Here is a 72089-nt window from a genome sequence, read left to right as displayed (position 1 = left end):
ATACTACAAAATCCTCAACTCCCTCCTGGAGAGTCAAAACTGGAGCCTCGCACAACCGTTGACGAAGGGTCTCCAATGCCTTCTCCTGCTCAGGGCCCCACCGGAAATCCACCCGCTTCCTTGTCAGACGAGTGAAGGGTACTGCAATCTTGGGGAAATCCTGAATAAATCTCTGGTACTACCTTGCTAATCCCAGAAAACTCAAGATATCCGAGGGAGATCTCAACACCTCCCACTGCATGATTGTCTCGATTTTGGCCGGATCGACCATAATCCCCTCCTGGTTAAAGATATGTCCGAGTAATTGGACCTCTCGTAACCCAAACTCATATTTTGAGAACTTATCATACAACTGTTCTCGTCTCAAAACTCTCAATAACTCCCTAACGTGATCCTCGTGCTGCTCTCCGGTCTTGGAATATACCAAGATATCATCAATAAATACTATGGACGAGTGATCAAGGATCGGTCTGCAGACCCGATTCATTAGGTCCATAAATATTGCTGGCGCATTGGCGAGACCAAATGGCATCACAACAAACTCGTAATAACCATAACGAGTCCGAAATGCGGTCTTCTCCATGTCCTCCTCTCTGACCCGGACTTGATGATACCCCGACCTCAAATCTATCTTGGAGAACCAAGATACACGTACCTATAACTGATCCAAGAGGTCATCTATCCTCGGGTGTGGATAATGGTTCTTCACTGTCAACTTGTTCAACTCCCTATAATCAATGCACATCCGGTGCAAATCGTCCTTCTTCCCGACGAAGAGGATCGGCGCTCCCCATGGAGAACTGCTAGGTTGAATGAATTTCTTGCCCAACAGTTCCTGCAACTGTAATGACAGCTCATGCATCTCGGGTGATGCCAACTGGTACGGTGCCTTAGCGATAGGGGCCGCACCCGGTACCAGGTCGATTTGGAACTCGACCTGCCTCTCCGGAGGTATCCCTGGCAACTGCTCCGGAAACACATCTGCAAACTCCCTGACTGCTGGAACCTCTAAAACTGAAATCTGATCCCTGGCTCGCGTATCTACCACATATGCCAGGAAACCCGCACACTCATGTTGAATATACTGCCGAGCCCTGGCGGCTGAATAGAATCCTGATCCCACTCTGGTGCCCTCGCCGTATACCATTAGTTCTCCCCCACTTCGGCTAAGCCAATCCATCCCCACAATCACACATACTTCCCCCATGGGAATAGAAATCAAACCTATCAGAAAGAATACTCCGAAGATCTCCAATTCACATCCTCGGTAGACCGAAGAAGCCGAAACTCCGTGTTTGTTGGCGATGGAGACTCGCAACGGACACTCAAGCTCACACACTGGCACTGGCACACTAAATTCCCTACTAAAAACCTAAGATACGAAGGACCGACTCGCGCCCGAGTCAAATAAAACCACTGCAGGCAAGGAGTTCACTAAAAATGTACATAAAAACAAGTACAACAGATAAGGATAACACATATATAATAAATGAGGGATCGTTTGTATAGTTGTAAACGAGTCGTTTTCATTAATGCGTGTTTATAACAATTCACAATCCATAATTAATCCAATGTCACCTGGACTCATCGAATACACCCGTCGTAACGGTATAACAAAATATAAAACACTTGATTCAAAGTATTAGGAAAACATCGGGTTTTCCTAGGGTTTTCAATTAATACACCTACGCGATGCATACCGAGTTTTACAAATTATGCTTTTACATTTATAGAAACAAACAAGCATACTTACGGATCTTCACACTTTTTTTTATACTATGCTCTTTTCAAAAAATATCGGATTTTCTGGTGATTTTCAAAACAATACTAACCACTATATTTCAAACATTACTTATTAACTCACCAACATTTCATATGTTGACGTTTTTCAAAATACTTGTATTCTCAGGTAACAGGTAAATCGAAAAGGAAAATGTACTAAGTAATGTCTTGCTGTTGTTTTAATTAGTATCGTACAATTTACTTTTGGGCATGTAATATTATGGATCAATGTATTGAATGTAAACGCTACCAGTTGTAACATTTCAATGCTTGGTAATGTATGATGTTATGTTTCATGTATATTCATTGTGATGGTATTCAATTGAGTAACAATAGCCATCAGACGTTTCCGCCGTCTAGCTCGGGGGTGTGACATTATAAGCCTTACAACAATTATTTGTAACTACTGGCCTATAATCTAAAATCACTCATCATCATCATCCGACTATGCTCGGGGTCCTCTACCTCTAATATAAACAGCTGAGTGGGTCAGGCTTGGAAGCCTTTTGAGCATATAGGGTTTACAACCCACAATACATAAATTTATTATGTTTAAACATCAATCAATCAACCGAATTACCCCAAACCCCTTTATTTTATTTATTTTTTAAGGGTTTACCCTAGGAACCAACTATCACTCCTTCCTAAGGATTCCTCCTAAGGAATAGACACAAAGTCACCTCGTGACCGAAGTTTATAGAACGGGCACTAATTCCATAGCTTCCAAGGTTTATTCAACATGTGCTAAGTCCATAGCTCTCATTTATCGACAATATTATTTACAGGTATTCTCTCCTGCAGTACATGTCAATGGGTTTTTAGAGTACAAAAAATGAACATATAGTTGTTTACACCTACAGGTCACGGGCTTGCTAGTGTTCCACAGACTGTCTAGAATAATCCATGGTTGTCATCCATACTCTGCTGAATGACGGGGGCCAACAATTTGGGTAAGTGATTCTCTCAAATTTCACCAGTCACTCTCAACTCATGATCAATATTACTGATCATCTCCTTTATCCAACTCACCTTTCATCATACCCACTATTTCATCTACCCATATTTTACTGAACATTTTTCTTAGATAAAAATACATATATAGTTTAAATTATTAAAAAAACATGTATAAATCATTCCTTCAACACCTATCTCAAATAAACAAATAATATATATTCACACAACATGTATTTTATGTAAAATACTTCATGTCTATGTGTAAGGTGAAAGTAACTACACACTCACTTGATTTAATGAAAACCGGGCAGCAATTCGTTTCCTAAAACGATCGTTTCTAATAAAACCAGGAGTTTTTATTAAGAAATCGGGATTTGCGAGGGTCGGGCTTCAAAACCAAAAAGATAAATTTTCCGGGCTTCACGGGCACTTCGTGGCGTATTCCGGGGTTTACAATCGATACCGGGGCTTTGCGGGATGCTAAGATGAAAGAAATATGGGTTTAGGGGTTAAAATTGACAATTTTCCAAAGTATAGCCGGGAGGTCTCGTACCCTTCTATTTATAGGTGCGAGATTCTGATCGGACGACTGAGAGAAAGCCACGCCTCGTAGATCTGAGGGCTCCCAGGGAAGGCTCGCACATGGTCTACGCATGCGAGGGGCTTGTTGTCGGTCTGTGATTGGACAGAGGTCTAGGGTCCGAAGTAGAGGGTTCGTGGCATGCTGTGAGGGCTCGGTCTTGTGCAAGAGGGTACGTGTCGCCTTCTCAGTGAACCACTTCGGATAAGGCCATGTGCTCGGATGAGTCACTAGCTCGGTTGACTCAGTAGGACACGTGGCGCGTTTGAGCGAGGGTGACGTGGCCGAAGTCCACATGTGAGAAATTCCTTGGTTTTGGGGATTTTTCTCGTTTTTCGCGCCAAAACTTCAAAAATCCATAGCTTTCGCATACGAGCTCCGTTTTTGACGTTTTTTATATGCACGTGTAGCTAAGATTACGCTCTACAACTTCCGTTCAGACTTCGTCGGCTAATTTTGAATTTAATTTTTTTATTATTATTTTTAACAGACCGGGATAGGAAATCCATTAAAAATTCATAACTTCTTCATCCGACGTCCGTTTTCGTCAGACTTTTTACCGTTGTGCTACTAATGATGAGACCTTCGATTCTTGTTTAGGTTGTGTTGGCTAAAAATCGGTCGATCTAAAATTCGAGTTTTTAGCTGTCTACTGCTAAGCTAAAACTTCAAAAAATCATAACTTCGTCATACAAAGTCAGATTTGGGCGTTCTTTTTATCGAACTTCTAGGTTTAACGAATACTACGACCTTCGTTTAGATTAGTAAGGCTAAAAAGTTGTTTATCAAAAACTCACTTTTTACAACATTCGGCATCGTACCGGTTTATCGTGAAACTTCGACAGGTAATAACTGATGGGTTTTGAGCATTCTAACACTTCCTAAGTGTACATGCAACCCTAATAACCTTGGATCTATGTTTGTCTAATTATCATGCAAAGTTGAATTCCAAGGTTATATTCCTATCTAGCATACATGGGGAACAATTTTAACTTGAATCATAGATAGAATAACTTACCTTGTTGTTGCTTGTGTTCCTTGAAACCTTGTGAGCCTAGCACCCCAAGTGTGATGCCTCAAATGCTTCACACAACACCAAATGCTCTTGGAAAGACTCTTGAGATAATACACACTTCTAAAAATCGGCCAAGCCCTCTAGTTTCTTAGTGTAGCCGATTTTGGTGGAGAATATGCTTCTTATATAGTGTTGACACATCTAGGGTTACACCATGTAAACCCTAATGTGTCATGACTCTTCATTTCCATGACCCATGGGTTTGTAACTCCCATGGAGCATCCTATGGGTAGAACGCAACTTGATAATCCATGGAGCCTCTTAGCCCACTATACAAGATATGGATGATTTACATAATCAAACCATATATTTAATTAGTTATCCTTTGATCACTTAATTAATTCCAAATTAATTCTTTGATCAAACTAATCAAATAATATTATTAATATATTAGAACTTATAATATATTAATAATCTCCAAGTGTTATTTCTCTCATTTAGTCTTTCCAATTGCATGGTGCCATGCAACCCAAATGGACCATGCCGGGTCGGGTCAAGTACATGCCCGAAATAGTTATGGACTTAGACACCTTATCCAACAGTCTCCCACTTGGATAAGTCTAATAACTATATCTCTAGTACTTCAGGAACCGACCGGCAATCGTAGCTCTTTCAAGGTCTCTCGGAACTGAGAAGATGATGGTACGCCATTTAAGATAAGTGATCATATAATCCTCCGTTCTAGATATCAGCCGGACAAACACATGGAACATTGTCTTGCTTATTGTCCAGCATTTGTTTCCCGATTTCCGATTTGTTTGACAAAGAACTTAATTGAACACATCAACTTAGTTCTGACCGGGCCCGGTACATAGGTCAAAACAAAATCATCGAGGGGCCCAGATATCAGCTTCTAATCGAAGAAGGAACAGATAAACTTCGACTCATATGTTTGTTCTACCACTCATTGAATTACACACAAAAGCATGTTTTATAACATCGAGTTACCAATGCGTTTTCGTACGATCAATGCATAACCAACTCGTAAGTAACAAATCATATCTCTAGGTTTGAAGACTTATATGATATTACCGTCTCACGATCACTCGAGATAGAATTCCATGAAGTGATTCCAGTGATCGTGGGATGAGTCCAATGCTTAGAACTTATGAGCACTCATGATTGTTGTAGCCTTGTCCAAGACCTCTACAACCAACCATGACAGTCTTGATTTATATCTACTTCCAACATATGACCGACTGTGGAGGTTTGAATAATATGTTATACCAAACAACAATTATTCTGGAAGTCAAAACATGCAAAAGAAATATAGTAAACGATTGACAAGAGATAGCAACACTTTACTCATAAATAAAACACCTTTTATTCATCATCAAATGTCAATCACACTTTACAAATTTCCGGGTTATCTAACTACTAAAACTTATATCATCCTTCAGCCCTATGCTCCGAGCATGCTGGAGATGCTTAACCCTACTCAGTCCCTTCGTGAGGGGATCTGCTGGGTTCTCATCCGATGATACCCACTTTGCCACGAGGAGTCCTTCTTCGATCCGATGTCTGATGAAATGGTATTTTCTGTCGATGTGTCTGGATCTCCCGTGATCCCTTGGTTCCTTGGCTAAGGCAACAGCACTTTCACTATCACAGAAAATTTCCATTGGCTCTTTAATAGCTGGTACAACTCCAAGGTCTCCAATGAAGTTCTTCAGCCATATCGCCTCCTTTGCTGCCTCGCTAGCTGCAATATACTCTGATTCACAAGTAGAATCTGCCACTGTCTCTTGCTTGGAACTCTTCCAAGAAATTGCTCCTCCGTTTAGGGTAAAGACCCAGCCCGACTGAGAGCGGAAATTATCCCTATCAGTCTGGAAGCTAGCATCACTATACCCTACAACTCTCAAGTCATCACTCCCACCGAGGGTAAGGACCCAGTCCTTAGTCCTCCGTAGGTACTTGAGGATATTCTTTACCGCAGTCCAGTGTGCCTTGCCAGGGTTCGCCTGATACCTGCTAACCATGCTCAGGGCAAAGGCTACATCGGGTCGAGTACACGTCATAGCATACATGATCGATCCTACAGCCGAAGCATAAGGTGTTCGACTCATTTCTGCTATCTCAGCCTCAGTGCTAGGGCTTTGTGTCTTACTGAATCTGGTGTTACTCTGGATGGGTAACTCTCCTTTCTTGGAATCATGCATGCTGAATCTCTTCAGCACCTTATCCAAGTAGGTACTCTGACTAAGTCCAATTAGTCTTTTACTCCGATCTCTCAAGATTCTTATCCCTAGAATATAGGTAGCTTCTCCTAGGTCCTTCATAGAGAAACACTTCCCAAGCCAGGACTTAACTTCCTGCAGAGTTGGGATGTCATTTCCTATGAGTAGTATGTCATCCACATACAGCACCAAAAAACTAACTATACTCCCACTAGCCTTGACATACACACAAGATTCATCTTCACTTCTAGAAAAGCCAAATTCCTTGACCTTTTCATCAAAGCAAAGATTCCATCTGCGAGGTGCCTATTTCAATCCATAGATGGATTTCTCAAGCTTACACACTCTATTAGGGTACTCGTTGCTGACAAAACCCTCTGGTTGACTCATGTAAACATCTTCAGCCAACTTTCCATTAAGGAAAGCGGTTTTGACATCCATCTGCCATATTTCATAGTCATGAAATGCAGCTATGGCTAACAGAACCCGAATAGACTTAATCTTGGCTACTGGAGAAAAGGTCTCATCATAGTCCACTCCAGGAATTTGAGAGAAGCCCTTTGCAACCAGTCTAGCCTTATAAGTGTGTACTTTACCATCCATGTCGGTCTTCTTCTTGAAGACCCATTTGCACCCTACAGTCTTACGACCAGGTACATTCTCAACCAAGTTCCAAACTTGATTGTCATACATGGATTGTATCTCGCTATCCATAGCCTCTTTCCATTTAGTAGACTCGGGGCCTGCCATGGCCTCCTCGTAGCTGTTAGGGTCATCTTGACTTACTAGTGTCCCATCACTAATAAGTGTCTCACCTTCTGCAATAATATGGAATCCATAGTAATGCTCAGGTGCACTCCTAACTCTCGTGGAACGTCTCAGAGGTACAGATTTGTCAATTGGCTCAACAGGAGTTTCCTCCTCAAGTTGAGGGCTAGAGTTTGAAGTTCCTTCACCACTTGATTCTTGAATTTCTTCAAGATCAATTTGCCTCCCACTGTCTCCTTGGCTTATAAACTCTCTTTCTCGAAAGACTCCTCTTCTTGCTACAAAGACCACATTGTCACTGGGTCTGTAGAAGAGGTAACCAAAGGATTGCTGTGGGTAGCCGATGAAAATACACCTCTCGCTTCGAGGTTCGAGCTTATCATGAGTCTCGCGTCTCACGAAAGCCTCGCAACCCCAAATCTTGATGTGGTCTAGTTTAGGTACTTTACCAGTCCACATCTCGTGAGGAGTTTTGGCAACTTTCTTTGTAGGGACTAGATTAAGGATATGGGCGGCAGTCTCTAAGGCATACCCCCAGAATGAGATTGGTAGCGTAGCTCGACTCATCATGGAATGAACCATATCTAACAAGGTTCGATTACGCCTCTCATCCACACCATTCAACTGTGGTGTCCTGGGAGGTGTCAATTGTGAGACAATCCCACATTCCCTAAGATAGTCGAGGAACTCTGAACTAAGATACTCACCTCCTCGATCGGATCGAAGCATCTTAATGTTCCTGCCCAATTGATTCTCGACTTCCTGTTTAAATTCCTTAAACCTTTCGAAAGTATCTAACTTATGCTTGATCAAGTAGACATATCCATATCTACTATAATCATCAGTAAAAGTCAAATAATAACGATTAGCATCCCTTGTGGCATGTTTGAATGGTCCACACACATCCGTGTGTATAAGGTCCAACAAACCTTCACCCCTCTCACACGAACCTGTGAAGGGTGACTTTGTCATTTTTCCAAGTAAGCATGATTCGCAACTATCATCTGACTTTAGGTCAAACGACTCCAAGACTCCATCCTTTTGGAGTTGGCCTATGCGTTTCTTGCTTATATGTCCAAGACGACAATGCCATAATGATGCTTTATCCAAGTTATTATTATTAGTAGAATCAATACACAAAACATTATTTCCTAAGTTATCTACAACAGACACAGCTTCATACACACCTCACAAGGTAATGCTTTAAAATAAAGAACATTATTAAAGAAAGCATCAATAGAATCAACTTCATTATTAAATGAAAAGGTAAACCCTTGTTTGTACAAAGCATGAAAGGAAATAATATTTCTTGCCATTCCTGGCGAGTAACAACATTTATTCAAATCTAAACTAAACCCACTACTTAGCAATAAAGTATAAACTCCAATCTTGGTAACAGGTATAGCTTTCCTATTCCCCATGATCAAGTTTATTCTTCCTTGCTCCACATCCTCACTTCTTCTTAGTCCCTGCAAGTCACAACAAATATGAATACCACAACCGGTATCAAGGACCCAAGAATTAGAATGGGGTGAGTTATTAGAAATGATAGTGTAAATACCTGCATGGCTGGGTTTGACTTTCCCATCCTTCACATCTTGCTGGTATTTTGGGCAGTTCCGCTTCCAATGTGATTTTTCATGGCAATAGAAGCATTCAGCCTCTTTTGGGTCAGAAGAAGGAGTAATGAAACCTTTCTTGGTTCCACTTGAAGAAGAGCCATCAAGGGTCCGAGCCTTGGTACCCTTTGAAGATCTCCTCCTCTTCCTCCCTCGACTTTTCCCGATTGCCAAAACCGGAGTAGAGTTTTGAGTAGGAGTGATAGCAACCGACTTCCCCTTAAGACCTGATTCTGCGGTCTTGAGAAGTCCCTGAAGTTTGCTGAGGGTGACTTCTTCCTTGTTCATGTGATATGTCATGCGGAATTGATCATAGCACGATGGTAAGGAATGCAAAATGATATCTATTGCAAGATCCTCCGGGAAGTTCACATTAAGCTTCAGCAAACGATCCACATACCTTTGCATTTTCTGCATGTGGCTCGTGACAGATTCCCCGTCCTTCATCATGGTTGTTATCATGGTGCAGATGATTTCATACCTCTCTTGTCGTGCACTTTGATGGTATCTTTCCATCAAATCTTGGTGCATTTCATAAGGGTAGAAATCCTCATAAGACTTTTGGAGTTCCGCTGTCATCGTGGCCATCATGATGCAAGCCACTTTCGTAGCATCCCTTTCATGTGCCCGAAATTCAACGATCTCCTGAGGAGTTGCAGTGGTCTCATCAATCTCCTTAAGCTCCTTGTCAAGGACATATTCTTTGTCCTCGTAGCGGGTAATCATCTTGATGTTTCTGATCCACTCATTGAAGTTGGATCCATCAAAGGTGACTTTCCCACACAAGTTCATAAGGGTAAAGGAGCCATTCGGATTAGAGCCAGAAGCATTGTTGAAAGACATCTGAAGAAAAGAGAACAAGATTAGTTTAGATATAAGAGAGTCCTTAATAAAACACCCAAATGTAATATTAAGGCTAGGATCCAATCACAATATAATATAACTTAGAAGAGGTATGCCATAATCTAAGCTATATCATATTTGAAAGGTAGGTGAATGACGATTCACCAATTTCCACCACGAAAACCGCAATATTTTAGTATTAGGTTTTTGAATGGTTCTTAGAAATTCCTAGATTCTTTGAGATTCAATGAACTTTTCAAAGGCAAGTTTCAATCTCGAGTGTGCCCTCCAAGTTTTGTGACTGGGATACCGAGGTTCACAAAACGAGGTGTGAAGTAACCATGCAAATCACTTGGTACCCTTAAAGTTTATCACTCAATCGATGTGCCGGTAAACCACACATGCTCCATCGATACCATAATAAACCCTAAGTCACCCTTTACCTACCTTGTTAAGTCCAAGTTAGTGTGCCGGTTAACCACACACGCTCCACCAACGACTTAATCAAAGTGTAAAGTGTAATTTCATGGAATAGCACCTTATTCACATTTTTCCTAAAGTAACTAACATTGAGAATTTAATAAAACATTTAGTTACTTTATAATATTCATCATACTTTGAATGAGAATTAATAAGTCCTTGTCTTACCCGTTCGGCTAACGACCCTCCACCGATCAAGCAAGCGGTGGGTGAGAGTGGACACCCATTAAGTCACCATTTTATAGGCAACAACCTTATACCCACCTTATAGACCGGCTTCGTGAATGAGGCGTACTAGCTGTAAGACGACTTTGTTCTTATACATATATATATAATTATTAAATCATAATAATATAAGTATAAGGGTTGAATTTTAACTTTTAAAATTCTAAGGGTTGGAACTAAAGTTTTAACTTAACTTTACTTGTTCCATAACTTGAGGGCAAGTTTTGTAAACTTTCAAAACTTTTCATTTCTTGTAACTTATGAGTTTAATAGAGTAATAAAATGAGAACTTTTCATTTTTCCTAACTCTTGTGTTCTTTTAATGGTTTTTAATCCAAGAGACTTTTGGTTTTCCATAACTTGAGGACAAGTTATGGACTCCATTAAAACACATTATGATCATGAATTAATCTACCACATAGGTTACAAATAATTCCTATGATCATCTAAACATCATAAGAACAAGAATATGAATATGAACACCTTCAAGAATCAAAATCACATTTAATCTTTGTAATTTTGATAACTAGTTGCTGTAAATGAGTTAGAAAAGACATTACACCTTCTAAAACAAGTTTTTCAAGTACCAAAACATTTTAGGGTAATGTTTCTAAACCATTTCCAACAACTTAAGTCGAAATTCTGCACTCTGTTCACCTTACTCGCCGAGTGCATAAACCTACTCGCCGAGTAGGTTGAAGATACACGTGAACTCGACGAGTCCTCCCCATGGACTCGCCGAGTCCATCAGTCAGACAACAAGATTTTCGACTTTCTTCAACTTTTAAGCACAAATAACAGACAAACAAACCTGGGCTCTGATACCACTGATGGGTTTTGAGCATTCTAACACTTCCTAAGTGTACATGCAACCCTAATAACCTTGGATCTATGTTTGTCTAATTATCATGCAAAGTTGAATTCCAAGGTTATATTCCTATCTAGCATACATGGGGAACAATTTTAACTTGAATCATAGATAGAATAACTTACCTTGTTGTTGCTTGTGTTCCTTGAAACCTTGTGAGCCTAGCACCCCAAGTGTGATGCCTCAAATGCTTCACACAACACCAAATGCTCTTGGAAAGACTCTTGAGATAATACACACTTCTAAAAATCGGCCAAGCCCTCTAGTTTCTTAGTGTAGCCGATTTTGGTGGAGAATATGCTTCTTATATAGTGTTGACACATCTAGGGTTACACCATGTAAACCCTAATGTGTCATGACTCTTCATTTCCATGACCCATGGGTTTGTAACTCCCATGAAGCATCCATGGAGCATCCTCTGGGTGGAACCCAACTTGATAATCCATGGAGCCTCTTAGCCCACTATACAAGATATGGATGATTTACATAATCAACCCATATATTTAATTAGTTATCCTTTGATCACTTAATTAATTCCAAATTAATTCTTTGATCAAACTAATCAAATAATATTATTAATATATTAGAACTTATAATATATTAATAATCTCCAAGTGTTATTTCTCTCATTTAGTCTATCCAATTGCATGGTGCCATGCAACCCAAATGGACCATGCCGGGTCGGGTCAAGTACATGCCAGAAATTGTTATGGACTTAGACACCTTATCCAACAATAACCGCTTCGTTATAACTCAGATTTTGGTATTTTTTATATCCCCGAAATCCTTGTTTCAACCACTTCAGCTTTGTGTAAAGATATCGGATTTATCTAATATTTATTTTTTGACGATCATTTTTATTCTAAATTAATTAAATCCTAATAATTAAGCATAAATACATAATTCACATAAAATTCACTTAATTCATTTTCATTTATTCTAAATGAGTTACAAAGGTTAACCTAGACCATTATGTCAATATTAATGCCTAGCCTAGAAACACGGGCGTTACATAGACAGGTACGACGACCAGGTTCTGTGAAGACGGAGAAATCAAGACTCCTATTTTATTTTGATTGTTCATTATGTTGTCTTATACTATGAAAGAACACACTTGTAACTAAAATTATAATATTAATGCAATGGATGATGTTGTAGCTTTGTTTACTACTTTGCATTGTTATGATACATTACATGACGTCCTCCGCCCCAGAACATTTCCGTCGTTCTGGTTTTGGGTGTGACAGATTGGTATTCGAGCATTGTTTATAGTGAATTGAGTATATCAACCCATAAAAGATATATAGACTATAAATACAATGGGATTAAAATACTCTTACCAAGAGTTTATACTTTTAAATAATAAAATTATTAAGTAAGTATATGTGCCTGGATTCATACTAAAATCAGTGTCACAATGACAAGAACAAAAGTATTACGATTGTTGAACATCACAAGTAATCTTGGGGATGTATGGTCAGTCTTGGGAGTGGCAGAGCCTGATCAACTATGCTAGTCTAAGGAGTGATTAGCATGTGCCCAAGAATGGTTGTGATGTGGCAACAAGTCTAAAAACTTACCAACACCACCACAAAGAAATACCATAAGGGTATTTGTTCTTACTGTAATTACTTATTTGAGAACTAAATAGATCTTTATTAATCTGTCAATAGTTGTTTAGTGGATACACTAAGGTTATATGTATGAGGATGTCATAGACTTAGAATCTGTGAGTCTTTGCCTTATTTCATGTCCTTGTTGGGTTGGGGGCTTAGGGTTAGGGTCGCTTATTTGAAGGTCTATCTTATCCTGAGTACATATAACTGGTACGCACTAAACAAGTATTAAAGAAACTGATAAAGGTCATCTAATAATTATCTTAGTTAGTTCGTCTATTTAGTTAATTCTTATATCCCTTTTGCTCGCATAGTTATCATGGTTGGATTCCATCTCCACGACAACCTGCATTACCCCAACCACGACAATGTAGGATGGCTCCGAGAGGAGCCAGAGAATGATTACCCAATCCCTTCGAATGATAACTCAACTGAAGACTTTTCTAGTAGTTCCCGTCGCCGATAAAACCTCGTCGACTTCTCCTTCGGATATAACCTAGTTTATATAGAACTCTGGTCTAATTTCCTATCGTTTTAAACCTTGGAACTATTAGGTCTTGAATTAGTTGTTGTACTATCAAAACTTTCCCATCAATGGTCGATGTAAGGCCTACCCCTAGGCCACTTTTCCAGAACATGTTACATCTATAAGTCCAATATTTTTGATAGATACCAAATCGTATGGACGTTATTGTCCATGTACTTTCATCTTTAGAAACTAGATCCTCATTCAAACGTGTTATAAATTGTGTTGTTGGACTATGGAGAGTTAGTCCATGAGTCACTCTCCTTATTCATTTTCTTACCATGTTGTCATCTTTTATTCGTATACTCAAAAGATGCCACCTTGCAGAAATCCAAGGCGTAACCCTAATAACGAAACACCAATGCCACCACCTCCTCCACCACCTCAACCACCTCCTCGTTTCAACACTGCCATGTTCCAAGCCGCCTTCATGCTATAGTAGCAGTTGCTGTGTCAACCATCAATGCTCCTGTCCCTAGTAGATCGGGAACGGGTGCACCTCCTTCTCACCATGGCGAGAGCCATGGGCATCCCAGGGAATGCACCTACAAGGACTTTACAAATGCTAAACCCCGAAACTTCAATGGAACTGGTGGGGTTATGGTCCTAAGTCAGTGGATTGAAAAGACAGCAGCAGTCTTTGAGATCTACGCCTGCCCAGAGGGAAACAAGGTCAAATTTGCTACTTGTACCTTTTCTGACAGAGCGTTAACTTGGTGGAATGGCCATGTTAGGTCCCTGACTATAGTTATGGAAAATTCGGTAGGTTGGGAAACTTGAAGATCACGCTGATGAGAGAGTACTGCCCTCGAGGGGAAATTCAAAAGCTCGAACAAGAACTTTGGAGTCTGGAAATGGTTGGTACTGATATATCAACCTAGATATGGTTGCTCCTGAGAGCAGGAAATTAGAGAGGTATATCTGGGTATTGTCTCCCCAAATTCAGTAAAGTGTGTTAGCATCAAGGCCCGATACTTTGGATAGTACCAAAGAACTAGCACAATCTCTGATTGACCACGGAAACCATCGGAACTAAAAAATTTATGTACAAGATCAACAACGAGGAAACAACAACAAGAACAAGAGGAAAGACGAGTCCTCACAAGGATCCTCAAGGAAACAACGACAAGTTACAATCAATGCTGCTATAGTACCTACAATAGTCTCTACTAACCTATTACTAGCAAAGCCATATGTGGGTAATCTCCCAAAGTGCAACAAATGCAGCGATCACCACCATGGACCTTGTCGAGAGATGCAGTACTTAAAGTGCAACAAAAAGGGACACAACATACGTTACTACAAGAGTCCAGCAAGACCGATCAACCATGTACCCAACGCTGGTATGAGCCAGGCTTGCTACGGTTGTGGCAAAGTGGGTCATTACAAAAGAAACTGTCCAGAGGCAGTGAATGCTAGCACAAACGGAAGGATACTAACGATCACCGCCGCAGGAAAGTGTCACAACTAGAAATTTTGTGTCATGTAATCTATACACTCAAGTAAATGTTGAATCAAAAACTTAAGAGCATGTGTGATACCTATTATTATGACCTCAAAAACTTCAATCAAATACATCATACAAGTACTACAAATAGTCATCAAACAATTGGAAACCCTAGAAGTTCTTGTTTAGGTCCATTTTGGACTAGGACTTCCTTATTGGACTCAATGGACCAATAAGCTTCCAATTTGACCATCATGGGCTTAGTTGGGCTCTAATTGGACCCACATTAATTTATTTCAACATTTTGGGCCATATTGGGCCTAGAATGAAATGAATTAAAAGCTTTGATCCATGAATAACCTAAACTAGTCCAACAAAATGTAGAAATCATATTATATTTCTTTTAGGTTAAAACTCACCCAAACAAACTCTAATATTGGGCTTAGGGGCAAAAGCCCAAATTTTCCTTTTTCCTTCAAAATTCTCGGCCCAAGGCCCAAGTCCAAGAAGAAATGGAGGAGTGTTGACTATTTGCATGCCACCTCACTTATATCCAACATGTTTCCATGCACATCTCATACTTCTAGGAACATATCACTTCAAAGATCACTTCTTCTTTCCCTCTCTCACTCTCGGCCGAAACACACACACACATACACAAATCTCTCACAAATTCTCTCTAGAATACTCAAGAACACATCCTTCCTCTCCACTCAAAAATCTCGAAAATTAGGAGGCTTTCAAGAGGATATTTCCACAAACTCTTCATCTAAGGTAAGGTTATGCTTGGATCTATGACTTAGATTCTTTGTTTTATCAATTTCTCTTCCTAATCCATGCAAAAATCGTGATCTTGCATCCTAGAACCACCTCAAATTCGAGATCTTCAAGAAGAGGGTGCTAAGGCCAAAAATCACCAAGTTTTCTTCCATCTTTTCTTCAAAAACCGAAAGTACACCCTAAGGTGAGTTTCATACTCCCTATTTTTCTGTTTTTATAAGTTTTGTGGGGGGGGGGGGGAATACAAGTGAAAGTGTAGATCTATATGTGTTTTGTATGCCTTGTATGATTTCTATGCTTATATGTGTGTTTTTGTGTGTTTATAATGTTGGATCTACCCATAAACCCCTAAAAATCGAGATATACTTTATGTTAAATGATACTAGCATCAAATATATTTCTACATACAAAGTGTTCCAAGAAAAATAGCTAAATGGCTTAATAACATTTTCTTTGGGCTAAAAACTAAATTTTTGGACATAAAATGTTAAAAATATAAAGTTAAAGGGCCCAAAATGAAATATTTCGAATTCTGATGGGTGAGATGAGTCAAAACAGTTTCCATAATGTATTTTCTAAAAATATACTTTTTTGAAGGATTAAAAACATAAATTTCAAGCTTATTGGGCTAAAAATGACATTTTCGGCCCAATAGGGCCCAATATGCGAAATTTTCTGTTTTGAAGGGCCAAAGCTGTGTTTTTCTGTAAAACAGTGGACTACTAGTGTTCCAAGACCTTTTCTAAGGTTTAAAATTCTTTTCAAATTTAAAAAGGACCAAAGTTGCAAAAATTTTCCAATTTGGGCTAAAATTGTAAAAACTGCGAAAAGGAGGGGTTATAACCGAGAAAACTGTATTTTCAGGGACTCAATCTGCTTTCAACCTAAAATATGCTGAAAAATATCAAATTCAATAAGTTTTGGTGTTAAAATGTCAAGAAAATTGGTTTAAGGACCAAACCGGAAATTATTTAATTAAAGGGTTGAAAAAGTAAATTTACAAAATAAAGAGGGGCTGAAAACAGAAAATTTTCAAGGCTAATCCAATACACCCAACGTGATCGAATATTGGCACCACGACTACCGATGAAATACAATACACAACAATACTAAAAATCATTGTTAAACGAATTGATTCGGTCTCGAATCAATAACAACCCGAAACTACTAACACGGCGATAACTCGATTTACACAAGTAACATTTGGGAATTTAATACACACGTGAGAGTGCACAGACGTCTACGCACCATCTTTGGGCCCCAAAGTGTAAAATCTTGTTTGTTGGGCCTAGCTAGCCCAATGACCTGATCTTAAGGCTCGAAGACTTCTACCTTACGAGTTGTTGGGTCTTACATGATCTAACACAGCGTAAAAGGACTTTCAATGGCTTTTATACTATTGGTCCCCAAGGGTCCTTTGGTACTGCTAGTAAAGTCGGTTATTTTAATGCGAGGCGGGTCAAGGGCCCCTCGTACTCTTTTTTTTTTATCCCCAACCGGCTACGGAGTTATCGAGGTCTTCGTGCCCTCTTTCTCTTCGGATGTGGGATTACTCGAAGTCAGGGCGGTTGGATTACGTGAATAGTACGGACGACGCCTACGGGATCGTTGGTATAGTTGTAAACTGGTCGTTTGCGTAACGCGTGTTTATAGCAATTCAACATGCGCAATAATCCGACGTCGCCTGGAATTGATGACTTCACACGCCGCGATGGTTTTATCTACAACTTCATGGAGTTCAAAGAATTAGGAAAACATCGGGTTTTCCTAGGGTTTTACTATACATACAGTTTCGAAATGTACACAAGTTTAAGGGACCTTTTTTTTACAACTATAGAAACAAACAAGCATACTTATGGATCTTCACAAACTTCTTTTTACTCAAAAACTCTTTTCAGAAAATATCGGATTTTCTGGTGGTTTTCAAAATAATACAAAACGTTGCTTTTCAAATACCGCTTATGAACTCACCAACATTTCATATGTTGACATTTTTTCAAAATACTTGTATTCTCAGGTAACAAGTGAACCAAAGGAAAATGTACTCAGTGATGGCTTGCAGTTTATTTATTTATGAATCGAACAATTTATTTTTGTGAATGTAATGTTTAAACAATGTACTCAACGTATACTTTATCGGTTGTACTATATTAATGCATGGTGACGAATGATGTTACGTTTCATATATATTCAATGTTATGGTATTTAATTAAGTCACAGCAGCCCTCGGATGTTTCCGCCGTCTGGTTCGGGGGTGTGACAAGTTGGTATCAGAGCTTTGTTTATAGTGAACTAGCATGTCTAGCCACACATTGATATGCAACTATAAACCAAAAAGAGGAACTAACATAACTCTGAACAAAACAAGTAAATAAAACACCCTTGCTTGCATTAGGAATAGGAACATAACGCCGAACCAAACAAAATAATGCTACTATCTCAGTTAATTCAGGACTGTTCTTAGTGATACCAAGGAGTGGATGTAGCTTGATCAACTACATTCTCTCCAAAGTATAACTAACACACGTTCTGATGAGATCGTGATAGCTAGGGAACCTAAAACTATACCCCTATATCACCAAAAAGAGAACGTCTGTTTAGTCTGCAATAGTGGAAGAGGCATAGGATAATATTGGTGACCTTTTATGTGTATGCTATGTGTTGCGAATCTATAATTGTATGCTAAATGATAGATTACTTAAGTTCGTGCCATACACCTAGTCAGTAGGACCACAACCTCACGAAAACCACGTACACTCAACATCTTTCCGTTTCGTGACAAGAAGATGCCTCGCCGCCCTTCTCGCGGAAACCCAGGACCAACTCCACCCGAAGTTGACTCCACTGCATTCCAGGCAGCCGTGTCTACTGCGGTCACCGCAGCTATGGCAGCTATGGAGGAGGCAACTGTTGGGTTTTGAGCATTCTAACACTCCTAAGTGTACATGCAACCCTAAATACCTTGGATCTATGTTTTCTCTATTATACATGCAAATAAGAACTTCCAAGGTATTATCCTAATCTAGCATACAAAACAATAACTATAGCAAGATAGAATACATACCTCTTTGATGTAGAAAGTCTTCATGAAGCTTGAGTGCCTAGTGCCCCAAGTGTGACACCTCAAATGGAATCACAATCATCAAAACACTTGGAATAACTTGAGAGAATTCTACACTCACCAAAATCGGCTAGCCCTTTCACTTCACCCACTAGTGGCCAATTTTGGTCAAGAATAAGATGCTTATATAGTTAGGGTTACACCATGTAAACCCTAATTGACATGGCCTTTCATTTCCATGATCCATGGGTACAAATACACCATGGAGCACCCATGGACCATCCTATGGGTTTTAGCCCAACTTGATTATCCATGGAGCATTAGCCCACTATACAAGTATGGATGATTTACACAATCAACCCATATATTTAATTAGTCTTCTTTTTATCACTTAATTAATCCTAGATTAATTCTTGATCAATACTAATTAAATAATCTTATCATTCTTATTATTAATATACTAGAACTTATAATATATTAATAACCATAAGTGTCTTATTTCTCTCATCCAAGTGCATGATGGTATGCAACCCAAATGGACCATGCCGGGTCGGGTCAAGTCTTACCAATTATAGTTATGAACTTAGACATTAATCCAACAGTCTCCCACTTGGATAAGTCTAAAACTATTATTGCGTATGACTTCAGGAACCAACCGGCAATCGTAGCTCTCAAAAGCTTATGTCGAACTCTGACCTTGTAGATGAACTCTGACCTTTGTCAGTGACTTGTCCATTAGATAAGGGATCATATATTCCTCCATTCTAGATATCATATGGACTGAGACATGGATTATAATCTTTCTCTCTGTCCATTTGTAGTTTCCCGATTTCCGATTTATGACGACTGACTAATTGAACAAATCAAATCAGTCCTGGCCCGGCCAAGCACTTCCATTTATCATCATCAAATCATCGAGGGGCCCACAGATATCGCTTTTATCCCGAAGGTAAAAGGAATGGATAAACTTCGACTCATATGGCTTGTTCTACTACTTGTTGAATCATACACAAAAGCACGTTTTATAGCACCGAGTTACCGTATGCATTTTCATGCAATCAATGTACTATCAACTCATAGTAACAACTCATATCTCTAGGTTTGAAGAATATAAGATATTATCGTCTCATGATCACTCGTGATAAAATCCATGAAGTGATTCCAATGAGGGTGGGTTGAATCCAATACTCAGAACTTATGAGCACTCATGATTGTTGTAGCCTTGTCCAACACCTTAGACCTCTACAACCCATCATGACAGTCTTAATCTACTTCCAAAATATGACCGACTGTGGATGGTTTGAATAACTTAGTCATTCCGGAAGAATAACCCAGTTTATTCGGGAAGTCAAAACATGCAAAGTGAAAACACAATAATAATTGAATCCAATATGGTCTCAGAACTTATGAATATAAATAAAACACCTTTTATTTATCACCATATGATTACACATTATTCATTGTATACTGTTTCAGCTATCAACTTTATTCTTGAATTTAAAACAATAGTTGTCCCATGCTCCAAGCATGTACACTATGTTTTCTAAACACTAGTCATGCCATACACCAAGTATGCATACTATGTTTGTCTATGATCTTTACTTTGTGAACTAGATCCATTGAACATAACTTCAATGATTCTCTTTTCACACTCCCAAATCCTTACTGCAAATGCAAGAATTCCAAATTCATGCCATTTACTGGAATCCGTCAGATTCTAAACTTATATGCATTGATCCTCTTGTAATGATTATGCACAAAGTCATAAAGACTTGACAACAAACATTACAGAGCATTCCAAAGGAGATTAGTTCCTTGGAATTATCCTTCTTGCATTAAGTTTCCTTAATCTTACACAGATTGAAAAATTCTAACTTTGAAACATTTCCAGATTCCATTTTGACTATCACTTCTGAACAAGAGTTGCCTCCTTACAGATTATGTCAACATGGTCCTTCCAGAATTATCACTATACTTCCAATTGTCCTTGAGTAACCAATCTTTGGTAAACCTTAGATTGTCCTCGACAATTGTTTAATCCTTTTAGTCATATCCAGTTCTAAACCTTTTCCCTTCTTAATGCCCCAGGCATTTGGAAAATTTTAGAACGGATGATTATAGCACATGTAATCGATCCTATATCCGAAGCATATGGGACACGATTCATGATGTCTCACATAAAGACTAAACCAGTCTTTTGCTATAACATTTCCATTTCAATTTGCCAAATTCTCATAATTCAGATTATGAAAAGGGATGCCGTAATCATAATCGAATTTTAGAACGCAAATAATGGACTCATATACAGAATTTCCTTATGTTGAGCCATTCCAACATGAAATTCATATATATATCCTTGACTAAATGATTAAAACCTCAGATCTAAACCTTATAGATTTGATATGAAGTATAATTTCCTCTCCCTTAATTATAGCAAAACAACTCTTTCCCAATTGAAACTTTTGTTTTCTATAATTAACATTGCTAACTTGCAATACTTATCATAATTATCATGCTCCCACTAACATGATGATTATTAGCATAACACTTATGCTCCCACTAGCTTTGACATGTTCTCAGAAATCAGCTGGACTTCTAGAAATCAATACTTCATTGACTTTCTTACCAAAGTTCAGATTTCTGATGCTAGATTGTTTTGATAAAGCTGTATCAAAATCATACACCTTCCCTTAGATAGCACATTTGTGAGTCTAAACAATTATGAAGAGGTATGCCGTAATCATAATGGTTAGACCTTTTTGCCACTTCTCACAAGTCCATATTAGTGTGCCGGTTAACCACACGCGCTCCACTAACGACTTTGAGAATGCAAATATCACAATTGCTATCTAGCTAAAATCTACTTAGTGAAAGTGTTTCCTCACCATCATTTTCATGAATCGGAGAGAAACCTTATGACACTTAGATTTACTGGTGTATGTGTTCTTATCCATGTGAATTGTCAAAACCATAGTCACAAGACAAGGATAATGACAAATCCAAACTCATATGGATTGAACTCAATCTTAACTTCTTGCCACTTGGCAGCTCAAGGGCCTGCCATTGCTTCCAAGTTGTTGTGCAACAAATTGAGAACTCTAAGAACTCATATGCAAAACCAACTTTAACTGGAATGGGTACAGAATATGTCGACACGATAGGTTATAAACCGCAAGTCGTGTGCTAGTGAAGAACTTCTGGTTCTATTCTTGATTAGTTCTTGAGACTTTCAAGACCTTTAAGACTCCCACTGTCCTCTTGACATATAAGACTCCCTTGTCAAACATCCAAGAGATAGTGTGGATTCTAATCAAGAAAAACACTTCACACAATTGGCCTAAGTTGGTCTTTGTTTTATCCAAAACATCACAACTTACCAATTTCAAATGTACAAGAGTAGAAAACTTTTACTCTTATATTTGACAAGTGTTTTAACCTTCTTTTGAGACATGTCACTCAAGTTACAATCTTGGAGTATGACTCTAAGACTTGTATTGGAACGAAGTATGACTCATCTTCTTGATTAAACCATTTCAACAATTCAAGATCCCTCTTCTTAGTCATAAGAATGCACTAAGATTTCCTTAGAGAACTAATTGTGCTATGGTTTCTTAATCATTAAGATGATCACAAAAGCTGATACTAAAGTACTCTCCCATCTTTTCAGATTTGAGAAACTTTTATCCTTCTGCCTAAATTGATTCTTCTTATTCGCTCTGCCATACATTGGAACCTTTTTCCAATGTCTCAGAATTACACTTAAGCATGTAAGTATAATCATATTTACTGAGCTTTAGTAAACTATGACGAATAATCTTATCGATCTTTTGTGGTGGACTTAATCAGTGCACAAGACTGTGTACTCGATCCTTTAGTCCTTCACTTGACTCACACATCCATGTGAACAAGTAATTAGTCTTAATTTTCCAAAACTTGAAAGTTCTCATTCATCGTGCTATACAACTTGCATGATTCCAAGTTTCGGTCCAATTGAAACTTGGGTGATGAGAATCTTTCCTTATTTGGTAAATTTAGACATTACCACAAATGAAAGAATCAATATCATATTTCCACTCTTGCTGTTAATGGAATCTTATAAGCAACAATTTTTCCTCAAATGCCATTGTAAGGATATTTTAAAATAAATAAAATCAAAAATTTATCTTTTTATTTTTAAAACTTTGCGGAAAACTTATCCTTACAATCCATATGAAAACTTGTTGTTATCTATTCCTTAGCAATATATCATAACTCCTAAGAAGTAGCTCAAGAATCTGATCTTCAAACTATGCGATAGAAATCCATCTACGCGATCAGATTCAACATATTCTTTCTTTAAGTTTCTTCACTTTTCTTTGATTCTTAAACATCACCATGTGACCCAGTCACATCATGTATCAAGAATCTCAGAATAGAAACTTAGCAGAGTTAGATAGTGGACTTTACCTGAAGTAGAGTCAAACTTATTGACTTTAACATCCTTAGGTAAATTTGGCAGCTTCGCAACCAATGCCCCTTCCTTTGGCAATATCAACATATGGACCCTTTGATAATGGTACACGGGACTATCACAGACTTAGCTTTTCTCTTTACCATTTGGTCAACCGAGTTGACTATGGCCGATCCCTTTCCATTGGGAAGAGAATGCTTTACTGGATATCCAATGTCATCATTGTCAGTGTCCATAAAGTTTTAGGAAGTTGATCTTAGCAAATAGATAAGATCATTAAGGGTCCTGTCATAGTCTGTTTCATAGGTGTCCCAAAGGAACTCACTATGTGACTTAGAAAGTGATTAAACCACTGACATTCTCAAGACTTTGACACCCAACTCTCCCGGCTTGTCAATATGTGACTACATCTCCAAGACGTGACCACACCTAGACCTTGCCTTGCCAATAGGGCCTGAGTGACCTTAAACTTTTTCAAGAACTTGTGGGTTGGGGAGAATAATTGGAGGAGGTCAATGAAGTATGATTTCCAGGGGATATCATCTTCATTTAGGAAAGCTTGTTTCAAGAGATTTGGGAAGATCATATATATCTAAACCAGACATCTTTTGGGAGATATTCAAGATAGTTGATTTTAAAGTCCTTAATATGACACCCAATATGAAATATTAAGGCTAGGACCCAACAAACTATTTTATAACTTAGAAGAGGTATGCCGTAATCCAAGCTATAAAATATTTGAAGGTAGGTGAATGACGATTCACCAATTTCCACCAAGATAAACGAAATGTATTATTAGGTTTTAATTGGTTTTGAAACTCCTAGATCTTTGAGATTCATTGAACTTTTCAAAGGCATGTTTCAATCTCGAGTGCGCCCTTCAGGTTTTGTGACTGGGATGCCGAGGATCACAAAACAAGGTGTGAAGTAACCATGCAAATCACTTGGTACCCTTAATAAATTACCCCTCAATCGATGTGCCGGTTAACCACACACGCTCCATCGATACTATGATAAATATTAAGTCACCCTTTACCTACCTTGTTAAGTCCAAGTTAGTGTGCCGGTTAACCACACATGCTCCACTAACGACTTAGACAAAGTGCAAAGTGTAATTTCATGGATTAGCACCTTATTCACATTTTTCTAAGTAACTAAGATTGGGTATTATTAAAAGTTTAGTTACTTAGTATTTTCATTAATACTTTTAATGAAGGGAGAATTCTAGTCCTGTCAAACCCATTCGGCTAACGACCCTCCACCAGTCAAGCAAGCGGTGGGTGAGAGTGGACACCCATTAAGTTGCCATTTTATAGGCAACAACCATATACCCACCTTATAGACCGGCTTCGTGAATGAGGCGTACTAGCGGTAAGACTGACTTTACTCTTATACATATATATATTATTAACTTATAATATTATATAGTATAAGGGTTGAATTTTAACTTTTAAAATTCTAAGGGCTAACTTGGAATTAAAGTATTCAGACTTGAAAACTTTTCAAATTCCAAAACTTGAGGGCAAGTTTTGAAACTATTCAAAACTAATTAATTCCATAACTTATGTGTTTAAAGTAGTTTTAATCCAAAAACTCTTCAAGTTCCATAACTTGAGGACAAGTTATGGAAGACTTTAAACTAATAAAAGAACTAACTTTTTCTTTATTTTATAACTTATGGATTTAATTATGGTTACATATTTTTTCTTTAATGAAGTGACTCTTGAACTTCCATAACTTGAGGACAAGTTATGGAGTCATAAAAGGTTATTCAATGACACAAGACTCTTCATTTTGTAACCATTGCCAACTATTATGAGTTTTATGAGTCTTTAATGTGACTCTTCATGTAACTTGAGGACAAGTTACACAAACACATTTTATACTCAACTCTTAGATTAAAATGGATTGAAAACAACTATTTCACTCAACGTTTCTATTAATATAAGCAACTCATAAGAACAAGATAATTCAAATCAAACTTTTTCATGTAATTAGTCTAAACCTTAAACTAATACAAAACATGAATCTATTGACAATTATCTTTCAAAATGGATTAGCATGAACATTACCACATCAAAAACAAGTTTATAAGATCAAAAACAACTTATGGTAATGTTCCTAGTCCATTTCTAGCCAAAAAAACTCGAAAATATGCTGTCTGGGGGTCCAACTCGTCGAGTGCATGAACCAATTCGGCGAGTTGGATCGAATTCATCACTTTTTAGGCATGGACTCGCCGAGTCTCCTGATGGACTCGCCGAGTCTGATGGCCAGACAGCACCAGATTCGTTTTTTCAGCTTCTATTGCAGATATAACAAGAAAACAAGCCTAGGCTCTGATACCACTGTTGGGTTTTGAGCATTCTAACACTCCTAAGTGTACATGCAACCCTAAATACCTTGGATCTATGTTTTCTCTATTATACATGCAAATAAGAACTTCCAAGGTATTATCCTAATCTAGCATACAAAACAATAACTATAGCAAGATACTTTACATACCTCTTTGATGTAGAAAGTCTTCATGAAGCTTGAGTGCCTAGTGCCCCAAGTGTGACACCTCAAATGGAATCACAATCATCAAAACACTTGGAATAACTTGAGAGAATTCTACACTCACCAAAATCGGCTAGCCCTTTCACTTCACACATAAGTGGCCAATTTTGGTCAAGAATAAGATGCTTATATAGTTAGGGTTACACCATGTAAACCCTAATTGACATGGCCTTTCATTTCCATGATCCATGGGTACAAATTCACCATGGAGCACCCATGGACCATCCTATGGGTTTTAGCCCAACTTGATTATCCATGGAGCATTAGCCCACTATACAAGTATGGATGATTTACACAATCAACCCATATATTTAATTAGTCTTCTTTTGATCACTTAATTAATCCTAGATTAATTCTTGATCAATACTAATTAAATAATCTTATCATTCATATTATTAATATACTAGAACTTATAATATATTAATAACCATAAGTGTCTTATTTCTCTCATCCAAGTGCATGATGGTATGCAACCCAAATGGACCATGCCGGGTCGGGTCAAGTCTTACCAATTATAGTTATGGACTTAGACATTAATCCAACAGCAACAGGCAAGGGGCAGGAAGTTCGAACAACGGGTTGAATCAAGGACCTACCAAAACTTGTACCTACAAGGACTTCACAAACGCTAAACCACGAACTTTTAACGGAACTGGAGGGGTGATCATTCTGAAGCGATGGATCAAGAAGGTGGAATCGGTATTCGAGATATGAGAATGCCCTGAGCAGATGAAAGTGAAGTTCACGGCCTGTACTTTTGTGGACCAAGCACTCACTTGGTGGAACGGACACGTGGAAGCCATGACGCTCCCTGTAGCCAACTCTATGTCGTGGGCAGAGATGAAAGAAATGTTAATGGCTGAATACTGCCCATGAGGCGAAATACAAAAGATGGAGCAAGAGCTATGGAACCTCACTGTGCAGAATGCGAATATCGATGCCTACATATCGAGATTTAGTGAACTATCTCTGCTGTGCCCGGGTATGATCACCTCGGAAGGAAAGAAGATTGAGCGATTCATCTGGGGACTAACATCACCAATTCAAGGGAATGTGATAGCTGCGAACCCTGAAATGTTTGATAGTGCAAAAAGATTGGCAAAGAGTTTGTATGACCATAACAACAAGAAGGGCGAGAAGCCAGTGGAGGCTGAGAAGAAGAAGGAAGGTGACGGCAAGAAGGGAAAGAATAATAAGAGGAAGGGGTGCCAGGGCCCCGAGACCTCTAAAAAGCAGCAGACAGTGGCAGTTAACGCTGTCACCGCACCGGTTCCAGCCGCACCACATGCTCCAGCCTCAGCTGCTTCAAATGCTACAAGACCTTATTCCGGTAATCTTCCCAAATGCAATAAGTGCGGTCTCCATCATAACGGAGAATGCAAGGATATTCAGTGCACCAGTTGCAATCGAAGGGGACACACCGCAAGGTACTGCAGGACTTACCCTCCCCAGAACCAAAATCAGGGAATCAATAACAACCATCGCAACAACAACAACACCAATGCCGACGACAATAATGCAGGGCCTAGCCACAGCTGCTTCGGGTGTGGAAGGACGGGGCACTTCCGCCGAGACTGCCCTAACAACAACAATTCAGGAAACGGAGGAACAGGAAGGATGATGACCATGGGTCAGGGTGAGGCGATTCAGGACCCCTCAGTTGTTACCGGTACGTTTCCCTAAACCACACTTATGCATGCATCTTATTTGACACCGGAGCGGAGCGAAGTTTCGTAAGCGATAAGTTTAAGCAATTACTAAAACAACAGCCCCAAAAGCTAAATGAAACCTATACGGTGGAAATGGCCAATGGGAAAACCGAATCCTCTGGGGAAATCTACATCAGATGTACCCTAACCCTCAATCAACACGTCTTTCGAATAGACTTGATGCCTGTATCAATTAGGAGTTTCGATGTGATCATCGGCATGGACTGGTTAAGCCCCCACCATGCTGAAATTATGTGCCACGAGAAGGTCGTTCGTCTTCGTCTCCCAAATCACGAAACCCTAGTAATTTACGGAGACAAACCTAGCATGAACCTTCGCCTCATCTCGTGCATCAAGGCACAAAAACAGCTATGAAAGAACAACTTGGCGTTCTTGGCTCACATAGTGGATAAGACCAAGGAAGAAACTAACATTCAAGATATTCCGGTAGCGTGTGAATTTCAAGACGTGTTTCCTGAAGATCTTCCGGGAGTACCCCCAGAGAGACAAGTGGAGTTCCGAATCGACCTTGTTCCAGGAGCAACTCCTCTCGCTAAATCACCCTATCGGCTGGCTCCTGCTGAAATGCAGGAATTGTCCAGCCAACTCAGTGAGCTTCTGGACAAGGGATTTATCCGACCTAGTTACTCGCCATGGGGAGCCCCAGTCCTTTTTGTCAAAAAGAAGGACGAATCTTTTAGAATGTGCATCGATTACAGAGAATTAAATAAACTCACTGTTAAAAACCGCTACCCACTCCCACGAATCGATGATCTATTCGACCAGCTCCAAGGAGCTAGTTATTTTTCAAAAATAGATCTACGGTCCGGATACCACCAACTCAAAGTCCGGGAAGAGGATATTCCTAAAACCGCTTTCCGAACCCGCTACGGACATTATGAATTCGTCATAATGCCTTTCGGTCTAACAAATGCACCTGCCGCATTTATGGACCTAATGAATCGAGTCTGTCGACCGTTCCTCAACAACTTTGTCATTGTCTTCATTGATGACATTCTCGTTTATTCTCGAAGCGAAGAAGAGCATGGCCGACATCTCCGACAAATCCTAGAAACGCTGCGATCGGAGAAGCTATACACAAAACTCTCCAAGTGTGAGTTCTGGCTCCGGAGTGTGAACTTCCTAGGTCACGTAGTTAGCCAAGATGGAATTCATGTGGATCCCTCTAAGGTCAAAGTTGTGGAAGGATGGGCAACTCCGACTACGCCCACTGAAATTCGTCAATTCTTGGGTCTAGCAGGCTACTATAGGAGGTTCATTCAAAACTTCTCTAAGATCGCCAAGCCACTTACCTCGCTTACGCAGAAGGGCGTACCCTTCAAATGGACAGACAAACAAGAGATTGCGTTTCGGACCTTGAAGCAAGCTCTCTGTAGTGCTCCTGTACTATCTCTACCAGAAGGCACGTAAGATTTTGTAGTCTAATGTGACGCGTCAAATCAGGGCTTAGGTTGCGTTCTCATGCAGCGTGGAAGAGTGATAGCATACGCATCCCGCCAACTAAAGACGCACGAAGTAAATTATACGACCCATGATTTGAAATTCGGAGCCGTGGTCTTTGCTCTGAAAATTTGGAGGCACTACCTGTATGGTACGAAGTGCACCATCTTCACGGACCACAAGAGTCTCCAACACATCCTGAACCAGAAGGAGCTGAACATGAGGCAACGAAGGTGGGTTGAATTGCTAAACGATTATGAGTGCGAGATCAAGTACCACCCAGGCAAGGCCAACGTGGTAGCTGACGCGTTAAGTCGGAAGGAGTACTCTAATCGACGTGCGAAAACTCTCATTATAACCATTCAAACTCATCTGGCCACTCAAATTGCGGTAGCCCAGTCGGAGGCAATGAAAACGGAAAACAAGGCAAGCGAAGCATTGCGCGGGATGGAGAAGAACCTAGAAGCAAAGGAGAATGGGGTATACTACTTCATTAACCGTATTTGGGTCCCTAAGGTCGGAGGATATAGGGAGGTAGTTATGAAGGAAGCCCACAAGACGCGATACTCCATTCATCCTGGTTCAGACAAGATGTATTTGGATATTAAACAACACTATTGGTGGCCTAACATGAAGGCGGAAATTGCTACCTACGTTAGTAAGTGCCTTACGTGTGCCAAGGTAAAGGTGGAATACTAGAAGCCCTCAGGGTTATTGCAGCAACCAGTAATCCCTGAGTGGAAATGGGAGGGAATTTCTATGGATTTCGTGACGAAGCTACCCAAGACGTCGGACGGACTAGACACCATATGGGTAATAATCGACCGACTAACGAAATCTGCCCATTTCCTACCAATCAAGGAATCCCACAAGATGGATAGATCGACGCGTTTGTACATACGAGAAATTGTGAGACTCCATGGAGTGCCGAAATCTATTATCTCGGATAGGGACAGTAGGTTCACTTCATGTTTTTGGCAATCACTCCACAAGGCAATGGGAACTCACCTCAACATGAACATCGCTTATCATCCGCAAACGGATGGTCAAAGCGAACGAACCATTCAAATGCTTGAAGACATGCTTCGCGCATGCGTGATAGACTTTGGGAAGTCTTGGGATACCCACCTACCTTTAATCGAATTCTCGTATAACAATAGTTATCATTCGAGTATCAAGGTGGCTCCTTTCGAAGCATTGTACGGGCGTAAATGTAGATCACCGTTATGTTGGGCTGAAGTAGGTGACACCCAGCTAGCAAAAACACATACGTCGGACAAGGCACTAACGGGACCGGAGATCATTCGCGAAACCACGGAAAAGATCGTTCAAATCAGAGCTCGATTGCAAGCATCGCGTGACTGACAAAAAAGCTACGCCAATAAACGGCGAAAGCCCTTAGAATTTCAGGTCGGTGATCGAGTACCGTTGAAAGTCTCACCCTGGAAAGAAGTTATATGTTTCGAAAAACGGGGAAAGCTGAACCCACGATACATTGGACCTTTTGAAATCGTCACCTGAATAGGTCCGGTATGTCACACCCCCGAACCAGACGGCGGAAACGTCCGGGGGCTGTCGTGACTCAATTGAATACCATAACATTGAATATATATGAAACAAAACAACATTCGTCACCATTCATCAACATAGTACAACCAGTAGTGTTTACATGTCATACATTGTTTTAACATTACATTCCCCAAAAATTAATTTGTTCAATTCATACAAAAATAAACTGCAACCGTCACTGAGTATGATTTCCCTTGATTCACTGGTTCCCTGAGAATACAAGTATTTTGAAAAACGTCAACATATGAAATGTTGGTGAGTTCATAAGTAGTGTTTGAAATCGAATGTTTATATTGCTTGAAAAACCACCAGAAAATCCGATATTTTCTGAAAAGAAAAGCTTTCGAAAACGTTTGTGAAGATCCATAGGTATGCTTGTTTGTTTCTATACTTGTAAAAAAAATGTTCATTGAAGATGTATGCGTTTCAAATCTGTATGTAATAAAAACCCTAGGGAAACCCGATGTTCCCCTAGTTCTTTTGGAATCCATTAAGTTGTGTTGAAACCATTACGAAAATAGCAGTGTCGGTCCCAGGCGACGTTGGAAGGTTCTCGAGCAATGATTATTTACTACAAACCCGCATTACACAAACGCCCAGTTTATAGTTATACTAACGAACCCGAAGGCGTCGTCCGTACTAATCACGTTATCCAATCGCCCGGACTAAGTGTAGTCCCACATCCGAAGAGAAAGAGGTCACGAAGACCCCGGTGACTCCATTAACCGGTTGGGGAAAATATGCGTGCGAGGGGTCCCCGACCCGCCTCGTAAAATATGCAGACTCTTCTAGCAATACCATGGACCCTTGGGGACCAGTGGTACAAGCCATTGAAAGTCACTCTACGTTGTGCCAAGTCGGTAAAACTCAACACTCCGTAGAAAATATGTGTCTTCGGGCCTTAAGATCAGGTCATTGGGCTAGCTAGGCCCAACAAGCAAGATTTTACACTTTTGGGGCCCGAAGATGGTGCGTAGACGTCTGTGCACACTCGTATGTATATGTATTACCAATCGTTATTTGTATGTATCGAAGAGTTAGTAGTTGTAGATTTCCATTGGCTCGAGACCGAGCCAATTCGTTTAACAACGACTTTTGGTATTGTAATGAGTTGTATTTCGTCGATAGTCGCGGTGTCATTATTTGATCAAGTTGTACATATTGAATTAGCCTTGAAACATTTCTGTTTTCAGCCCCTCATTACTTGTAAAAATTTACATTTTCAACCCTTTTTTATGTAATATTTCCCGGTTTGGTCCTTAAACTATTTTTCTTGACATTTTAACACCAAAAAGTATTGAAATTAATATTTTCCAGCATATTTTTCATAGAAAACAGTTTAAGCCCCTGAAAATGCAGTTTTTCTCGGTTTTAGCCCTTCTTTTCGCAATTTTGACAATTTTGGCCCAAATTGGAAAATTTTTGCAACTTTGGTCCTTTTTAAATTTAAAAAGCATTTTAAACCTTTGAAAAGGATTTGGGACACTTATAGTCCACTGTTTTACAGAAATTCACAGTTTTGGCCCTCCAAAACAGAAAAATTCGCATAATGGGCCTCCTTGGGCCGAAATTTTCATTTTTAGCCCAATAAGCTTGAAATTTATGTTTTTAATCCTCTAATTGAATATAATTCCAGAAATAGTTTTATGGAAACTGTTTTGGCACATTTGATCCATCAGAATCTGTGAAATGTCAATTTGGGCCCTTAATTTTGTATTTTTCACATTTTTGGCCCAAAATGTGTGTTTTTAGCTTAAAGAAAATTGTTGCTAACCACTTAGCTATTTTTCTTGTATCACTTATTATGTAGGAACATATTTGAAGCTAAAATCATAAAACATAAGTTATATCTCGGTTTTGAGGGGTTTAATGGCTAGATCCAACATTAAAACACATATAAGCATACATATAAGCATGGAAATCATACAAGGCATACAAACACATATAGATCTACACTTTCACTTGTATTCCCCCCCCCCCACAAAACTCATAAAAACAGAAAATAGGGGTATGAATCTCACCTTGAGGTGTTGGTTCGGTTTTGCAAGGAAAAATGGAAGGAAAATGAAGTGTTTTTGGCCTTGGCTCCCTTTGATGAAGATCTTGAGTTTTGAGATGATTCTAGGGTGTAAGATCACGATTTTTGTATAGATTAGGGAAGGATTTTGATAACAAAAGAATTTGAACCATAGATCTATGCATAATCTTACCTTAGATGAAGAATATTGTGGAGATTTCCTCTTGAAAGCTTCCTAGAACTCGAGATTTTGGAGAGGGAAGAAGAGAGTGTTCTTGAGTGAATCTAGAGAGAATTTGAGATATTTTTGGTGTGTGTAAGTGTGTATGGCCAAGAGTGAGAGAGAGAAGGGAAGAAGAGGTGATATTTGAGGTGATGTGCATGGAGAAATGAGATTAGTGCATGGATATCCCATGGGTAAAGATGAGGTGGCAACCAATGTCAACTTCTTTCCTTATCCTCTTGGGTTTGGGCCTTTGGGCCGAGAATGGTGGGGAAAAAAAAAAGATTTTTGGGCTTTTTGCTCCTAAGCCCAATATTAGTGTTAATTAGGGTGTGTTTTAAGTCTAAAGGAGTGTAGTAGGATTTTTATGTTTTTCTTGAACTAGTTTTAGGTTATTCATGTATCAAGGCTCTTAATCCATTTCATTCATGACCTAAAATGTTGGAATAAGTAAATATGGGTCCACTTAGAGTCCAATTAGGGTTCTAAGCCCATAATAGTCTAATTGGAAGCCTATTGGTCCACTTGGATCCAATAAGGAAGTTCTAGTCCAAAATAGACTTAATAAGAACTTCTAGGGTCTCCAATTGTTTGATGACTATTTGTAGTTCTAGCATGTTGTATTTGATTGAAGTTTTTGATTCACATTAACTTGAATGTATAGATTACATAGCTTAAAATTTACAGTTGTGACATCATCCCCCCGTTAGAGGGAATTTCGTCCCGAAATTCTGTTTGAAAGCTAGATTTGAGAATTGCTAGATAAGGTGAGGGTACTTCTGCTTCATTTGATCTTCGCGTTCCCACGTGAATTCTGGCCCACGCTTTGCGTTCCACCGTACCTTCACGATCGGGATGCGACTTTGTTTAGTACGCTTCACCTCCCTGTCCATGATTTCGATTGGTTCTTCGACGAACAGGAGATTCTCATTGATTTCGATTTCGTCAAGAGGAATGACGAGAGTTTCATCTGATAGGCACTTTTTCAGATTAGAAACATGAAACACGGGGTGTACACCGTTTAGCTCCGTGGGTAGTTGTAGTCTGTATGCTACTGGACCTATTCGGGCGACGATTTCGAAAGGTCCAATGTATCGCGGGTTTAGCTTTCCTCGTTTTCCGAAACGTATAACTCCTTTCCAGGGTGAAACCTTCAACAATACTCGATCACCGACCTGGAATTCTAAGGGCTTTCGCCGTTTATCAGCGTAGCTCTTTTGCCGGTCACGCGATGCTTGTAATCGAGCTTTGATCTGGACAATCTTTTTTGTGGTCTCGCGAATGATCTCTGGTCCTGTCGTTGTCCTATCCGACGTATGTGTTCTTGCTAGCTGGGTGTCACCTACTTCAGCCCAACATAACGGTGATCTACATTTACGCCCGTACAGTGCTTCGAAAGGGGCCACCTTAATGCTCGAATGATAACTATTGTTATATGAAAACTCGATCAACGGTAGGTAGGTATCCCAAGACTTTCCGAAGTCTATCACGCATGCACGAAGCATGTCTTCAAGCGTCTGAATGGTTCGTTCGCTTTGACCGTCCGTTTGTGGGTGATACGCGGTGCTCATATCAAGATGAGTTCCCATGGCCTTGTGGAGCGACTGCCAAAAGCGTGACGTGAACCTACTGTCCCTATCCGAGATGATAGATTTTGGCACTCCATGAAGTCTTACAATCTCTCGTAGGTACAAACGCGTCAGCCTCTCCATCTTGTAGGACTCTTTGATTGGCAGGAAATGGGCAGATTTCGTCAGTCGGTCGATTATTACCCATATGGTGTCCAATCCTTCCGACGTCTTGGGTAGCTTGGTCACGAAGTCCATAGAAATCCCCTCCCATTTCCACTCAGGGATTGCCGGTTGCTGTAACAATCCGGAAGGTTTCTGGTATCCCACTTTTACTTTGGCACACGTAAGGCACTTACTAACATAAGTTGCGATTTCCGCCTTCATGTTGGGCCACCAATAGTGCTGCTTAATGTCCAAATACATCTTGTCCGAACCAGGATGAATGGAGTATCGTGTCTTGTGGGCTTCCTGCATAACGGTCTCTCTGAATCCTCCGATTTTTGGAACCCAGATACGGTTCATGAAGCAGTATACCCCATTCTCTTTGACTTCCAGGTTCTTCTCCATTCCGCGCAATGCCTCGCTAGTTCTATTTTCCGCTTTCATAGCCTCTGCCTGGACTGATGCAATTTGAGTGGTCAGATGAGACTGAATGGTTATCGAGTGCGTTTTCGTACGGCGATTTGTGTATTCCTTCCGACTTAATGCGTCAGCCACCACGTTGGCCTTGCCTGGATGGTACTTGATCTCGCATTCGTAGTCGTTTAACAATTCCACCCATCTTCGTTGTCTCATGTTCAGCTCCTTCTGATTCAAGATGTGCTGGAGGCTCTTGTGGTCTGTGAAGATGGTGCACTTAGTACCGTACAGGTAGTGCCTCCAAATTTTTAGGGCGAAGACCACGGCTCCCAGTTCTAGGTCATGGGTCGTGTAATTTACTTCGTGCGTCTTTAGTTGGCGGGACGCATATGCTATTACTCTTCCACGTTGCATGAGAACGCAACCTAAGCCCTGATTTGACGCGTCACAGTAAACTACAAAATCTTCCGTTCCTTCAGGTAGAGATAGTACAGGAGCGCTGCAAAGAGCTTGCTTCAAGGTTCGAAACGCAATCTCTTGTCGGTCTGTCCACTGGAATGGCACGCCCTTTTGCGTAAGCAAGGTAAGCGGCTTGGCGATCTTAGAGAAGTTTTGGATGAATCTCCTATAGTACCCTGCTAGGCCTAAGAACTGACGAATTTCTGTGGGCGTAGTCGGAGTTGCCCATCCTTCCACAGCTTTGACCTTAGAGGGATCCACATGAATTCCATCTTGGCTAACTACGTGGCCTAAGAAATTCACACTCCAAAGCCAGAACTCGCACTTGGAGAGTTTGGCGTAAAGCTTTTCCGTGCGCAGAGTCTCTAAAATTTGTCGGAGATGACGGCCATGCTCCTCTTCGCTTCGAGAATAGACGAGGATGTCATCGATAAACACAATGACGAAGTTGTCCAGGAACGGTCGACAGATTCGATTCATTAGGTCCATAAATGCGGCAGGTGCATTTGTTAGACCGAAGGGCATTACAACGAATTCATAATGTCCATAGCGGGTTCGAAAAGCGGTTTTTGGAATATCCTCTTCTCGGACTTTGAGTTGGTGGTATCCGGACCGTAAGTCTATTTTAGAGAAATAGCTAGCTCCTTGGAGCTGGTCGAATAGATCATCGATTCGTGGGAGTGGGTAGCGGTTTTTGACAGTGAGTTTGTTTAACTCTCTGTAATCGATGCACATCCTGAAAGATCCATCCTTCTTTGTGACAAAGAGCACCGGAGCTCCCCATGGCGAGTAGCTAGGTCGGATAAATCCCTTGTCCAGAAGCTCACTGAGTTGGCTGGATAATTCCTGCATTTCAGCAGGTGCCAACCGATATGGTGATTTAGCGAGGGGAGTTGCTCCTGGAACGAGGTCGATTCGGAATTCAACCTGTCTCTCTGGGGGTACTCCTGGAAGATCTTCGGGAAACACGTCCGGGAATTCACACGCTACCGGAATGTTTTGGATGTTAGTTTCTTCTTTGGTCTTGTCCACTATGTGGGCCAAGAATGCCAAATTGTTCTTTCGCAAGTGTTTTTGCGCTTTGATGCACGAGATGAGGCGGAGATTCGTACTGGGTTTGTCTCCGTAAATTACTAGGGTTTCGTGATTTGGGAGACGAAGGCGAACGGCCTTCTCGTGGCACATAATCTCAGCATGGTGGGGGCTTAACCAATCCATGCCGATAATCACATCGAAACTCCTAATTGATACTGGCATTAGGTCTATTCGAAAGACGTGCTGGTTAAGGGTTAGGGTACATCCGATGTAGATCTCCCTAGTGGATTCGGTTTTCCCATTGGCCATTTCCACCGTATAGGTTTCATTTAGCTTCTGGGGTTGTTGTTTTAGTAAATGTTTAAACTTCTCGCTTACGAAACTTCGCTCCGCTCCGGTATCAAATAAGATGCATGCATAAGTGTGGTTTAGGAGAAACGTACCGGTCACAACTGCGGGATCTTGAACTGCATCACTCTGACCCATAGTCAGCATTCTTCCTGTTCCTCTGTTTCCTGAGTTGTTGTTGTTGTTAGGGCAATCTCGACGGAAATGTCCCGTCCTTCCACACCCGAAACAGGTGTGGCTAGGCCCTGCGTTGTTGCCGCCGGCATTGGTGTTGTTGATGTTGCGGTGGTTGTTGTTGTTGCTCTGGTTGTTTCCCTGACTCTGGTTCTGAGAAGGATAAGTCCTGCAGAATCTTGCAGTATGTCCCCTTCGGTTGCAACTGGTGCAATGGAACTCCTTACATTCTCCATGATGATGGAAACTGCACTTATTGCACTTGGGAGCGCTACCAGAATAGGGCCTTGAAGCATTTGAAGTAGCTGAGGCTGGAGCATGTGAGGTGACTGGAACCGGTGCAGTGACAGCGTTAACTGCCACCGTTTGCTGCTTTTTAGAGGTCTCGGGGCCCTGACGCCCCTTCCTCTTGTGGTTCCATCCTTTCTTACCATCGCTCTCCTTCTTCTTCTCGGTCTCCAATGGTTTTTCGCCCTTTTTGTGGTTATGATCATATAGCCTCTTTGCCAATCTCTTCGCGCTGTCAAACGTTTCAGGGTTGGCAGCTATCACGTTCCCTTGAATGGGGGATGTCAGTCCCCAAATGAATCGTTCAATCTTCTTTCCCTCTGATGTGATCATACCCGGGCACAACAGGGATAGTTCGCTGAACCTCGATATGTAAGCATCGATGTTCCCATTCTGCACCGTGAGGTTCCACAACTCCTGCTCCATCTTCTGTATTTCACCTCGGGGGCAGTACTCAGCCGTCAACATCTCTTTCATTTCCGTACAGGGTATAGAGTTGGCAACAGGGAGTGTCATAGCTTCTATGTGGCCATTCCACCAAGTGAGTGCTTGGTCCACGAAAGTGCAGGCCGCGAACTTCACCTTCATCTGCTCAGGGCACTCGCATATCTCGAACACCGACTCTACCTTCTCGATCCATCGCTTTAGAGCGATCACTCCCCCAGTGCCATTGAAAGTTCGGGGTTTAGCGTTCGCAAAATCCTTGTAGGTGCACGTTTTAGTGAGCCCTTGGTTCGTCCCGTTGTTCGAACTTCCGGAGCCTTGACCATTGCCTCCTCCATTGTTTCCTCGGTGAAGTTGTGCCATAGCTGCCGTGACCGCAGCAGACACGGCTGCCTGGAAAGCAGTGGAGTCAACTTCCGGCGGGGTTGGTTCGGGATTCCCGCGAGTAGCTGGGCGAGGCATCTTTCTGTCATGAAACGGAAAGATGTTGAGTGTGCGTGGTTTTGGGTAAGGTTATGATCCTACTAACTAGGTGTAGGGTACGAACCTAAACATTACTATCATCAAGCATACAATCATAACGCTTCAACATATAACAACTGAGAATATCATAGCAAAACACACAAAAGTTTATTAATATTATCCGTGTTTAGTACAAGAAAATTTGCTCGTAGGAGCATACATAAGTAACACTAATCCGACAGCATAACGGCTCCATGAGTAGTGTAGTCACTTAAACATAGAGCCGGAGTACATAACATAGTTACTAATATCCTACTACGATAGGTCTATCCCTAACCGCGATGAGCTGCGTCAGGAGGTGGTGCCGAAGTCATATGCCGAAATGTTGCGCCAGTAGCTGCGCCATCTCTGCCATGTCTCCTATAACTTCATCCCTCTCGTGCTCTGCTCTCACTGCCCGAGCTTCCATAGCATACAGCTGTTGTCGCAGTGCGGCGATCTCAGCTTCGAGGGAACGGTTCTCCCTTGGGGGGTTCACTGGTGGAGCGGGGTGATCTGGTTGTGCCTCGTCCTCGCATGGTGGGATGGGGTCCTGGCCCCCGACCTGACCCTCCTCGTCGTCATCGTCGACCTCTCCAAATTCGTAGTCGGTGTCTATATATTCGTCGGGTTCGACGTCGTGTGCTTCTCCTGGATGCTCTCCCGGTTCATCCACCAGCATCCCGTGAGCTACTAAGGCCTGATGAAACTGGATACCCGGCTGCTCCTCTTCAGGCTCCTCCTCCTCCTCTAGCCACCCGTTGTTTCCCTGATTAGGGAAGTAGGGGTCTCCAGGGTGATGAAAACCAGCCATGCTGTCTGTGCGAGTACGTAATTATGCTACATTATTCCTAGGGTACTATGACTATTGTACAGACTAAGCAAACATTCTCTTTTTGGGTGATAAGGGTATAGTTTTAGGTTCCCTGGCTATTCCGATCTCATCAAGACGTGTGTTAGTTTTACCTTGGAGAGAATGTAGTTGATCAGGCTACATTCGCTCCTTGGTATCACTAAGAACAGTCTCGAATGAACCGAGATACCAGCTTTATTGTGTTTGATTCAGCGTTAGGTCCTTACTCCTAATGCAGGCAAGTGTATTTTATTTATTTGTTTTGTTCAGAGTTATGTTAGTCCTTCTTTTTGGTTTATAGTTGCATATCAATGTATGGCTCGACATGCTAGTTCACTATAAACAAAGCTCTGATACCAACCTGTCACACCCCCGAACCAGACGGCGGAAACGTCCGGGGGCTGTCGTGACTCAATTGAATACCATAACATTGAATATATATGAAACAAAACAACATTCGTCACCATTCATCAACATAGTACAACCAGTAGTGTTTACATGTCATACATTGTTTTAACATTACATTCCCCAAAAATTAATTTGTTCAATTCATACAAAAATAAACTGCAACCGTCACTGAGTATGATTTCCCTTGATTCACTGGTTCCCTGAGAATACAAGTATTTTGAAAAACGTCAACATATGAAATGTTGGTGAGTTCATAAGTAGTGTTTGAAATCGAATGTTTATATTGCTTGAAAAACCACCAGAAAATCCGATATTTTCTGAAAAGAAAAGCTTTCGAAAACGTTTGTGAAGATCCATAGGTATGCTTGTTTGTTTCTATACTTGTAAAAAAAATGTTCATTGAAGATGTATGCGTTTCAAATCTGTATGTAATAAAAACCCTAGGGAAACCCGATGTTCCCCTAGTTCTTTTGGAATCCATTAAGTTGTGTTGAAACCATTACGAAAATAGCAGTGTCGGTCCCAGGCGACGTTGGAAGGTTCTCGAGCAATGATTATTTACTACAAACCCGCATTACACAAACGCCCAGTTTATAGTTATACTAACGAACCCGAAGGCGTCGTCCGTACTAATCACGTTATCCAATCGCCCGGACTAAGTGTAGTCCCACATCCGAAGAGAAAGAGGTCACGAAGACCCCGGTGACTCCATTAACCGGTTGGGGAAAATATGCGTGCGAGGGGTCCCCGACCCGCCTCGTAAAATATGCAGACTCTTCTAGCAATACCATGGACCCTTGGGGACCAGTGGTACAAGCCATTGAAAGTCACTCTACGTTGTGCCAAGTCGGTAAAACTCAACACTCCGTAGAAAATATGTGTCTTCGGGCCTTAAGATCAGGTCATTGGGCTAGCTAGGCCCAACAAGCAAGATTTTACACTTTTGGGGCCCGAAGATGGTGCGTAGACGTCTGTGCACACTCGTATGTATATGTATTACCAATCGTTATTTGTATGTATCGAAGAGTTAGTAGTTGTAGATTTCCATTGGCTCGAGACCGAGCCAATTCGTTTAACGACTTTTGGTATTGTAATGAGTTGTATTTCGTCGATAGTCGCGGTGTCATTATTTGATCAAGTTGTACATATTGAATTAGCCTTGAAACATTTCTGTTTTCAGCCCCTCATTACTTGTAAAAATTTACATTTTCAACCCTTTTTTATGTAATATTTCCCGGTTTGGTCCTTAAACTATTTTTCTTGACATTTTAACACCAAAAAGTATTGAAATTAATATTTTCCAGCATATTTTTCATAGAAAACAGTTTAAGCCCCTGAAAATGCAGTTTTTCTCGGTTTTAGCCCTTCTTTTCGCAATTTTGACAATTTTGGCCCAAATTGGAAAATTTTTGCAACTTTGGTCCTTTTTAAATTTAAAAAGCATTTTAAACCTTTGAAAAGGATTTGGGACACTTATAGTCCACTGTTTTACAGAAATTCACAGTTTTGGCCCTCCAAAACAGAAAAATTCGCATAATGGGCCTCCTTGGGCCGAAATTTTCATTTTTAGCCCAATAAGCTTGAAATTTATGTTTTTAATCCTCTAATTGAATATAATTCCAGAAATAGTTTTATGGAAACTGTTTTGGCACATTTGATCCATCAGAATCTGTGAAATGTCAATTTGGGCCCTTAATTTTGTATTTTTCACATTTTTGGCCCAAAATGTGTGTTTTTAGCTTAAAGAAAATTGTTGCTAACCACTTAGCTATTTTTCTTGTATCACTTATTATGTAGGAACATATTTGAAGCTAAAATCATAAAACATAAGTTATATCTCGGTTTTGAGGGGTTTAATGGCTAGATCCAACATTAAAACACATATAAGCATACATATAAGCATGGAAATCATACAAGGCATACAAACACATATAGATCTACACTTTCACTTGTATTCCCGCCCCACAAAACTCATAAAAACAGAAAATAGGGGTATGAATCTCACCTTGAGGTGTTGGTTCGGTTTTGCAAGGAAAAATGGAAGGAAAATGAAGTGTTTTTGGCCTTGGCTCCCTTTGATGAAGATCTTGAGTTTTGAGATGATTCTAGGGTGTAAGATCACGATTTTTGTATAGATTAGGGAAGGATTTTGATAACAAAAGAATTTAAACCATAGATCTATGCATAATCTTACCTTAGATGAAGAATATTGTGGAGATTTCCTCTTGAAAGCTTCCTAGAACTCGAGATTTTGGAGAGGGAAGAAGAGAGTGTTCTTGAGTGAATCTAGAGAGAATTTGAGATATTTTTGGTGTGTGTAAGTGTGTATGGCCGAGAGTGAGAGAGAGAAGGGAAGAAGAGGTGATATTTGAGGTGATGTGCATGGAGAAATGAGATTAGTGCATGGATATCCCATGGGTAAAGATGAGGTGGCAACCAATGTCAACTTCTTTCCTTATCCTCTTGGGTTTGGGCCTTTGGGCCGAGAATGGTGGGGAAAAAAAAAGATTTTTGGGCTTTTTGCTCCTAAGCCCAATATTAGTGTTAATTAGGGTGTGTTTTAAGTCTAAAGGAGTGTAGTAGGATTTTTATGTTTTTCTTGAACTAGTTTTAGGTTATTCATGTATCAAGGCTCTTAATCCATTTCATTCATGACCTAAAATGTTGGAATAAGTAAATATGGGTCCACTTAGAGTCCAATTAGGGTTCTAAGCCCATAATAGTCTAATTGGAAGCCTATTGGTCCACTTGGATCCAATAAGGAAGTTCTAGTCCAAAATAGACTTAATAAGAACTTCTAGGGTCTCCAATTGTTTGATGACTATTTGTAGTTCTAGCATGTTGTATTTGATTGAAGTTTTTGATTCACATTAACTTGAATGTATAGATTACATAGCTTAAAATTTACAGTTGTGACACGGTAGCATACAGACTGCAACTACCCACAGAGCTAAACGGTGTACACCCCGTGTTTCATGTCTCTAATCTGAAGAAGTGCCTATCAGATGAAACCCTCGTCATTCCTCTTGACGAGATCGAAATCAATGAGAATCTCCTGTTCGTTGAAGAACCAATCGAAATCATGGACAGGGAGGTGAAGCGTACTAAGCAAAGTCGCATCCCAATCGTGAAAGTACGGTGGAACGCAAAGCGTGGGCCAGAATTTACGTGGGAACGCGAAGACCAAATGAAGCAAAAGTACCCTCACCTATTCTAGCATTCTCAAATTTAGCTTTCAAATAGAATTTCGGGACGAAATTCCCTCTAACGCGGGGGGGGGGGGGGGGGGTGATGTCACAACTAGAAATTTTGTGTCATGTAATCTATACACTCAAGTAAATGTTGAATCAAAAACTTAAGAGCATGTGTGATACCTATTATTATGACCTCAAAAACTTCAATCAAATACATCATACAAGTACTACAAATAGTCATTAAACAATTGGAAACCCTAGAAGTTCTTGTTTAGGTCCATTTTGGACTAGGACTTCCTTATTGGACTCAATGGACCAATAAGCTTCCAATTTGACCATCATGGGCTTAGTTGGGCTCTAATTGGACCCACATTAATTTATTTCAACATTTTGGGCCATATTGGGCCTAGAATGAAATGAATTAAAAGCTTTGATCCATGAATAACCTAAACTAGTCCAACAAAATGTAGAAATCATATTATATTTCTTTTAGGTTAAAACTCACCCAAACAAACTCTAATATTGGGCTTAGGGGCAAAAGCCCAAATTTTCCTTTTTCCTTCAAAATTCTCGGCCCAAGGCCCAAGTCCAAGAAGAAATGGAGGAGTGTTGACTATTTGCATGCCACCTCACTTATATCCAACATGTTTCCATGCACATCTCATACTTCTAGGAACATATCACTTCAAAGATCACTTCTTCTTTCCCTCTCTCACTCTCAGCCGAAACACACACACACATACACAAATCTCTCACAAATTCTCTCTAGAATACTCAAGAACACATCCTTCCTCTCCACTCAAAAATCTCGAAAATTAGGAGGCTTTCAAGAGGATATTTCCACAAACTCTTCATCTAAGGTAAGGTTATGCTTGGATCTATGACTTAGATTCTTTGTTTTATCAATTTCTCTTCCTAATCCATGCAAAAATCGTGATCTTGCATCCTAGAACCACCTCAAATTCGAGATCTTCAAGAAGAGGGTGCTAAGGCCAAAAATCACCAAGTTTTCTTCCATCTTTTCTTCAAAAACCGAAAGTACACCCTATGGTGAGTTTCATACTCCCTATTTTTCTGTTTTTATAAGTTTTGTGGGGGGGGGGGGGAAATACAAGTGAAAGTGTAGATCTATATGTGTTTTGTATGCCTTGTATGATTTCTATGCTTATATGTGTGTTTTTGTGTGTTTATAATGTTGGATCTAGCCATAAACCCCTAAAAATCGAGATATACTTTATGTTAAATGATACTAGCATCAAATATATTTCTACATACAAAGTGTTCCAAGAAAAATAGCTAAATGGCTTAATAACATTTTCTTTGGGCTAAAAACTAAATTTTTGGACATAAAATGTTAAAAATATAAAGTTAAAGGGCCCAAAATGAAATATTTCGAATTCTGATGGGTGAGATGAGTCAAAACAGTTTCCATAATGTATTTTCTGAAAATATACTTTTTTGAAGGATTAAAAACATAAATTTCAAGCTTATTGGGCTAAAAATGACATTTTCGGCCCAATAGGGCCCAATATGCGAAATTTTATGTTTTGAAGGGCCAAAACTGTGTTTTTCTGTAAAACAGTGAACTACTAGTGTTCCAAGACCTTTTCTAAGGTTTAAAATTCTTTTCAAATTTAAAAAGGACCAAAGTTGCAAAATTTTTCCAATTTGGGCTAAAATTGTAAAAACTGCGAAAAAGATGGGTTATAACCGAGAAAACTGTATTTTCAGGGACTCAATCTGCTTTCAACCTAAAATATGCTGAAAAATATCAATTTCAATAAGTTTTGGTGTTAAAATGTCAAGAAAAATGGTTTAAGGACCAAACCGGAAATTATTTAATTAAAGGGTTGAAAAAGTAAATTTACAAAATAAAGAGGGGCTGAAAACAGAAAATTTTCAAGGCTAATCCAATACACCCAACGTGATCGAATATTGGCACCGCGACTACCGATGAAATACAATACACAACAATACTAAAAATCGTTGTTAAACGAATTGATTCGGTCTCGAATCAATAACAACCCGAAACTACTAACACGGTGATAACTCGATTTACACAAGTAACATTTGGGAATTTAATACACACGTGAGAGTGCACAGACGTCTACGCACCATCTTTGGGCCCCAAAGTGTAAAATCTTGTTTGTTGGGCCTAGCTAGCCCAATGACCTGATCTTAAGGCCTGAAGACTTCTACCTTACGAGTTGTTGGGTCTTACATGATCTAACACAGCGAAAAGGACTTTCAATGGATTTTATACTATTGGTCCCCAAGGGTCCTTTGGTACTGCTAGTAAAGTCGGTTATTTTAATGCGAGGCGGGTCAAGGGCCCCTCGTACTCTTTTTTTTATCCCCAACCGGCTACAGAGTTATCGAGGTCTTCGTGCCCTCTTTCTCTTCGGATGTGGGATTACTCGAAGTCAGGGCGGTTGGATTACGTGAATAGTACGGACGACGCCTACGGGATCGTTGGTATAGTTGTAAACTGGTCGTTTGCGTAACGCGTGTTTATAGCAATTCACCATGCGCAATAATCCGACGTCGCCTGGAATTGATGACTTCACACGCCGCGATGGTTTTATCTACAACTTCATGGAGTTCAAAGGATTAGGAAAACATCGGGTTTTCCTAGGGTTTTACAATACATACAGTTTCGAAATGTACACAAGTTTAAGGGACATGTTTTTTACAACTATAGAAACAAACAAGCATACTTATGGATCTTCTCAAACTTCTTTTTACTCAAAAACTCTTTTCAGAAAATATCGGATTTTCTGGTGGTTTTCAAAATAATACAAAACGTTGCTTTTCAAATACTGCTTATGAACTCACCAACATTTCATATGTTGACGTTTTTTCAAAATACTTGTATTCTCAGGTAACAAGTGAACCAAAGGAAAGTGTACTCAGTGATGGCTTGCAGTTTATTTATTTATGAATCGAACAATGTATTTTTGGGAATGTAATGTTTAAACAATGTACTCAATGTATACTTTATCGGTTGTACTATATTAATGCATGGTGACGAATGATGTTACGTTTCATATATATTCAATGTTATGGTATTCAATTAACTCACGGCAGCCCTCGGACGTTTCCGCCGTCTGGTTCGGGGGTGTGACAGTAAGACTACTCCAGACCCACGTTAAAGTAATGAAGGTGTTTCGTTGTAACAGACTTATAAACCGTTTATAACTAGTGTAACCAGAGTCTTATCTTTTGCAAGATCCAGTCAGTTAAGAGATCCTCATGCTGCGTATACTTGTCTTTTGTAGTATACCTTGTTCGCAGCAATAGTCTTGTAGATAAACTAAAGTACATTAACTCTGTTAAAGGTTGCACTGTTGTGTTTTGTTTGTAACGCCTTATGTTCAAATCTAATGTCTTTAGTATCCCTATGATTCCGACATTATCATACAACATGAGTCAATTCAATCCTCGCAATACCAGCTTCGTGCGCATATCTCTTTCTCCGAAATCGTCTTGCTAGCGAAGCCACTATTCCGGAACATTGGAGTACTCATGCATAGAGTGCCTCATGTTCTTATCGGTTCCGAAGAAACCTCAGCAAACCTCCCCGAGTTACCACTCATACAGTACGTCAAGTTCAATTCAAAGACACATACAGTTGATCCATCACTGAAGACTGTATGCAAAGGGGTGGTATATAATCAAGGTTCTACATGTTTAGAAATGATGATTTCACTTTAACTCTTTTCCTCGTTGGGATGTGAGGTTAAATGGGAAGCATTTCTTCGACTACCTTTTCAATCTTAATTATATACGACTCGTATACACGAGACGGTGATCGATGAACCATGTATCATTTCTAATATGAACTTCAGGTCGGAGACTGCCCAAAACTACGAGTAATCGCATCGTCATGTGAAAAAACTTAGGACCCAATGCGACTCCTTCAACCAGAATCGACCCAGTAACTCACAAACCCAACCTACACCGCGAGCTCAATAACATACATTTTACCCTTCACGTCTTGAACTTGAAAACATAACTTTCCGTCAGGAATCTCGTAATCCCACTCGACAAGATCGAGATCAATGAGATCCTCGCCTTCGTGGAAGAACCGTAGTGATCATCGATCGAGAGGTCAAGCGGACGAAGCAATGCCGCTTACCATTAGTGAAGGTTCGTTGGGATACCAACCGAGGACCCGAATTCACTTATTAGCGCGAGAACCAATTGATTAGGAAGTTTCCCCACCTCCTTGATCGATTTTTCATACCTACTCCTTTACCTAAATTCTAATTTCGGGACGAAACTCCCTCTAACGGAGGGATGATGTGACAACCCGAAATTTTCGTTCGATCAAACCCTAAACTCGATCGCTTCAAATTATAATTCAATTTCATTTTTATCTATTTTATAGCAAATTTAAAGTTCGTTTGATTATAATAATAATTATTCTTTAAACGAACGGGTGAAAGGAAGTGTCGTCTCGAGTCTTGAAATTCCAAAACCGCAAGTACCACGTAGTTAAGAAATTCACGTCCAAACTTTTATGTTTGGGCCGTAAATTCTTCCAAAACCGTAAACTCATGCCTTAAGCATGAGTTTACTCCCCAAAGCACCTCACTTCTTACTTGCAATCTCAAGAGCAAACTCCAAACACACTCAACTACCATCCCGTCTTTCACCCGATTTCCCGAAAACATTTCCAAAACACCAAGAAAACCAAGAACACACACTAGTGTTCTTGGGCCCTTAGCACCTTTTCAAGCTTCTAACTAGATCATAGAGTGTGTTCAAGTCTTCACTTGACACCTAGCAATCCTACATCTTTAGTTCAACCAAACTGCCAACTACAGGTGAGTTCATACCCCTTGAATTAACCTTTTAAATGTTTCTAAAGGTTTTTAAATGCTTTATGGGGGGGATACAAGTTGAATCATGCTAGTTATTATATCAATCACATGTGATTAATAACTAACATGCAAATGGATTTACTATATGTTAGCTGTTTTACCAAACAGATTTCTTCATACAAGTTTTCTTAAACGTTTTTATATGTTTAAAACTCTTTATCAAATTGCTTTATACACAGTATGTTTATTTTCAAACTCTGTTACAAATGTATTTCAAACAAAGGTTTTCTTTATACTTCAACTATTTATTCAAACAAAATACTTTCACATCGTTTTATAAACTGACATAAAGTCGATCTTTTCTTAGATATTAATCTTTTTCTAAGGTTTTACAAAACTCCTTTTATGCTTTTATATTATCAAATGCATGACCATATATGTATACTTATATATGAAATGTTTAAAGGACTTAGGAAGGCTAACTCACTCTATTTCGTTTTCCTCGTTGGGATGTGGCTACGGGGTATCGGTTATCCGTCCAAATGTCGTCTAAATATTCGTTATATATCATGTATACATACGTAGACATAAAAGTGCCTTCAGTCAATTTCAGTACCTTTGGCTAGCAAAGGTATACCTTCATTGATACTTGTACATTACTAGTAACTATTATAGGTATAGTTAGGAGATACTACTTGCTATTCCTATTATAAGGAATTACACCAGAGTCAGTTCATACATGAGCTTATACTAAAATGCTATACAAAGAGATACATTTACTTGGTTACACTTACTTGAATACACTTACATGGATACACTTACTGGGATACACTTACATGGATACCCTTACATAGATACCTTGTTAAAAGCATGCCTGTATATGTATAGTTATATAAATAATGTTTAAAGGACTTAGGAAGGCTAACCCAATTTATTTCCTTTTCACCGTTGGGATGTGGTCTGGTAAGGTATCGGGTATCCGTCCGAAGGTTGTTTAAATATTAAGTTATATATCATGTGTACATATACAGACATAATAGTTCTGATTAGTCGGTTCAGTACCATTGGGTAGCAAAAGTATACGTTCATATATCCTTAGTAAGCTATTATAGGTATAGTTTGGGCTTATATATATGATTTGGTAATAAATATGGATTTCGACCTAGCGATTCGTTGCGGAAGTCACCTTTAGTTCCAAATGTAGAATATGGACTACCAATCATATTATTACTTACTTACAGCGGGTCTCGTGAGAAGACTACTTACTTACTAAGACTGGACTAACCATTTTGGCACCCAACTGTTAGCAACAGAGGTAATGCACATTTACGGATGTCTACGGTTGATACCATTATAGGTATATTTTAAGGGACTAACTATTCCTACACCCAACTGTTAGCAACAGAGGTAAATGTACATCTACGGATGTCTTCAGTTAACACTATTAGTTATCCTAGTACAAAAGGATAATACTTGAGTTATTTATATTATTATTACCTTTATCTTGTGAGCCATTCAAATAACCTATGAGGTGAATTATATTTGAGTATCCTAGTACCAAAGGATATAATGTCTTATATTAATAATAATAGTAGTACAGTCGGGTCTTGGTAGAAAGCTACTTTCAAAACAGTCGGGACTTGGTAGAAGGCTACTTTTAAAAGAGTTAGGACTTGGTAGAAGATTTCATCTATACTAATAGGAATCATAGGGATTTATAGGGTTTTTCAAATGTTTTCAATTGCTTACAAACATTTCCACACTTATACGAACTTTCTTTCAAAACAATGTCAAGTCTTTCATTACAAATTTTACAAATCTAATATACATTAATACTTATGAATTCACCAGCTTTTTGGCTGATACTCGCTTTCAAAATAACTTGTATTCTCAGGTCACAAATAGACAGGTACGACGACCAGGTTTTGTGAAGACGGAGAAATCAAGACTCCTACTTTATTTTGATTGTTCATTATGTTGTCTTATACTATGAAAGAACACACCTGTACCTAAAATTATAGTATCAATGCAATGGATGATGTTGTTTCTTGTTTACTACTTTGCATTGTTATGATATAATACATGATGTCCGCCGCCCCAGAACATTTCCGCCGTTCCAGTTTTGGGGTGTGACATTCTCTATTGATGTAGTTCTTTAAATATCGATCTTACCCTAACGTTATTTACAAGTCTGATCTTAAGCAGGATTGTGAACAAACATCGTCATGTCCATGGATGATTCCCAGTCAAACCCAATCAATATCTCTAACAGCATAGGATCGACGACAAGGATTCGCATATTATACACTCAAGATTATGGGGTCTGGGCACATCACTTCGAAGACTACATGATTGGTTCAGAAGACAATGGATACTTGATCTGGGAAGCGATTACAATTGGTGCATTCGCTCACTCAAACACTTCAAGGATTGTTAAAACTCAAAAGGAGTATAATCAGGTCGTTAAGGATGTGAAAGACATACCTCAATATGAGAAGGAGAAGTTTCAATGCAATATCAAAGGTTTAAGGATGATTAGGTTTTCTTTACAATCAAACATGTTTCGGTTGGTAAGTTCTTGCACAACAGCGAAAGAAATATGGGACAGGTTGAAGGAACTGTATTCTACGGATGAAGATCTTGAGCATTCAATCCAAACTTTATTGCTCTCAGAATTTGGTGAGTTCGAGCAGAAGCCTGAAAAGAAGCTTATTCAAGCTTTTGATCGCTTCAATCATCTCCTTAGTAAGATGATAAAGCATGGGATAGAAAGGAAATTCATTGAACAAAAGGTCACATTTATGAATGGCCTTAGACCCAACTGGATGGCTGTGGTGTCCAGTGTGAAGGCATACGAACAATTCAAGGCTTATTCTCTAGAAAAGCTAGTGGGAATACTAAAGTCACATGAGAGTGCAGTGACTAAAGAAACGAACGTGGTTTCTATAATGGGATCATTATCTCTAATCTCCAAAGGAAAGAATGTTGCTGAAGAAGAAGAAGATTTAGATCTTCTGAATATGATCTAACTAGCAAAGATTTTGCTTTAACGGTGTCAAATCCCAAGAAGTTTATCAAAAGAAGGTTCCCAGTCAATAAGAACCGAAAATGGAAAGGAAGCTACAGTGCTGAGAAGGTGAAGGAGGAACTGAAGAGCATTCCTCATTCTGAAGAACTAAACAAGGGAGAAAAACTTGGTGGTGACTCAGGCTTTAAGTGTCACTATTGTGGAGGCAAAAATCACTTTGCCAAAGATTATATGTTGAGAAAGAAGTCTTAAAAGAATGAGGATGATGACGAGGAAGCTAACCTCTTACGACGATTGGAGGAAATCAAGAAGAAGAAAGTTGGTTCTCATAACACTATGAATGTTTTAATGGTGCAGGGAAATATTGTTGATGATGAATTTGGCGGTGTTGAAGTTTGGTCGACTGATTCTGGAGATGAAGAAGTGAGGAAGCCCCCTCATGGCAGGGCTTTGTTGGTGAAAGAAGAAAACGTTGCTGGAAAGTGTCTGATGGTGACTTCTGTGGTCTCACAAATGAGAGGTTATAACAGTGATGGTGGACGAGACGAAGTGAAAGAGCGAGAAGACAGGTGTTTTGCAGTGAAACCTGTCAGTCTGCAGAACAATGAATGCGATGAGTTGATCAAGAAGGTACAGTCTATTCTTGTTTCTTTAAATATCCCCATCACAAACTATGAAAAAGAACTAATTGGATTAAAATCTAAATTTTCTAGTATAAGTGGTAGTTTAACTCAAACACGCGTGACGAACTCTAATCTAACTGATCAAATCAGCAGGGTATCATCGAAGAGTAAGGAGAGGCGTATGTGGATAAAGCAAAGGAGAAGGAGTTGATTAGGTCTAAGGATGAAACAATTTATTTGCAAAGAGATAATTTAAAGCTTTTGAAACAATGGAATGTTTTTTGTTTGATTGCTAAAAGATTATATTCCAACATTACTCAATTGCATCTTAATTTTGATATAGGAAAGAAGATGCATCGTATGATTTTACCCTTCCTTGAGTTCAAGGAGGATGAAATCGATGTCGATGCATTCAACTGTGAAAACGTTATTTCTTCTGATGATATCTCTCCCTCTTACAAAAATGGTCTTGACAAAATAGAGTCCTTCATAAAGTCAAAAGACCATAAGGACATGCTCAAAAAAAATTTGGATGAGAATGACAAATTAAAAATCAAAACTGAAAGTATGCAGAAATTTGACTCTTTGAATGCCAAGTTGAATTCAGAAAACAAAATTGATATTGAAAACAATTTTGAATTCAATGAGGATGATGATATGAGTGTCATATCTGTAGAAAATGAGGTGGATTGTTCTGAGTTTGTCAAGATCGAACACAAAACCAATAAAAATCTTATTTATGAAAACTCTGTTGAGTTTGCTCGCTCATCAAAAGACAAGACTAAAGTTCTCAAGGAAAAGGCTATTGTATATCAAAAGGTCCAAACAACTCCACATTAAGTTTACACAGTTCCAGGAGTTACATAGCAACATACAGCCAAACTGACGACATTAGTAGAAGAATATAGTGATGATGGTTGCGATGAGTTTTTTTGGTCAGCACCGATAGATAATGCCAATGAAATAGAAGGTCTATCTCAGAAAACATCATGCAAAGTGAAAAGTAGGTATGTGGCAGAACCACTTAATGATCCTACACGATTTGATGTGCCAAGCACAAGTGGTACTAGGATTGACTCAGGCGAACGAGTCAGGATGTCAAGCGAAACCTCTTCTCTAAAGAGTGAAAGTCATGCTCAAGTACCAAGCAAAAGGCCAACATCCATAAAACTCCAAAACAAGTTTTAGAGAGAAAGCATCAACGAAATTTGAGATACAAGAAGAATCTCACTGAAAGGAAGAAGTTTTGGCGATCTCAAATCCAAGTTACGTTCGCTATGAAAAGGCTTCTAAGTCAAAAGAAGAAAAAAAAAAAGCAAACTCAGCTTCTCATATTCCTCAGAATAAAGACAACTGAAGGAAGAGTTTCGGTCCTCAGAGTCAAGACAAACGAAAGAGGAGTTTCAGTCCTTAAAACCAAGATAACCGAAAACAAAGTTTCTTCCCACAAAGGCATAGCAACCAGAAGAGAAGTTTTAGTCATCAGACGGACGATAACCGGAAAAGAATTTTCGGACCTCAAGTTATGAGAAACCGAAAGGATGGTTGCGGTCCTAAATTAACTGATGGGATTAAAACAACTTTTAATCTATGAAGATCGATTAGATCTTGAACAAGTATATAAATATGAAACAGTAAAAACGCAATAATAAGAACAAATCAGCTTGAATCAAACGAGTCGAATGATTAAATAAAATCCTCAGAAGAGCTCGATTAAGAACATCAACTATAGAGGATTAGAAGATTACAAGAACGATTAAAGAAAAAGATTGTACTCTGTATGAATCGCTATACCGATAATCTCTAACTCGTTAACCTAATATGCATGCAAGCATTAACTTAAATACTATACATAAAAGGCTCTCGGTTGGAAAGGCCCAAACCGGAGAATACAAGACTAAACTAACGAGCCCAAAAGACGCAACATCAAAACTATCTTCCGCCCAACAATCTCCCCCTTTGCGTCAATTTGGAGCGAGACCTTCACTTTTTACTTGGGCCGGCAGCTGAAGCTGGTACCTTCTTTTTCACGGTGTTAAACAGACACTTGGTTATGGAAAGGATGGTCTGTCTAAACCGAACGTACCAATTGATCATATCATTGAAGTACTTGATGTCATCAGCCGAATTGTCCTTACACCGCTTGATGATTGATAAAACGTGTTCCAAGCAAGCTGTGGTGTAAAGGTGCTTGTCAGCTAAAGCGAATAGACATTTCTGTCCTTCGGCTCTGGTGAACATCACTGAGTTTCGCCTCGGATCTATCTTAACCATTTGCATTGTGTTTAGATCACTGGCCGATCCCACTGGTGCTACTTTTGGTTTCTTTTTGAAAACAGTGGCGACCTCCTGATCCATTTGGGCAACCTCCATGATGTAGCAAGCCAACATCCTTTTGACATGGTCTATGATGGGACCATATTCGGATTCATTTGTCAGCAGGATATTGTACAAGACTATCCAGTCATGAGGATTCAGATTTGGCAGATCCGCCAGGGTGATAATGTGAGCAGTTCTTGCAGATCCACGAATCAGCTTGAACTTAACGTTCGTGAATCTCCCCATGGCATAAGGCTTCAGCACCCGAACATTAACAATCTTCTGGGCGCTCCATGTAAGGTATTGAGGGCGAGCGGCCTCCAGGTAGAAGTCAATGAGCTCCCTGTCAAGCTCATTGTTCGGATGCGGGACTTCAAAAATATTAGAGAAGGCGTGGAAGATGAACGCCTTTCGAGTCAGCGGCATATCAAACTGCGAATCGATAGTGTTGTTGCAGTCGAAAGATATCACCGCCTCGAGCCATAGTATGCTTGGAGTCTCTATGGCCTCTTTTATCATACGATCCCTGGTCCAGGCAGGGAAGAGCAACTTTCGGCTCTCAAGGAGATCGTGAGCTTCTTTTTGCGTTCGTTCGGCTTCTTCTGCCTCACACGCCACACGACTGGCATCGTCTTCAGCATTGCGACTGTTCTTTCTTTTTAACATATCAGCAATGGTCTCCTTGTCTTCATCTTCATCTTCATCTTCATCTCCTCCCTCAGCTATATTTTTGCCCTTGTTCTTCACACCCGAACCCGAGGCATGACCAGTTGGGGGTGGTTCGGTTGTGTGAGTAGCTTTGGAGGAAGGAGGTGGTTTCGATCCTTTCTTCTCATCTCCCCCTTGTTTCGAAATGGACACGAAACTTGGTAGGCCTTCAATCTTGCTTAAAAGGTCCATGGCCGGAGAGAGTTTTTCAGCGAGGGTACGCCTCACTGAGTGGTTAAGGATGGGGTCGTGTGCTTCCAGGATGTTTGATAGAGCTGCGTGGACATCCGAAACACACGTCTTTATGACTTCCCTCTCGGATCGAAGAGCTTCCAATTGTTGCTGGGTGTTGGAAAGTTGCGTGCTCTTGATCTTAAGGGCGGTAGTCTTATTCGCCAAGACGTCCATCAGAGAATTTTCTGCCGCAAGATCCTCTTGTAGCTTTTCCAGGCGGGCATCGATGGAGGCACGGAGTGCCGGGTTGTCGTCGCTGATATTTTGTCTGAGAGCAGCGAACGAAGACAGCTCCGTCGAGACAAACTTGGCCAATTGTTGAACAACTGGTTCCAGAGTTGTCTTAGTGGCTTCGGCGCTCTCCTGCAAGGACTTAAGCAGGACAGAAGCGTCATTGAATAGTTTATCGACTTTTTCGGTCGCAGCCTCACAAGCTCGGGTGGAGGCGTCTATGGCAGCAATTGCTGAGGCCACGGAATCGTGTTGAGCCCTGGAGAAGGCGTCAACGATCTTCTGAAGAGCAGCTTCAGACAAAGATGACTGCTGGTTGGAAGAGGAGGCGAGAAGTTGATCAACCTTCTCGTTAAGCTCACGAAGATGCTTCTTTGTCACTGGAGCATCATCCTCCTCATCACTCTGAACTTGAAACGGACTATAGTAGACCGAATCGAAGTTCATGTGATCACCACCAAGATATTGATCGTTGCCATCGGAGGCGGCTTCTGGAGATGGAGGTGGTGGTGAAGCTGGGGGTGTTGTGGGTTTGGTTGGTTCAGGTTGAGTGGGTGTGGGATTAGTTTCGGGTGGTGGTTGTGTATGGGTTTCGGTTTGTGGTGGTTCGGTTACAGGAGGGGTTTCGGTAACTTGTGGTGTTTCGGTTGATGTGGTGAAAATGGGTGGTGGGATAGGGAATGAGGTTGGGGGAATAGTGGGGTTTATGGTGGGAATGGAAATAGGAATTGTGGGTGGAGGTGAAGGAACTGGTGATTGATGAAGTTCCATCTCTGGGGTTGGGGACCGAGGTGGTGTATTGCCTCTTTGAGGAGATTCGTCTCCTTGTGATCCTTCAGAGTCCGAACTTCCACCTTCGAATTCGCTAGAAGAAGAGGGAATAGTAAGCTTGCGCTTCGGTTGAGTCTTCCTTCTCTTCGGCTGTGGGGACGGAGTAGCCTTCGGTTGTTTTCGCTTCTTGGGAGAAGGTCCCTTTGAAGCTTTAGACACTTGCTTCCCTTTGTCACCCTTTTTGCCCCTGGCCACCGGTTTATCGGCATCATGAATTGATTGCAGCATGTCCGGTGTCAGTTCCCTCGGACCAGTTGGCTTGAACTCCTTGATCGTCCTGATCAGTCTGCTATCGGCGGGCACATCGGCATACATTGACTCCGGGATAGAGCCAATAAATGAGAATTTTGATGCATCGGATACGATGATCTTCTTGGTATGAAACGTACCAATAGAAGACGTCGGTGCACCATCGGCTGTTGGAACATCGAACTTGTCCATGGCCCATCTTGTGATGAAGATCCAGAACCGGGCCAACAACACCTCAGAGTGTCGGGAAGAGGAAGAGAGGCTCTGAATCAGTTGTTGCCAAAGGACAAACCCATAGTCCAGGTTTATCCCATTGTACACCCCATACATTATTGAGAGGAAAAGACGACTTGCACCGTCAGATCCTGAGCTCCTCTCTGACAGTCCCTTGAAGAGAACTATAAATAATCCATTCCACTGGGGCGGTAGGCAGGACTTCTTAAACTTGGGGACGGAGGTGAGAACCTCTGTGTAGCCCATGTTGTAAAACATGTTAAACAGCATCCTAACCGGAATCGTCTCCGGATGAACTCGTGACGGGTCAGCAGCAAACCCGAGCATAGTGCAGAACCTTTGTCGTGAAACGGAGGTCTTGTGTTCTGCAAGCTCGAAAAATACCCGGTCAACGGTCTTGTCGTAGTAAGCCGTCGCGTAGACCTGTGATAAGGCCACCATTGGCACCGTTTCAATCCGTGACAGTGCAGGAGCAAGCTGGGAGTACTTTAGGCATTCTATGACCGGCGACATGTAGGAGTCATACGCCAGTGGGTTCAAATCAATGACCAGACATTGTTGGGCCCTGATTGGAAGAATCTGAGAAGTTGCATGAACAGAAGAAGATTCAGCCATTGTTGCAGGTTGGAGAAGAGGATGAATAGTAGACGGTTTGTGAGTTTTTTGCTCTTGAGAAATTTCGGAGGCAGTAAAGAGGTAAAAGGTTTTGTGGGCTGCCTTTTATAGTGAGGGATTGGTGAGAGAAAGATCGTTTCATATCTTCTATGCGATGATCACGTAGGAGAGATATTGTCAGAATCCTAGGATCACGCTACCCAACAAGCGCCGTTTCAGAAGAAAATCGCTTCAAATCCGCACGCGCCATTACTTGCCAGAGAGATGACGCTTGGATTTCGCACACGCGTCCATAAGTGTCAGTAAAAGCGCGGCCGTTTCAAATTCACACGCGCCCTCCTTTTTACCGTCGTTTGAATTTCTATCCTGTTAACTTCCGCCGAGTCAGCAACTTTTTGTCTTATCCCTTTTAAACGGCATCTTTTTGAATTAAACGCCCACGTGGATTATTTCTGACCACAACGCCATTATGAACCATCCAATAATAATCCAGCCTGTAAAATAATTAGTAACAGAATTTTGGAAAATCAAGGATTTTCGTGCAAAGAGTGTAAAAGAAAAAGAAATAAAGCAACTCTTTTTAAGGATATTCTGTGATGTCAATAATGACACGAAACTGATGATCCCGGGCACGAATCTCTTCCTTCAAGGTCAAGAGAGACCTCAAAGTGTTAGTGTGGAATCCCGTTGAATTACGATCAAACATTTATTAATAAATGTTGAAAGGCTTCTTTTAATAAGGCTAAATAAGGGTGGTTTCGCTTTGATTCAACAATTCTATTCTTGATATAAGAAAGAAAGTGAACAAAGTACTTGTGAGACCGGTGTAGTCTGTTGAACAAGTAGGTTGGAGTTGATTTTGTTTTGGCTTTGATGAATATGAAATCTCATATGAAAATGTAAAACTGGATCCCTTGGGAAGAAATGTTATTGTGTGTAACAATTTCATGGGAATCACTCAAAGGAAAAATTGAGATTTCATGAGGGTACATTCGTCAATTCATTGGTGAAATCTTGATCAAATTAATTGGTCACCGTCAATTCGTTGGTGTTGAATTTTGGGTTTCACTCAGCTCGTAGTGGCACGAAACTAAGATCATAAACACAGATGTTGTGTAACCATAAACCTCAGTGGTAGTTTCTGAGAGTCTCAAGGGTTACGTTGATGAAACGAATGTAATGGAGAAGGGTAATGGGGATGGTGTAAGAAAACATAGTACCTCTGCTGTGAACATAAGGACCAAGCAGGAAACTCTTAACTCATGTGAGAAAAGAGTGAGGTAGCTCATGATTAGAATAAATATGTTAGCCTTATTGGGAAGATAAGGTTTGTGTATACCAGGTCATTAAGGCTTTTATTCAAAATCTTATGAGGCTTGGGACACATACAGCAGCATGCTTCTAGGGACACTTAAGCAAATCATCGATAATATCCCCATAATCAAACAAACACACAAGAAAAAGCAAAAAAAAATATTTTTGGAGTTTTGATATTAAAAAAAATTATAAAAGAGTTAAGAAAAATACGATTTAAAAAAAACTTTGGAAAAAAATGAAAAACCGAACCCGAACGTTCGGTTGGTTTCCGTTGGGAAAAATTTGAAAAACCGAACCTGAGCGTTCGGTTGGTCTCGGTTTCAGAGAATTTTGAAAAACCGAACCCGAGCGTTCGGTTGGTTTCGGTTCAGGAAAATTTTGAAAAACCGAACCCGAACCTTCGGTTGGTTTCGGTTCAACAAAATTTTGGAAAACCGAACCCGAACCTTCGGTAGGTTTTGGTTTTGGAAAATTTTAAGAAACCAAGGAGTTTAGATATGCAATCTGGAAAAACTTTTTACACAAGGAAAAACAAATTTTGTACAAAGAAAATATACAACACAGAAAAACTACCTTTGAAGTAATGAGCGAGTCAGATGATAGAACCGAACCCGAACGTTCGGTTGGTTTCGCTTCTTACGTTTGAGTTTGAGAGGTAGTGTGAGGTACTGACTCTGATTCCATCATACCTAGCCCTTGCAATATTTTATTGAATGATTCTTCAGGAAGAGCTTTGGTAAAGACGTCAGCCAGTTGATCAGTGGTTCTTACGAAGTGTACTTCGACGTTTCCATCTTCCACATGATCTTTGATGAAGTGATACCTCAGTGCTATGTGTTTGGTTTTAGAGTGTTGCACTGGGTTATGACAGATCCTAATTGCACTTTCAGAGTCACAATATAGTGGGATCTTCTTCATATTGAGTCCATAGTCTCGAAGTTGACTCTGGATCCAAATCACTTGGGATGTGCAGGATGCAGCGGCAATGTATTCCGCTTCGGCAGTAGACAGCGACACACATGTTTGTTTCTTGGATTGCCAGCTGACTAACTTCCCATCAAGAAATTGACAGCCACCAGTTGTGCTTTTACGGTCGAGTCCACATCCTCCAAGGTCAGCATCAGAATAGGCTTGAACGAAGAAGCCTGAATTGGATGGATACCATAGACCTAAGGAGGTGGTTCGCTTGAGATAGCGTAGGATGTTCTTTACTGCCAGCATGTGAGGTTCGCGTGGGTTAGCCTGATATCGAGCACAATAACACACAGAAAACATGATATCAGGCCTGCTAGCAGTTAAATACATTAGTGAGCCTATCATTTGACGATAGAGCGTGATATCGACAGCCGGTTTATCTAGTGAAGGGGTAAGCTTGGTGCCGAATGCCATTGGGACTTTGACCTTTGAGTCGCCCATCATTCCAAACTTCGCTAGGAGAGTCTTCGTGTAAGCTTCCTGATTGATAAAGATGCCTTCGGGTCCGTGTCTTATATTTAAACCAAGGAAAAAATTAATAGGACCCATTGAGCTCATTTCAAACTTAGTCTCCATCAACTTTCTGAATTCAGCTGTTAAGCTGGGATTCGTAGAGCCAAAGATGATGTCATCGACATAAATTTGAACTATCATAAGGTGGTTACCTTCCTTTTTGCGAAAGAAGGTTGGGTCAACCGAACCTTGTTTGAATTTAGACATCTTTAAAAATTTTGTAAGCGTTTCATACCAGGCTCTCGGAGCTTGTTTGAGGCCGTACACAGCTTTATCCAGAATATAGCAATGATTTGGATACTTTTCGTTCACGAACCCAGGAGGTTGCTCCACACACACAGTTTCTTCGAGTTCTCCATTGAGAAATGCACACTTGACGTCCATCTGGAAAACCTCAAAGTTTTTGTGAGCAGCATAGGCCAGAAATATTCGAACAGATTCTAGCCTAGCTACTGGAGCGAACGTCTCTTCGTAATCAATCCCTTCCTCCTGACAGTATCCTTTGACCACCAGACGAGCCTTGTTCCTTATGACATTACCTTCCTTGTCCATTTTGTTCCTAAAAACCCATTTGAGACCAACAACCGAAGCATCTGGAGGAGTTGGAATGAGGCGCCAGACTTTATTCCTTTCAAACTCGTTCAGTTCGTCTTGCATTGCTTGAACCCAATCAGAGTGATCGAGGGCAGTGTTCACTGTCTTCGGTTCAACTTTTGATACAAATGAGTTAAACATACAAAACTCAACCTTTGAAAATAAGGATGTCTGTTTTGCCTTCAGTTGAGATCGGGTTAGAACTTTTTCAGATACATCACCAACTACTTGAGAGATAGGATGATCTCTGGTCCATTTGGTAAGAGGAGGGTAATTCGGATCAAAGGTTGGGTCTAGTTCAGCATTGATCATCTCTTCTGGCTCAGATTGGCTATCGTAATCTAGCGTCATATCATCATGCTCCCCCTCAATTGATGAGTTTTGAGAAACATGAGGTTCAGGGGTTTCTTGCGGTGCTAGACTTTCAGACATTGAAGCACCTTCGTTTGGAGGGGAATCTTCGGTAGGAGAGGTACCTTCGGTTGGTAAAGGACCTTCGGTTGAAGATGTAGAGTTTGGCTCCCCCTGGACTTGTGAGCTTGGCTCCCCCTCTACATGAGAACTTGGCTCCCCCTCGACTGAAACATTAATGGATGGAGATTCATCAGTGGGCGATTCTCCTTCATGCATTCTTCTAGCAGCATCTACGACAATCTGCTTCATATGATCAACTTTGTTGTCAGCTGCACCTGCTTCTGAGAGAGAAGCTTTTTCTGGTTCGTCAAAGAGTTCCATAAATTTCTCGTATAAATTGGCGATCGAGACTGTGACTTGGCGAGTTTGAGGAAAGATTTCCCCGGCAGTGTCTTCTATGGCCTATAGCTTCTTGACATAGCTATCGTCAAAGGTCACATAGTATGTCTCTTCAATCCTTCTTGAATGTTTGTTTAGGACCCTGTACGCTTTGGATGTGAGAGAGTAACCCAGAAAGATTCCCTCGTCGGCTTTGACATCAAACTTGTTGCGGTGTTATTTAGAGTTAAAGATGAAATACCTTGAGCCAAACACGTGGAAAAATTTCACATTGGGCTTTCTGTTGTTTAGTATCTCATATGGTGTGAGCGTGAATCGCTTGTTGAGATAGGACCTGTTCTGTGTATAACAAGCAGCAGAAATAGCGTCGGCCCAAAAATAAAGAGGTAAGGAAGCGAAACTTAGCATAGTTCGGGCAGCTTCACACAAGGATCGGTTTCGTCTTTCGACTATTCCGTTCTGTTGTGGTGTGTAGGGAGCTGAGAAATTGTGACTAATTCCCTTTTCTGCAAGAAACTCTTCAAACTCCCTGTTCTTGAATTCGAGACCATTGTCGCTCCTGATGTTGCGAACGACCTTCTTGAGCCGGACTTCAATTTGCTTGATAAACACTTTCAGCTTTTGAGTCGCTTCAGATTTGAGCTTCAGAAAGAACACCCATGTAAATCGTGAAAAGTCATCAACGATAACAAGAATATACTTGCTACCACCGATGCTTTCGATAGATGAAGGACCACACAAATCGATATGAAGCAATTCGAGTGGTTCAACAACTTTTGTGTTGATTACAGATGGGTGACTCTGACGACTCTGCTTTCCCATTTCGCATGCAGCACACAAATGCTCTCTGTCGAACTTGAGCAATGGAAGACCCCTAACATGACCTCCAGTGACAAGTCGGTTGATATCTTTGAAATTGAGATGTGAGAGTCTTCGGTGCCACAACCAGCTTTCGTCGGATTGAGCTTTTGATAACAGACATATGGCTGGGTTTCCTTTGATGGGTTTCATGTTCAGAGGAAACATCTCACCCTTTCGCTCTGACTTTAGAATCACTTTCTTTGTCTTTTTCTCTATGATTTCAGAACCTGCATCATCGAATGAGACTTTGAGACCTGTACCTCCAACAAGCTGAGATACACTGATGAGGTTGTGTTGGAGTCCTTCCACATAAGCTACCTTCCTTATTGTAAAGTCACCATTCGTTATCATCCCGTATCCCTTTATGGTGCCGAAAGAGTTATTTCCAAACTTAACGTTGCCACCATTTGCAAGAGATCTGTATTCCCTGAGCTCCTCTTTCCTCCCTGTCATGTGACGTGAGCAGCCACTATCGATGTACAATTCTTCGTCAAACTGCTCGTCACTTATAACCTGCAAAAATTAAGCAGATTTAGGAACCCAAAGTTTCTTGGGTCCGTGTGAGGTTTTCATGGGAACGGGAATAGTAAGAGAGATGTCAACTAGATATGTTCGTTTTATTAGAGTTGTTTCATCTTTCTTTTTAATGGTAAAGACTTTTATTTTGTTAGGATTGGATGTGTTCGTTTTGGACTCTGGTTTGGATTCATCAACCTTCTGCTTTCCCTTCTGTTCAGCTGATGAACGAGGTTTTTGAGAACGAACGGGATTAGCTTTAGAGCAAGATGGAGATGAATTGGTGGAAGTAGAAGAATTAGAAGAACGAGAAGAGTTAGAATGAGAGGTTTTGAATGGAGAGGACTTCCTGGCTGGTGACTCTAGGTGACTCTTTTGCTTTTGATCATTGGAGAGACTGACCTTAGAGTCTTGTTCTACTTTGACTTCAGAACTGAACCTCTGCGTTTGGTTGGAGTTGTTCTTGGAACCGAACCTTTGGTTTCGGTTGAAGTCCTTTTCAGAACCGAACCTTTGCCTTCGGTTGGTATCTGCTTGTGAACCGAACCTTGGCTTTCGGTTGGTGTTTTCTTGAGAACCGAACCTTGGCTTTCGGTTGATATTTTCTTGTGAACCGAACCTTGGCTTTCGGTTGTTATGTTCTTGTGAACCGAACCTTGGCTTTCGGTTGTTGGAATTTTCAGGCTTTCTTACAGGATTGTTTTCATACTTCAGATTCTTGTCTTTGTGTGAATAGTATGCATTCTGGGAGTGCCAGAATTGTTTCCTTTCAGAAAGGTTTTTCCTGTATCTTTGGTTCCTTTCTATCTTCTTATCCCTCATCTGCTTAGGTTGATGATGAACGTTCGCTTTCGTTTTTGTTGTCACCTTGGCTGGTTCCTTTTGAACTTCAGGCGTTTTACTTTGAGCCGAGGGAACAGAGGGAATATCTGAAGAAGATTCAGTTTGCACTGAGGAAGTGGAAGGAATATCTGATGAAGTTTCACTTTGAGCTGTTGGAGTAGAGGGAATGTCTTCTTTTGCTGAACGATCATCCTCTTGAGGAATATCTTTCGTACCACTGGTGTTTGGTTCACTGAAATTATCAGGCTTGTTCAAGGGTTCAGGTATGCATCTCCCTTTTCTCATCAAGGAGGTTCTTTCAGATAGGCCAACGGTTTCGTTTCCATTATCTATTGGAGCTTCCCAGAAGTACTCATCACAGCCATCAGCATTGTCTTTGTTTACAATATCTGTGAGCTCAGCTGTTTGATGTTCGGTTACTCCAGTCACTTTGTATACCTGATTCGGAGTGGTCCTGACCTTTTGATACACAACAACTTTTTCTACTAATTTCGGGGACTTTTGTTGGGACAATCTAGCGAATTCCACAGAATTTTCAGAAATAAGATTTTTGTGGTTTTCAGTTTCGCTTTTAACAAATTCTGAGCAGTCAACCGTGTCCTCTACAGAAATTTCACTCATGTTTTCGTCCTCGTTAAGCTCGGATGAATTTTCAACATCAATTTTATTTTCTGAGCTTACGTTGGCGTTTAGAGAGTCAAATTTTTGCATGGTTTCGGTTCTCAGTTTAAGTTTGTCATTTTCGTCCAAAAGATTTTTGAGCATGTCCTTGTGGTCTTTGGATTTGATGAAAGACTCAATTTTGTCCAGTCCATACATATAGGTTGGGTTGACATCATCAGATGATATCACACTCTCACAATTGTAGGCTTCGGCATCGATTTCATCCTCCTTAAACTCTAGGAAGGGCAAAATCATGTGATGGATCTTTTGGCCTATCTCATAGTCTAAGTGAAGTTGAGTAATATTGGAATTTAAACGTTTAGCAATTAAACAAAAAACATTTCGTTGTTTTAACAATTTTAAATTGTCTCTCTGCAAATAAATGTTTTCGTCTTTGACTTTAACTAATTCCGACTCTTTTAACTCAATCCACATTCGCCGCTCCTCACTCTTCGACGCCACCCTGCTTAATTGATCAGTCAGGTTAGAATTGGTCACTCGAGTTTGAGTTAAGCTACTATCTAAATGAGAAATTCTTTTATTAACAGTTTTTAGTTCTTTCTCATATGAGGATGGTGGTACTTTAGATGAAATAAAAACAGATTGTACCTTCTTTATCAGTTCATCGAGCTCATTGAACTGCTAGCTGAGTGGTTTGGCCGTAAAGCACATATCCTCCTGTACCTTCGGTCCATCACTTCCTCCATCGGTGTTGTATCCCCTCATTTATGATACGTCAGTCACCATGAAGCATTTTCCTCCACTGCTTTCCTCCTTAGCCACATACGCCTTTCCATGGGTAGGCTTCCTCACTTCTTCATCTTCTGAGTCAGTAGACCAAACTTCTGTGCTACCGAACTCATCGTCATTAACCGAACCCTGCACAATAAGAGCATTAATAGAAGGGTTAGCTGTAGACTTCTTCTTTCTCAACTCATCCAATCTCTTCTGCAGCACGACTTCCTCATTATTTCCATCGTCCTTTTCAGCCATCTTCTTAAGAACACAGTCCTTAGCGTAGTGGTTCTTGCCACCACAATAGAAGCAGCTTACTCCGGAATCGCCATCTGCTTTCGGTTCCTTCTTGGGCTCCTCAGCCTTCGGTTCATTGTTCACCTTTTCAGAGCTGTAACTCCCCTGCCAGTATCGGTTTTTGTTGCTGGGGAATCTCTTCTTTATGAACCTCTTAGGATTGGACACCATCATGGCATAATCCTCAGACGTGAGGTCATATTCCTCCAAGTTAAGCTCTTCATCCTCCATCACAGCTTTACTTTTAGATAGAAGGGCCAACGAACCAAGACTAGAAACAACATTCTTCTCTTGTACCACGATCTTCTCTTGAGACTTTAGAATACCCACCAGTTTCGCCAAAGAGTATGATTTAAACTGCTCATGGGCTTTGACTGTGGAAACCACTACTCTCCACTCAGACCTTAGTCCGTTCAAGAAAGTAACCTTCTGTTCGATAAGCTTTCTTTCAATGTCGTGTTTGATCATCTTGCTGAGAAGATGATTGAAGCGATCAAACGTCTGGGTCACCGTTTCTTCGGTCCCCTGCCTGAATTCTCCAAACTCAGATAGAAGCAAGGTTTGGATAGAATGTTCAAGATCTTCGTCTGTGGAATACAGTTCACGAAGTCTATCCCACACTTCCTTCGCCGTAGTACATGAGCTGACCAGTCTAAATGTGTCTGACTGAAGGGCGAATCTGATGAATCTTAACGCCTTAATATTACACTGGAATTTGTCTTTCTCGTCTTGTGCAATATCCTTCACGTCCTTAAGCAGATCGTTGTACTCTTTTTGTGTCTTGATGATTCTGGATGTAGCAGAATGAGAGAACGGTCCATTGATGATGGCTTCCCATATGAGATAACCATTGTCCTCCGATCCAATCACGTAATCTTCAAAATGATGCGCCCATACTTCATAGTCATGGGTGTATAAGATTGGAATCTTTGTCGTCGAACCGATGCTGTTGGAAATATTAATAGGGTTTGATTGCGTCGCGTCCATTATGATCGTAAAAACCTGTTCAAAGATCAGACTTGTAATAAAGCAGATTAGGGCAAAACAACAAATATTAAGATACGCCAATTAAGATGACGGCTCAATAAATATCGATGATTGCGGAAAACCCTAATGGAAATCTTTTTCACAGAAAAGATGTGTATCGATTACACAGCCTCCTGCTCTGATACCAATTGATGGGATTAAAACAACTTTTAATCTATGAAGATCGATTAGATCTTGAACAAGTATATAAATATGAAACAGTAAGAACGCAATAATAAGAACAAATCAGCTTGAATCAAACGAGTCGAATGATTAAATAAAATCCTCAGAAGAGCTCGATTAAGAACATCAACTATAGAGGATTAGAAGATTACAAGAACGATTAAAGAAAAAGATTGTACTCTGTATGAATCGCTATACCGATAATCTCTAACTCGTTAACCTAATATGCATGCAAGCATTAACTTAAATACTATACATAAAAGGCTCTCGGTTGGACAGGCCCAAACCGGAGAATACAAGACTAAACTAACGAGCCCAAAAGACGCAACATCAAAACTATCTTCCGCCCAACATTAACAATGGAGAGGAACCGAAGGAAAAGCAGTTTCGGCCCTCAACTAAGTAAGGGAATTGATCGAAATCTTAATACTGCTCCCAAGTCTCATCTTTCTCACTCTCACTCTTACTCACAAAATAATCGAAATGGAAAATAAAAGCTCTTTCCAGGAGATGAATAAAAGACGGCATTTCAGCCAAAAATGGAGAACCGAAAGATTGCTAATGTCAAATAAAAATTTGAACCTAAAATACTCAAATCTAATAAAATCAAAGTTTTCACCATAAAAATAAAAGATGAAACATCACTAATAAAAAGAGCCTTTCTAGTTGATGTTTCTCTTATAATTCTCTGTTATGTAAAAGGCTCACAAGGAACCAAGAAACTTTGGGTTCCTAAATCTGCTTAATTTTTATAGGTTATGTGTGACGAGCAGTTTGATGATGAATGGTAGATAGACAGTGGCTGGTCGCGTCACATGACAGGAAGAAACGAGGAGCTGAGGGAATTTCGGTCCCTTCAAGATGGTGGATGTGTCAAGTATGGTAATAATTCTTTTTTGCACAATCAAAGGCTATGGCATGATTACCAATGGTGGTTTCTCAATACGAAAAGTAGCATACGTTGAAGGTCTACAACACAACCTCATCAGTGTTTCTCAACTGGTGGTCGGTACCGGGTTAAAGGTTTTGTTCGGTGACGATGGCTCAGAGATTATTGAAAAGAAGAAGAACAATATTTTGCTGAAATCGAAGCAAAAAGGAGAGATGTACCATTTGAATCTATGACAACCCGTAAATTGTTCCGTCGCTGTAACCCATTCCGTCGGTAAAACCCGTTTGTCTTTCGATTTTTCAGTTAACATTTTGGATTTGGTCATTTAATTTAAGATTTTTATTATGACCTCGTAAGTATCCAGACACATTAGAAACACGTAAAAACACTTTCGATGTTTAATTGGATAAATTTTAGTTTTATTTCGTCGTGTTATAAACAATTAAATCGGGTACGACCAAAAGCACCGTTTAATGTCAGTATCGGGTAGAATTCCACCGGGCCATAAACTCAACCCCTATATAAGGGATTGAGTGACATCATTTTGAAGCTTTTTCTCTCTCTTAAAACACTTTCTCTCACTACTCTCTCTCTCTAAAACTCGAATTTGATCCAAAATCATCCAATTCAAGCCTCAACTCATTAAGGTAACTATCCTAACACATAGATTAGCATCTTTATCCTTCAAATTCGTGTTTAAATCAAGAAATAGGACCAAAGACTTGTGTTTACGGTCTAGGAACCTCCCCAAACCGTGAACACCTCTAAAGAGGGGTTTGAAGCCCCAAAACCCCTCCAAATCACTTCTAGTGCTTAGTTAAGACCTTTGGACTTGCAGGAATGGACTTAGAGCATCAAAATCTTACGATTTAGGGGGTCAACTTGATTTTACACCCCAATAGCATGCTTGGACCATAAACCCTCATTCATAGACCATAAACACCTTTTAAGGTGTTAGATTGCCCCTAAACACCTCCAAAAAGCTTCCATGAGAGTATAGAACCTTATAATCCTTCATGAGATGCACCAAAACACACTCAAATGGGTGAAACTTGATTTTACGGCCCAAGAACATTTTTGGACCGTAAACACCTATTCTTAGACCTTAAACTCCTCCAATGGGTGTTAAAGTGCCCTTAACACCTTATATGGCTTAGAAATGGGTCTAGAACTTAGCATGCTTAACCTTCAACCACCAAATCACATAAATCATGGACAAACATGAGTTTACAGCCATAAACTCATGTGTCTAAGGTAGTAAACTCTCCATGAACATCTTCATAGACCATAAACTAATTTTCCAAGGTTAATTCAAGTCCCAATCACTTCCTAAGTTATGGAATCAACCCTAGAACCTTCCTATGTGCATTATAATTAACCTAGGACCACTAACACACATTTAAACATGGAACATAAGAGTTTACTGCCATAAAATCATAGTTTACTGCCATCAACTCCTCAAATGGTCCTTAGGATGTTCAAATCACCTTCCAAAGCCTTGAAACCAAGTCAAGCATCAACCCTCAAGTGTTATAAGGCCATTTAGCAACCAAGAACACCCCACCATGAGTTTACGGCCATAAAATCATGGGAAGGATGTCATTTGGACTGTAAACTCCTAAACGAGTTTACTCTTGAAGAGTAAACTCCATATCTAATCCATACACGTCCATAGATGCTACTCGGGTCACTCCAAACACTTGAATTGAAGTGATTTTGCGTCTAGAAGTGTTTACTCTTATCTAATTAGTGGTTTGAAGTCTATGTAGATACAATTATGTATCATTTCATATTACGTAGGAACTCCGCCCGTTATCAACCCCCAAACTAACACTTAGCATCCAAACCGACTCGTTTCTCGACTGGTGAGTTCATACCCCTACACCTTTTTCCGTTTTTTTCAATGTTTTCAGGGGAGAATAAAAGCAAACTATAAATGTTTTCGAAACCTAAAACTAATGTAATTATATAAATATCTGGCAAAATTTTAGATATCATTACCCCTTTTGTATCATGCGGAGCATAAGGGATGTTTTACTGAATATAACTAAGTAGATTTCAATTACAGTAAAGCAAACAATCAAACCAATTAAATTATTATGGGAATAATTTGGGATCTTTAGTTCTTGTTTTACGGACACAGAATTTATGCAAAGTTAATAGATAAACTATGTCTGATTCAGTTTATCTCTGTTTAATTTAAAGTATCATGCCAGATAATTCCGTTGTATTAAATTGTGTTTACTGTATTACGTGTTAAAACGATTATGATGTTTGACAACCACCGAGTATACCATGAATAATTTAATACTAGCTTGTGAGATATATCTTTATTAAACCCTTCGGGTTATCAGTAAATCCTCCCCGGAAGTGTAACCAGAGTCTCCTAGAGGAAGAGCGTGGAATTTGTGAATAGATCTATTCGGTACTGATAGTCCCACACCTAAACTGCTAGCTACAGTTAGGCGGGTACGCCTGGAGTGATAAATTCTGAATATCGTCCGATGCATGAAGAACGTCAAGGAGGTCTCGTGGTCATATTAGCATGGTTACCCGACTCAAAATACGTATTAATATAATAATATAAGTTTATTCACAGATTTTTATATCTATCTTTGATGTATACAAATTATATCTAGTACGGGATGGTATTCCCATGGTCTTTACATCTAGTACGAGATGGTATTCCCATGGTTTTTATATCTAGTACGGGATGGTAATCCCATGACTTTCAATCTATAGTTTTTGTGTATTAAAAACTACCTTATATCTTATTAAAAACCGTGAACACCTCTAAAGAGGGTTTTGAAGCCCCAAAACCCCTCCAAATCACTTCTAGTGCTTAGTTAAGACCTTTGGACTTGCAGGAATGGACTTAGAGCATCAAAATCTTACGATTTAGGGGGTCAACTTGATTTTACACCCCAAGAGCATGCTTGGACCATAAACCCTCATTCATAGACCATAAACACCTTTTAAGGTGTTAGATTGCCCCTAAACACCTCCAAAAAGCTTCCATGAGAGTATAGAACCTTATAATCCTTCATGAGATGCACCAAAACACACTCAAATGGGTGAAAATTGATTTTACGGCCCAAGAACATTCTTGGACCGTAAACACCTATTCTTAGACCTTAAACTCCTCCAATGGGTGTTAAAGTGCCCTTAACACCTTATATGGCTTAGAAATGGGTCTAGAACTTAGCATGCTTAACCTTCAACCACCAAATCACATAAATCATGGACAAACATGAGTTTACAGCCATAAACTCATTTGTCTAAGGTAGTAAACTCTCCATGAACATCTTCATAGACCATAAACTAATATTCCAAGGTCAATTCAAGTCCCAATCACTTCCTAAGTTATGGAATCAACCCTAGAACCTTCCTATGTGCATTGTAATTAACCTAGGACCACTAACACACATTTAAACATGGAACATAAGAGTTTACTGCCGTAAAATCATAGTTTACTGCCATCAACTCCTCAAATGGTCCTTAGGATGTTCAAATCACCTTCCAAAGCCTTGAAACCAAGTCAAGCATCAACCCTCAAGTGTTATATGGCCATTTAGCAACCAAGAACACCCCACCATGAGTTTACGGCCATAAAATCATGGGAAGTTGGTCATTTGGACTGTAAACTCCTAAACGAGTTTACTCTTGAAGAGTAAACTCCATATCTAATCCATACACGTCCATAGATGCTACTCGGGTCACTCCAAACACTTGAATTGAAGTGATTTTGCGTCTAGAAGTGTTTACTCTTATCTAATTAGTGGTTTGAAGTCTATGTAGATACAATTATGTATCATTTCATATTACGTAGGAACTCCGCCCGTTATCAACCCCCAAACTAACACTTAGCATCCAAACCGACTCGTTTCTCGACTGGTGAGTTCATACCCCTACACCTTTTTCCGTTTTTTTCAATGTTTTCAGGGGAGAATAAAAGCAAACTATAAATGTTTTCGAAACCTAAAACTAATGTAATTATATAAATATCTGGCAAAATTTTAGATATCATTACCCCTTTTGTATCATGCGGAGCATAAGGGATGTTTTACTGAATATAACTAAGTAGATTTCAATTACAGTAAAGCAAACAATCAAACCAATTAAATTATTATGGGAATAATTTGGGATCTTTAGTTCTTGTTTTACGGACACAGAATTTATGCAAAGTTAATAGATAAACTATGTCTGATTCAGTTTATCTCTGTTTAATTTAAAGTATCATGCCAGATAATTCCGTTGTATTAAATTGTGTTTACTGTATTACGTGTTAAAACGATTATGATGTTTGACAACCACCGAGTATACCGTGAATAATTTAATACTAGCTTGTGAGATATATCTTTATTAAACCCTTCGGGTTATCAGTAAATCCTCCCCGGAAGTGTAACCAGAGTCTCCTGGATGAAGAGCGTGGAATTTGTGAATAGATCTATTCGGGACTGATAGTCCCACACCTAAACTGCTAGCTACAGTTAGGCGGGTACGCCTGGAGTGATAAATTCTGAATATCGTCCGATGCATGAAGAACGTCAAGGAGGTCTCGTGGTCATATTAGCATGGTTACCCGACTCACAATACGTATTAATATAATAATATAAGTTTATTCACAGATTTTTATATCTATCTTTGATGTATAGAAATTATATCTAGTACGGGATAGTATTCCCATGGTCTTTACATCTATTACGGGATGGTATTCCCATGGTTTTTATATCTAGTACGGGATGGTAATCCCATGACTTTCAATCTGTAGTTTTTGTGTATTAAAAACTACCTTATATCTTATTAAAAACCGTGAACACCTCTAAAGAGGGTTTTGAAGCCCCAAAACCCCTCCAAATCACTTCTAGTGCTTAGTTAAGACCTTTGGACTTGCAGGAATGGACTTAGAGCATCAAAATCTTACGATTTAGGGGGTCAACTTGATTTTACACCCCAAGAGCATGCTTGGACCATAAACCCTAATTCATAGACCATAAACACCTTTTAAGGTGTTAGATTGCCCGTAAACACCTCCAAAAAGCTTCCATGAGAGTATAGAACCTTATAATCCTTCATGAGATGCACCAAAACACACTCAAATGGGTGAAACTTGATTTTACGGCCCAAGAACATTCTTGGACCGTAAACACCTATTCTTAGACCTTAAACTCCTCCAATGGGTGTTAAAGTGCCCTTAACACCTTATATGGCTTAGAAATGGGTCTAGAACTTAGCATGCTTAACCTTCAACCACCAAATCACATAAATCATGGACAAACATGAGTTTACAGCCATAAACTCATGTGTCTAAGGTAGTAAACTCTCCATGAACATCTTCATAGATCATAAACTAATTTTCCAAGGTCAATTCAAGTCC

This window comes from Lactuca sativa, chromosome 3 (genome assembly GCF_002870075.4).
Source record: "Lactuca sativa cultivar Salinas chromosome 3, Lsat_Salinas_v11, whole genome shotgun sequence".
Classification (NCBI taxonomy): Eukaryota; Viridiplantae; Streptophyta; class Magnoliopsida; order Asterales; family Asteraceae; genus Lactuca; species Lactuca sativa.
This window is presented reverse-complemented; position numbering follows the sequence as displayed.